The following is a 72,089-nucleotide window of genomic DNA, read 5'->3' as shown; positions in this document are numbered from 1 at the left end:
GATATCTCCAGTTCCCAGAAATAGATTTCTTATACTGTATTTTAATGGAATTAAAAACTAGAGAATTCCACCTACCAAATGGTATTGGGGACTAGGGGATCAGCGTTCTGGAGGCAGAGCAATCTGCCAACGAGTATATAAAACTACATACAGGTGTGTGGAGCTGGAGCAGTAACCAGCTGCTGGAAGGCTGATATCTCTGGTTCTGGGTACAGTAGAGACAAGTTACTAGTGTCCATCAAAAGGGGGGGGGGGGGGGAGTCCCAGCTTTTGGAATATACCCTCAGAAAAACTCTAAGTCAGACAGAACCTGAAATATCTGACTGGAAAGAGCAATTAACAAGCTTGGATGGGGACCACTGCTCCCAAGGGCTGGTTCCCAAGGGCCGATTTTTAAAATTCTTGTACCCATGAAAAGAGGGGACCTTCAGCTTTCAGCCTAGGCCCCTTAGACTCATGGGGGGGTTTCTGGGTACTTAGAACCCCCCCCCCCCTGCGTGCGCTACTGGTTGGATGGTCAATTGCTTAGTGAAAGAAGTAGTGGTGTTCTGACTTCCCCACTAGGATGATGAATGACTCCCAGCAGCAACAGCAGCAGCAGCAGTAGGCGTAGCACTGTAGGAGGAATCCCAGATAGAAGAGGAGTCAGTCATGCAGTTGACATGGCCTGCTGGACTGCCTCTGATCTGGATCGAGGAGGAAATTGATGAGGAGTGACATGCTGGTGTGGTGCTTGGATACAACAGGATTTAGGTGTCCCTGAACTGCTCATGGTCATATCCACAGTTCCTGAACTAAACAGTGATTTATGAATGATCTTAAGGTGATGCATAAGGGAGGATTAGATGGCCAACGTCCTTACCCCTGCTAATTGCAGCTTTACATAAGCTACCTATAGCAAGACACGTGTTGCCTGGATGTAGATAAAAATAATTCCATACCAAATACCAAAGAGGTGGATTTTTTGGTCTTCTGACCAGGCATGGTGACAGCCTTGTGCATCCCACAGACAACAACTGTCTCACCCCGTGCCTTATTTAAGCATACCACATCACCATCAGCAGCATCCTCCTCGTCAACTTCCTTCTCAGCGCCAGCTACATCAATATCCTCCTCCTGGTGTACTTCAACATTGACACATTCAATATCAATATCAGGAACTGCACTGTGGGTACTCCTTCCAGCATATGTAGAACGCGTGCAAATGGTGGAAGGAGCCACCTCTTCCCGTACAGTGATGGGAAGGTCAGGCATCGCAACCTCCAACACACTTGGACTCTCCTTGGGGATGTGTGATACCATGTCTTTAGAAGGCACAGTTGTTTGCTGTGTATTTGGTGACAGCTTAACTCTCTTAAATTTTCTAGTGGGGGTAAGATGAGGGCTTAGATCGTCGTGTGAAGCTGAACCACTAGTCATGAACATATGCCAGGGCCTAATACGTTCCTTGCCACTCCGTGTCATAAATGGCATATTAGCAAGCTTACGTTTCTCCTCAAACGATTTACATTTTTATTTTCTTGGTGTTACTGAACTTTTGGGATTTTGCATGCTCTCTATGATGACATTGGGCATCGGCCTTGGCAGACGACGTTGATGGCATTTCATCCTCTATGTCAGTGATTTTCAACCTTTTTAACTTGCGGCACACTAAATAGGACTTTAAAATTGCCAAGGCACACCATGAGATCCCCACAGGGCAAAACACATTGGCCACCACAGGAAAAAAACAAACCTATTGGCCCCCACATTAAAAACAATCACACTGATCCCCATAAGTAACAAAAATAAAATACATTGGCCCTTTACATGAAAAGAAGAGACCAGTAAATAACATTTGAACTGGTGGTGGCTGTAAATGGGTTTGGGCATCTCTAGGTGTGGGGGCACACTTGAGAACAGCTCAAGGCACACTAGTGTGCCACGGCACACTGGTTGAAAAACACTGCTCTATGTCATAACTAGTGGCAGCAGCTTCAGCACTAGGCGGAAGTGGTTCATGTTCTTCTTTCACTATTTTATCCTCCAAATTCTGGTTCTCATTATCTTTCTGGAGTGGAATTCTGCAGTAGTATTAATGGACTGGAATTACGCAGCTGTATCACTGGACTGGAATTATGCACCAGTAGTAACACTAGACCGGAATTATGCACAAAAAGTAACACTGGACTGGAATTATGCACCAGTAGTATAACTGGACTGGAATTACGCAGCTGTATCACTGGACTGAAATTACAGCTGTTTTACTGGACTGGAATTATGCACCAGTAATATCACTGGACTGGAATTATGCAGCTGTATTACTGGACTGGAATTATGCACCAGTAGTATTACTGGACTGGAATTATGCATCAGTAGTATAACTGGATTGGAATGATGTACCAAAGGTATCACTGGACTGGAATTATGCACCAAAAGTATCAATGGACTGAAGTTATACACCAGTTCTGCCACTGGACTGGATTTATGCACAAGTAGTATCACTAGACTGGTATTATGCACCAGTAGTATAACTGGACTGAAATTATGCACCAGTAGTATCACTGGACTGACATTACGCAGCTGTATCACTGGACTGGAATTATGCACCAATAGTACAGTGTTGTCGACTCTCCCGGAATGTCCGTGAGACTCCCGGAATCATGGGACATCTCACGGACTCCCGGAAGAGGGCCCCTTTCTCCCGCATCTGCTGCTTTGCTTCCCCAATGAGTGCCGCTGAGTGACGCCGCTGACATGATGAAGCCGCGCAGTCGACATCGCGGCAATAGTACCTGTCCTGCAGTAGCTAGGAGACCTCCCCGTACGGCCGGGTACACAGTACAGGAAGTGAAGCTATCAGTAGCAGCAACATGTGAGTGATAGCAGCTTCCGACTCTCCAGCAGCAGCACACAGTGACAGCCGGCTCCAGCCTTCAGAGAGCACACAGAGACTTCTGGTTTCCACACTGCAGAACTACAGTAATTGCATACTCTGTTTACTTTTAGCCAAGTGATTAAGGGGATATCTGCTGTCCTGGCTAGTGAAGTGTGATACACAGACCCCAGAGCAGGGAACTCACACTTAGCCTAGATGAGTATACAATTACCATAGTTCTGCAATGTGGAAACCAGTCTCCGTGTGCTGTCTGAATTTAAGTGTGAGTTCCCAGCTCTGGCGTCTGTGTATCACACTTCACTAGCTAGGACAGCAGATATCCCCTTAATCACTTGGCTAAAAGTAAACAGTGCCCGGCAAGCAGCAGAGTTGCCGCAATAAAACCCTCTCCTCCTGCTTGAGTCTGTTTTCCTCCCCCCTCCTCCGAAAGTACTGTAAGTTGCATGTTTTGAGCTTCATATATTCAGGGCACATTGCAAAACCATATAACCCTTTGAGGACTACAGTGCAGGCGATCCAAAGACATATTTTTCTGATTGGTTGCGAAACATATTAGGCCCACCCCCTGGTGATGCAAGGCCCGCCCCCTTCACTTTTACTTTTCTCCCTGAAATTATTTTTCAAAAGTAGGCAACCCTGCAATAGTATAACGTTACTGGGATTATGCACCGTAGTATCACTTGACTGGACTTTAAGGACAGAACCAATGGACTTTAATGGCAGTATCACTGGACTTGATTTATGCTGCAGTATCACTGGACTGGACTTTAACCCCTTCCCGACATTTGACGTATATATACGTCATGGCCGGGATGTACTTCCCGACACATGACGTATATATACGTCATGACTTTAAACTGTCACCGCGTCTATAGACGCGGTGACAGTTTAAACATGTCTGCTGTCCCTGACAGCAGACATGTCCCAGCATGCCCAGGGGGGACGGCGATGCCTCCCCCCCGTCGGCGATCGCTGCGATTGGCTGTTCAATGTGAACAGCCAATCGCAGCGTTTTCCTGTGTTACCGGCGAATCAGACGCTCAGTAACACAGGGATCAATCACCGCCGGGTGTGAGGGGGTGTGAGGGTGATGACCACACCTCACTCCACCTGCCCCCAAGGCTGTGATTGGTCCGTCGGACCGACGGACCAATCACAGCCATGGCGCGTGATTTAAACTAACGGTGACTGCGCTGCAGACGCCATTCCGGTCTGGAATTGCGTGCAGAGCGGTCACTGTGCCAATCTGTCGTGATATACTGACCTGATCCTTGCCTGATACTTACCTGATCACCGCTGGTAGCGTGCTGCCAGCAGCTGGATGCTTCCTGGATCTTGTGACTTCCTGTGTGCTGCTGCTGCAGTGTCATAGAGTGAGAGATAGTGAGAGATAGTGAGAGATAGTGAGAGATAGTGAGAGATAGTGACAGATAGTGACAGATAGTGACAGAGAGTGATAGAGAGTGCTATATTTTGTGTCTGCTGCCCCCCCTTTTGTGCTGATCAGTATATCTGTGCTGATCAGCACCTTTTTGGGGGTGCAGGGTTTTTTTTTTTATATATATATACCTGTCAGTTGCACCAAAGGTTGTGCTGCCTGTGCAACTGACTGCTGCCCCCCCTGCTGCCCCCCCTGCTGCCCCCCCTTTTGTGCTGATCAGTATAAATTAACTGATCAGCAACTTTTTGGGGGTGCAGGGTTTTTTTTTTTTATATATACCCTGTCAGGTTGCACCCACAGTTGTGTGCCTGCTGCCCCTCACTGCTAATCAGTGTTGCATCACTGCATCACTGATCTGCAGTTTTTTTTTTTTGGAGAGTGCAGTGGGGTTTTGTTTTTACACCCACGTTGCTTTTGTGGGTGTCCTGTGGCCGCTGAGCGCTGATCAGTGACGTACATCACTGAACAGCATTTTTGGCACAGGGTTGATATAATTTTTTTTCTGCAGTTTTTTTAAATTGTTTTTTTTTTGGAGAGTGCTGTGGTTTGTTTTTTTTTAAATTGTTTTTGCACCCACGGTGCTTTTGTGGGTGTCCTGTGCCCGCTGAGCGCTGATCAGTGACGGACGTTACTGACCAACATCTGTGCTCAATTTTTGGCGCAGGAGCTTTTTTTTTTTTTCTTTTAAACTAACACGTGTTAAAGCACTACATACACACTACATACCCCCCCCCCCGTGTTGAAATAAAGTGTGTACCCCCCCCTACACTATACACTACACTTAAAAATAATAAAAATGTCCCAATCATCGCAAAGACTGTTTTCAGCGGAGGAGGCATATGCCCTTCTTGCCTCTGACACTGACACAGCCAGTGAAGTAAGCGATGAATTGGCATTTGTCTTAAGCTCCTCTTCCTCCTCTAGTGATGAGGGACCCCCTCAAAGACGCCCCCGTAGAGCAGCTGAGACCCCCCCCCAATGATTGATCTCGTATGGACCCCACCACCAGACAATTTTGAGCCCCAGGTTCCTGAGTTTTTGGCCAACCCAGGAATCCAATTTGATAGTACAGGCCTCAAAGAAATTGACTTTTTCAAAGTCTTTTTCTCTGATGATTTTATAAATTTAATGGTGGACCAAAGTAATTTATATGCCCAGCAGTTTATTGCCCAAAACCCCACGTCATCATTTGCTAGGTGGACCCCTGTAGATGCAGTAGAGATTATGACGTTTTGGGGTCTGGTGTTACATATGGGCATAGTTAAAAAGCCAGAAATTAGGCAATATTGGAGTACAGATGTTCTGTACAGCACCCCACTTCATCGTATGGCCATGACCCGGACTCGTTTTGAGACAATCCTTAAATTTTTGCATTACAACGATAATGCACAGTGCCCACTCAGAGATGATCCCACCTTTGACCGGCTATTCAAAGTCAGGCCGGTCATTGATCATTTCAGCGCCAAATTTGCTGAGATGTACATCCCCCAAAAATTCATTTGTGTGGACGAGTCACTTATACATTTTAAAGGAAGGGTTAAATTCCGCCAGTACCTTCCCAATAAGAGGGCAAGGTATGGCATAAAAATGTATAAGCTGTGCGAAAGTACCTCAGGGTACACCCACAGGTTTAGGGTATATGAAGGGAAGGACACAAGAATTGAACCGCCAGAATGCCCCCCCTCCCTCGTAGGTGTTAGTGGAAAGATTGTCTGGGATTTAGTGCACCCCTTCCTGAATAAAGGTTATCACCTCTATGTGGATAACTTTTACACCAGCATCCCCCTGTTTAAGGCCCTTGGTTCAAGAGGTACAGCAGCTTGCGGTACTGTGCGCAAGAACCAAAGAGGCCTCCCAAAAATGCACGTTGCCCAATTACTGAGAAAGGGTGAAAGCAGGGGAATATGCACCGAAAATATGTTGTTGGTCAAATATAAGGACAAGAGGGATGTCCTTATACTGACAACAATTCACGGAGACAGTACCACCTCCGTCCCTGTACGAGGTACCAGTACCCACACCTCAAAACCTATTTGTATCCTAGATTACAATAAGTACATGGGCGGAGTGGATCTTTCAGATCAGGTACTGAAGCCGTACAGTGCCCTGCGGAAAACAAAAATATGGTACAAGAAGCTGGCCGTGTATATCATCCAGATGGCACTGTATAACGCTTACGTACTATTCCGTTCTACCAGCCAGACGGGGACATTTATGCACTTTCAAGAGGAAGTCATAAAGGGCCTAATATTTGGGAACCAGCAGGCAGAGGGCCCCAGTACTTCTAGTACTGGCCCCTGTATTGTATCAGGGCAGCATTTTCCAAACGAAATCCCCTCCACTGGAAAAAAGGGCAGGACACAAAAAAGGTGCAAAAGTTGCTATAAAAAGGGAATACGAAAGCAAACTATTTTCCACTGTGAAACTTGCCCCGACAAACCCGGCCTATGTATGAAGGAGTGCTTTAAAATATACCACACATCTATGGATTATTAGGTTCATCATTTCACCGTGCTTCGGGGGTCTTGCTAATGCAACATAGCACCCACCATTCATTCCACCAGAATCTGTGCTGCAAAATCCAAATATCACTCCTTCCCTTCTGAGTCCTGCCATTTTTGGTCACATATGAGGCATTGCCGTACTCGGGAGAAATTGGGGCACAGATTTTGGGGTGCTTTGTCTCCTTCATTCCTTGTGAAAATGAAAAATTTTGAGCCAGAACTGCATTTTTGTGTAAAAAAAATGTAATTTTTCATTTTCACAGCCCAGTTGTACCACAATTGGTGAAACCCCTGGGGGTTTGAAATGTACACTATACCCATAGATGAATTCCCTGAGGGGTGTAGTTTGCAAAATGGGGTCACTTGTGGGGGGGTTCCACTGTATTGGTGCTTCGGAGGTCTTGCTAATGCGACATAGCACCCACCATTCATTCCACCAGAATCTGTGCTGCAAAATCCAAAAATCACTCCTTCCCTTCTGAGTCCTGCCATGCACCCAAATGGTATTTTTTGGTCACATATGAGGCATTGCCGTACTCGGGAGAAATTGGGGCACAGATTTTGGGGTGCTTTGTCTCCTTCATTCCTTGTGAAAATGAAAAATTTTGAGCCAGAACTGCATTTTTGTGTAAAAAAATGTAATTTTTCATTTTCACAGCCCAGTTGTACCACAATTGGTGAAACCCCTGGGGGTTTGAAATGTACACTATACCCCTAGATGAATTCCCTGAGGGGTGTAGTTTGCAAAATGGGGTCACTTGTGGGGGGGTTCCACTGTATTGGTGCTTCGGGGGTCTTGCTAATGCGACATAGCACCCACCATTCATTCCACCAGAATCTGTGCTGCAAAATCCAAAAATCACTCCTTCCCTTCTGAGTCCTGCCATGCACACAAATGGTATTTTTTGGTCACATATGAGGCATTGCCGTACTCGGGAGAAATTGGGGCACAGATTTTGGGGTGCTTTGTCTCCTTCATTCCTAATGAAAATGAAAAATTTTGAGCCAGAACTGCATTTTTGTGTAAAAAATGTAATTTTTCATTTTCACAGCCCAGTTGTACCACAATTGGTGAAACCCCTGGGGGTTTGAAATGTACACTATACCCCTAGATGAATTCCCTGAGGGGTGTAGTTTGCAAAATGGGGTCACTTGTGGGGGGGTTCCACTGTATTGGTGCTTCGGGGGTCTTGCTAATGCAACATAGCACCCACCATTCATTCCACCAGAATGTGTGCTGCAAAATCCAAATATCACTCCTTCCCTTCTGAGTCCTGCCATTTTTGGTCACATATGAGGCATTGCCGTACTCGGGAGAAATTGGGGCACAGATTTTGGGGTGCTTTGTCTCCTTCATTCCTTGTGAAAATGAAAAATTTTGAGCCAGAACTGCATTTTTGTGTAAAAAAAATGTAATTTTTCATTTTCACAGCCCAGTTGTACCACAATTGGTGAAACCCCTGGGGGTTTGAAATGTACACTATACCCCTAGATGAATTCCCTGAGGGGTGTAGTTTGCAAAATGGGGTCACTTGTGGGGGGGTTCCACTGTATTGGTGCTTCGGAGGTCTTGCTAATGCGACATAGCACCCACCATTCATTCCACCAGAATGTGTGCTGCAAAATCCAAATATCACTCCTTCCCTTCTGAGTCCTGCCATTTTTGGTCACATATGAGGCATTGCCATACTCGGGAGAAATTGGGGCAAAGATTTTGGGGTGCTTTGTCTCCTTCATTCCTTGTGAAAATGAAAAATTTTGAGCCAGAACTGCATTTTTGTGTAAAAAAAATGTAATTTTTCATTTTCACAGCCCAGTTGTACCACAATTGGTGAAACCCCTGGGGGTTTGAAATGTACACTATACCCCTAGATGAATTCCCTGAGGGGTGTAGTTTGCAAAATGGGGTCACTTGTGGGGGGGTTCCACTGTATTGGTGCTTCGGGGGTCTTGCTAATGCGACATAGCACCCACCATTCATTCCACCAGAATCTGTGCTGCAAAATCCAAAAATCACTCCTTTCCTTCTGAGTCCTGCCATGCACCCAAATGGTATTTTTTGGTCACATATGAGGCATTGCCGTACTCGGGAGAAATTGGGGCACAGATTTTGGGGTGCTTTGTCTCCTTCACTCCTTGTGAAAATGAAAAATTTTGAGCCAGAACTGCATTTTTGTGTAAAAAAAATGTAATTTTTCATTTTCACAGCCCAGTTGTACCACAATTGGTGAAACCCCTGGGGGTTTGAAATGTACACTATACCCCTAGATGAATTCCCTGAGGGGTGTAGTTTGCAAAATGGGGTCACTTGTGGGGGGGTTCCACTGTATTGGTGCTTCGGAGGTCTTGCTAATGCGACATAGCACCCACCATTCATTCCACCAGAATCTGTGCTGCAAAATCCAAAAATCACTCCTTCCCTTCTGAGTCCTGCCATGCACACAAATGGTATTTTTTGGTCACATATGAGGCATTGCCGTACTCGGAAGAAATTGGGGCACAGATTTTGGGGTGCTTTGTCTCCTTCATTCCTTGTGAAAATGAAAAATTTTGAGCCAGAACTGCATTTTTGTGTAAAAAATGTAATTTTTCATTTTCACAGCCCAGTTGTACCACAATTGGTGAAACCCCTGGGGGTTTGAAATGTACACTATACCCCTAGATGAATTCCCTGAGGGGTGTAGTTTGCAAAATGGGGTCACTTGTGGGGGGGTTCCACTGTATTGGTGCTTCGGGGGTCTTGCTAATGCGACATAGCACCCACCATTCATTCCACCAGAATCTGTGCTGCAAAATCCAAAAATCACTCCTTCCCTTCTGAGTCCTGCCATGCACACAAATGGTATTTTTTGGTCACATATGAGGCATTGCCGTACTCGGGAGAAATTGGGGCACAGATTTTGGGGTGCTTTGTCTCCTTCATTCCTAATGAAAATGAAAAATTTTGAGCCAGAACTGCATTTTTGTGTAAAAAATGTAATTTTTCATTTTCACAGCCCAGTTGTACCACAATTGGTGAAACCCCTGGGGGTTTGAAATGTACACTATACCCCTAGATGAATTCCCTGAGGGGTGTAGTTTGCAAAATGGGGTCACTTGTGGGGGGGTTCCACTGTATTGGTGCTTCGGGGGTCTTGCTAATGCAACATAGCACCCACCATTCATTCCACCAGAATGTGTGCTGCAAAATCCAAATATCACTCCTTCCCTTCTGAGTCCTGCCATTTTTGGTCACATATGAGGCATTGCCGTACTCGGGAGAAATTGGGGCACAGATTTTGGGGTGCTTTGTCTCCTTCATTCCTTGTGAAAATGAAAAATTTTGAGCCAGAACTGCATTTTTGTGTAAAAAAAATGTAATTTTTCATTTTCACAGCCCAGTTGTACCACAATTGGTGAAACCCCTGGGGGTTTGAAATGTACACTATACCCCTAGATGAATTCCCTGAGGGGTGTAGTTTGCAAAATGGGGTCACTTGTGGGGGGGTTCCACTGTATTGGTGCTTCGGAGGTCTTGCTAATGCGACATAGCACCCACCATTCATTCCACCAGAATGTGTGCTGCAAAATCCAAATATCACTCCTTCCCTTCTGAGTCCTGCCATTTTTGGTCACATATGAGGCATTGCCATACTCGGGAGAAATTGGGGCAAAGATTTTGGGGTGCTTTGTCTCCTTCATTCCTTGTGAAAATGAAAAATTTTGAGCCAGAACTGCATTTTTGTGTAAAAAAAATGTAATTTTTCATTTTCACAGCCCAGTTGTACCACAATTGGTGAAACCCCTGGGGGTTTGAAATGTACACTATACCCCTAGATGAATTCCCTGAGGGGTGTAGTTTGCAAAATGGGGTCACTTGTGGGGGGGTTCCACTGTATTGGTGCTTCGGGGGTCTTGCTAATGCGACATAGCACCCACCATTCATTCCACCAGAATCTGTGCTGCAAAATCCAAAAATCACTCCTTTCCTTCTGAGTCCTGCCATGCACCCAAATGGTATTTTTTGGTCACATATGAGGCATTGCCGTACTCGGGAGAAATTGGGGCACAGATTTTGGGGTGCTTTGTCTCCTTCACTCCTTGTGAAAATGAAAAATTTTGAGCCAGAACTGCATTTTTGTGTAAAAAAAATGTAATTTTTCATTTTCACAGCCCAGTTGTACCACAATTGGTGAAACCCCTGGGGGTTTGAAATGTACACTATACCCCTAGATGAATTCCCTGAGGGGTGTAGTTTGCAAAATGGGGTCACTTGTGGGGGGGTTCCACTGTATTGGTGCTTCGGAGGTCTTGCTAATGCGACATAGCACCCACCATTCATTCCACCAGAATCTGTGCTGCAAAATCCAAAAATCACTCCTTCCCTTCTGAGTCCTGCCATGCACACAAATGGTATTTTTTGGTCACATATGAGGCATTGCCGTACTCGGAAGAAATTGGGGCACAGATTTTGGGGTGCTTTGTCTCCTTCATTCCTTGTGAAAATGAAAAATTTTGAGCCAGAACTGCATTTTTGTGTAAAAAATGTAATTTTTCATTTTCACAGCCCAGTTGTACCACAATTGGTGAAACCCCTGGGGGTTTGAAATGTACACTATACCCCTAGATGAATTCCCTGAGGGGTGTAGTTTGCAAAATGGGGTCACTTGTGGGGGGGTTCCACTGTATTGGTGCTTCGGGGGTCTTGCTAATGCGACATAGCACCCACCATTCATTCCACCAGAATCTGTGCTACAAAATCCAAAAATCACTCCTTCCCTTCTGAGTCCTGCCATGCACACAAATGGTATTTTTTGGTCACATATGAGGCATTGCCGTACTCGGGAGAAATTGGGGCACAGATTTTGGGGTGCTTTGTCTCCTTCATTCCTAATGAAAATGAAAAATTTTGAGCCAGAACTGCATTTTTGTGTAAAAAATTTAATTTTTCATTTTCACAGCCCAGTTGTACCACAATTGGTGAAACCCCTGGGGGTTTGAAATGTACACTATACCCCTAGATGAATTCCCTGAGGGGTGTAGTTTGCAAAATGGGGTCACTTGTGGGGGGTTCCACTGTATTGGTGCTTCGGGGGTCTTGCTAATGCAACATAGCACCCACCATTCATTCCACCAGAATGTGTGCTGCAAAATCCAAATATCACTCCTTCCCTTCTGAGTCCTGCCATTTTTGGTCACATATGAGGCATTGCCGTACTCGGGAGAAATTGGGGCACAGATTTTGGGGTGCTTTGTCTCCTTCATTCCTTGTGAAAATGAAAAATTTTGAGCCAGAACTGCATTTTTGTGTAAAAAAAATGTAATTTTTCATTTTCACAGCCCAGTTGTACCACAATTGGTGAAACCCCTGGGGGTTTGAAATGTACACTATACCCCTAGATGAATTCCCTGAGGGGTGTAGTTTGCAAAATGGGGTCACTTGTGGGGGGGTTCCACTGTATTGGTGCTTCGGGGGTCTTGCTAATGCGACATAGCACCCACCATTCATTCCACCAGAATCTGTGCTGCAAAATCCAAAAATCACTCCTTCCCTTCTGAGTCCTGCCATGCACCCAAATGGTATTTTTTGGTCACATATGAGGCATTGCCGTACTCGGGAGAAATTGGGGCACAGATTTTGGGGTGCTTTGTCTCCTTCATTCCTTGTGAAAATGAAAAATTTTGAGCCAGAACTGCATTTTTGTGTAAAAAATGTAATTTTTCATTTTCACAGCCCAGTTGTACCACAATTGGTGAAACCCCTGGGGGTTTGAAATGTACACTATACCCCTAGATGAATTCCCTGAGGGGTGTAGTTTGCAAAATGGGGTCACTTGTGGGGGGGTTCCACTGTATTGGTGCTTCGGGGGTCTTGCTAATGCGACATAGCACCCACCATTCATTCCACCAGAATCTGTGCTGCAAAATCCAAAAATCACTCCTTCCCTTCTGAGTCCTGCCATGCACACAAATGGTATTTTTTGGTCACATATGAGGCATTGCCGTACTCGGGAGAAATTAGGGCACAGATTTTGGGGTGCTTTGTCTCCTTCATTCCTAATGAAAATGAAAAATTTTGAGCCAGAACTGCATTTTTGTGTAAAAAATGTAATTTTTCATTTTCACAGCCCAGTTGTACCACAATTGGTGAAACCCCTGGGGGTTTGAAATGTACACTATACCCCTAGATGAATTCCCTGAGGGGTGTAGTTTGCAAAATGGGGTCACTTGTGGGGGGGTTCCACTGTATTGGTGCTTCGGGGGTCTTGCTAATGCGACATAGCACCCACCATTCATTCCACCAGAATCTGTGCTGCAAAATCCAAAAATCACTCCTTCCCTTCTGAGTCCTGCCATGCACACAAATGGTATTTTTTGGTCACATATGAGGCATTGCCGTACTCGGGAGAAATTGGGGCACAGATGTTGGGGTGCTTTGTCTCCTTCATTCCTTGTGAAAATGAAAAAGTTTGAGCCAGAACTGCATTTTTGTGTAAAAAAATGTAATTTTTCATTTTCACTGCCCAGTTGTACCACAATTGGTGAAACCCCTGGGGGTTTTAAATGTACACTATACCCCTAGATGAATTCCCTGAGGGGTGTAGTTTGCAAAATGGGGTCACTTGTGGGGGGGGTTCCACTGTATTGGTGCTTCGGGGGTCTTGCTAATGCGACATAGCACCCACCATTCATTCCACCAGAATCTGTGCTGCAAACGCCAAAAATCACTCCTTCCCTTCTGAGTCCTGCCATGCACCCAAATGGTATTTTTTGGTCACATATGAGGCATTGCCGTACTCGGGAGAAATTGGGGCACAGATTTTGGGGTGCTTTGTCTCCTTCATTCCTTGTGAAAATGAAAAATTTTGAGCCAGAACTGCATTTTTGTGTAAAAAATTTAATTTTTCATTTTCACAGCCCAGTTGTACCACAATTGGTGAAACCCCTGGGGGTTTGAAATGTACACTATACCCCTAGATGAATTCCCTGAGGGGTGTAGTTTGCAAAATGGGGTCACTTGTGGGGGGTTCCACTGTATTGGTGCTTCGGGGGTCTTGCTAATGCGACATAGCACCCACCATTCATTCCACCAGAATCTGTGCTGCAAAATCCAAAAATCACTCCTTCCCTTCTGAGTCCTGCCATGCACACAAATGGTATTTTTTGGTCACATATGAGGCATTGCCGTACTCGGGAGAAATTGGGGCACAGATTTTGGGGTGCTTTGTCTCCTTCATTCCTTGTGAAAATTAAAAATTTTGAGACAGAACTGCATTTTTGTGTAAAAAATGTAATTTTTCATTTTCACAGCCCAGTTGTACCACAATTGGTGAAACCCCTGGGGGTTTGAAATGTACACTATACCCCTAGATGAATTCCCTGAGGGGTGTAGTTTGCAAAATGGGGTCACTTGTGGGGGGGTTCCTAACTTTTAGCATCTTATGGTGCCTAGAAACCTAAATGGTGCCTAAAAAATAATCTCATAAAAAGGAGGCTCCAAAATCAAGTAGGTGCTCCTTCTATTATGAAGCCTGTGGTTAGGTCAACGTGCACACTAGGGCCACATATAGGATATTTATGAAAACAAAAGAATTGGGGGAATCAATTTTTAGTCACATTTATCTAGTAAAATCTACTGTGTTCCTTAGAAAAATGTATTAAAATTGAAAATCTGCAAAAAAAATTAAATTTTGAAATTTCACCTACACTTTATTTTAATTCCTGTGAAACACCTAAAGGGTTAACAAACTTCCAAAATGCTGTTTTGAATACTGTGAGGGGTGCAGTTTTTGAAATGGCATCATTTATGGGGGTGTCTCACATACAAGTCCCTCAAAGTCACATCAGAACTGAACTGGTCCCTAAAAAAATCAGTGTTTGAAATTTTCTTGAAAATTTGAGAATTTGCTATTCATATTTTAAGCCTCGTAGTGTCCAAAAAAAATAAAAGGAGGTTGAAATAATGATGGAAACATAAAGTAGACATATGGTCTATGTTAGTTATTAACTATTTTGAGTGGTATGATTATTTGTCTCACAAGCAGAAAATTTTCCATTTTGAAAATTGCTAAATTTTCCATTTTTTACGACATTTTGGTATTTTTCACAAAAAAACACAGACTTTATCGACCAAAATTTACCACTAACTTTAAGTACAATGTGTCATGAGAAAACAATCTCAAAATCACTGGGATAAGTAAAAGCAAAAAAAAGTTATCCCCACTTAAGTGATACATGTCAGATTTGAAAAAAAGGGCTCTGTCAGGAAGGCAAAAACAGGCTGTGTCGGTAAGGGGTTACCTGCAGTAACATTGGACTGAATTTATGCAGCAGAATCACTGGACTTTAAAGCTAGTGCAACTTTTTGCATTCATATTCGTAGTAAATTTCCCCCTTAACATTTGGTTCTCTACTGCCATCTTGTTGACCACATATGAAATGCAACAAGCTGATAAGCAAAATCCTTCTTAAGTAGCACATACTACAGAATGGACCAAATAGCCTTATTAAAACCTTTACAGTGTTATTAATATAGATAGAAAAAAAAGAAACAATTTAAAATACAGGGGTCTACTTATAGAAACTTGGAGAGAGATCAAGCAAATAGAGTTTAAGTTACAACCAATCAGCTTCTGTCATTTTACAGGCATTGAAAAATGGCTGGAGCTGATTCGTACATTGGGCCTCATTCTGGTTGACTTGGTAAGCTTACCGAGTCCCAGATTGCACTCCCTGCCACCCCGCCAAATTGCCTCCCCCCGCGCTCAATGATCTGTGCATGGTTTTGTCAGATTCGCCTGTCAGAACCTGGTCTTTTTTTTTTTAACATTTACCAAAAATCGCACCCCATTAAATTTGCAAGTTGCTTGCTTTATAATGGGAAGCCTGTCCTCTCTCCCTGCGTGTGGGTGTGATCACACCACAGATTGAACACCAGCAACATGCTGCACAGCACTTACAGCTGCATAACCTTAATTTTCTTTTTAATGAGGCGGTCTGGCCACACCTCCTGCCATTGGCCACACCTCTCATTTTACCAATGTCTGGCTGAACTGTCAGGGCAAATGTATTCACTTGGTGTTTTCACCCTGCACCTTGACCGAGGTTATTATTTGAGGGATGTGAAAGGTTTATAATATTTACAATGTATATTTAGAAAAATGTCCCTGTGGATTTAAATGGGGTTTACATTGAGAGCAAAATTATGTTCTGGAGGAAGGATAATTGGTGACAAGATGTAAATTGCATTTGGTTTCTTTTTCCCAATAAATCCATGATCAAGTATTATGTTGTCCATTTAACATTTGGTTCTCTACTGCCATCTTGTTGACCACAAATGAAATGCAACAAGCTGATAAGCAAAATCCTTTTTTCGTGTTGGTATTTCCCCTACAACTGCATACGACTGTTTCAGTCGTATGCAAAGTCGTGTTCCGGAGGGGAATGTACAAAGCAGTCATATACGACTGCTTTGTAACCCACCGATGTCGTAGGTATTCGTATTAGCTGGCCATATATACGGCCGCTAATACGAATTTGTACAGGCAGTCTGCACGGATCAGTCAGATCCGTGCAGGCTGCAAGGTGTAAAAAAAATAGAAAAATTAAATACAAAAAAAAAAAACGGCGTGGGGTCCCCCCCACAGCTGTAACCAGCACCAGGCTGAAGGAGCCGGGGCTGGTAATTAAAAATCAGGGAACCCGCAAATAGGGGTTCCCCGATTTTTAACAACCAGCCCCACGCTCCAGGTCCGGGGCTGGTTCCCAAAATATGGGGGACAAAATGACTAGGGGTCCCCCGTATTTTAAGAACCAGCCCCAGGCCAAACCAGCCAGCAGGGTAATGCCACAGCCGGGGGGAGACTTTTTATACAAGTCCCCCCGGCCAAAGCATTCATCCCTACCGACCAGTCAGCCTGGCCAGGGGCCCTGGGGGAGTGGGGACCCCCCCAATAAAGGGGTCCCCCCCCTCCAGGACTTACCTGACCAGGCTGAAGCTGATAGTGGTGTAAAAAATAGAATAATCTATTGTCTAATACTGGGGCACTATGAGTCCCAGCAAGCCTCCCCGCAAGCTGGGACATGGAGAACCACAAGTCCCAGCCTGCGGGGCATTAAAGGGCCCGCTGGGTCTTGTAGTGCCACAGTATTAAAAATAGTAAAATAAAACACACTGACACACACTTAAAATAAAACTTTAATACATACAAAGCCCTTACATACTGATACTTACCTATCTTCTTCCCGTAGGTAGCCCTGGTCCTGATGTCCTGATGTCCTGTGTCGTCTTCTGGTCCATGTCGACGTCGCTGTCATGTCAGCGATGGCGTCGGCGTCCGGAGTCCGACGAAATCCATGTGGGAACCTATGGAAGGAAACCATACTCACCTGTCCCAGGGCGACGTAGTCCAGGTAAGGGTCTTTGCAAAAAAACAAACCGACACGCGAAACCAGCCCGGACAGATGAGCCGCACGGTGTTTGTGTACATCGTGCGGCTCCGCCTCCCGAATGCCGCTATTGGCCGCCTTGCGGCCTAGCGGCTCCTGATTGGCCGCTAGGCGGCAAGGCGGCCAATAGCGGCATTCGGGAGGCGGAGCCGCACGATGTACACAAACACCGTGCGGCTCTCTGCTGTCCGGCTGGTTTCACGTGTCGGTTTGTTTTTTTGCAAAGACCCTTACCTGGACTACGTCACCCTGGGACAGGTGAGTATGGTTTCCTTCCATAGGTTCCCACATGGATTTCGTCGGACTCCGGATGCCGACGCCATCGCCGACATGGACAGCGACATCGACATGGACCAGAAGACGACACAGGACATCAGGACCAGGGCTACCTACGGGAAGAAGATAGGTAAGTATTAGTATGTAAGGGCTTTGTATGTATTAAAGTTTTATTTTAAGTGTGTGTCAGTGTGTTTTATTTTACTATTTTTCATACTGTGGCACTACAAGACCCAGCGGGCCCTTTAATGCCCCGCAGGCTGGGACTTGTGGTTCTCCAAGTCCCAGCTTGCGGGGGAGGCTTGCTGGGACTCATAGTGCCCCAGTATTAGACAATTTATTATTCTATTTTTTACACCACTATCAGCTCGATGAGGGGCAGCCTGGTCAGGTAAGACCTGGAGGGGGGGGGGACCCCTTTATTGGGGGGGTCCCCACTCCCCCAGGGCCCCTGGCCAGGCTGACTGGTCAGAGGGTTAATGCTCTGGCCGGGGGGACTTGTATAAAAAGTCTCCCCCCGGCTGTGGCATTACCCTGCTGGCTGGTTTGGCCTGGGGCTGGTTCTTAAAATACGGGGGACCCCTAGTCCTTTTGTCCCCCGTATTTTGGGAACCAGCCCCGGACCTGGAGCCTGGGGCTGGTTGTTAAAAATCGTGGTACCCCTATTTGTCGGGTTCCCTGATTTTTAATTACCGGCCCCGGCTCCGTCAGCCTGGTGCTGGTTACAGCCGTGGGGGGGACCCCACGCTGTTTTTTTTTTTTATATTTTTTTACACTAAAGCCTGCACGGATCTGACTGATCTGTGCAGGCTTAAAGCAAATACGACAGGGAAAGCAAGGTGTATTTTCCTGTCGTATTTGCGTGGGTGTTTCACACCACTTAGCAGCCGTATTATCAGTACGGCTGCTTAGTACATCAGGAACCACCATTCTTTTGAATGGTGATTTCTGTCGTATTCTATCGATGGTGTAGACATTTGTATTTGTAAATACAAATACGAAGGTTCCATCTTTAGGAATACGAATTGTTGTATTTTCGGGATTGAAAATCCCGAAAATACAAATGTGTAAAAAAATAGGTGTATTTCTGCCTACGAATACACCTATTTTTTACGAATCCATTTTGGTAAATTTCCCCCCATATGTCAGTTAAAATCAGAGCATAGCACACCGCCAAATTTAAGGCTATAATCATACACCTGATTAACCACCTAGTACTAGAACGGCCAGAAAAGGTGGAAGTAGGTGTGATTTAAGAGTGTGTCTATAGCAGAGATAATAATAAACACCAAATACTTGACATAGTTGCACAAAAATCTATTGGCAACCCAGCCAACAAAACGGTGCTAAACATGCATGTATAAAAAAAACACCAGCAGAGGTCAGCAGCTAGCAGTATGAGTTAAATAAAATGTATCCAAAACTATGTAAAATCCTGGGCGAAAAGCCAAAACCGGAATAAAAGTGTAGCAAAAAAGGGTACTTGTTTCCTATCTGGGCGCCCAGGTTTTCTACGTACGGCACCGTAATGAAATCGGATCTCATCGCATCGTACACATACACGATATTGAACGATGCGATGCGATGCGATCCGATTCGATTTCCCATAGGAAACAATGTTAAATGGCTCAATTTAGCCAAATTATCATAGGAACAATAGTAAATGGGCCAAAAACACCCCTGAACATTGAAATGTCCCCCCAAAAGTAGTTGACGCCACCCCGCCATCAACGTGAACCCGAAGCGTGGCGAGCGCAGCGAGCCCGCGAGGGGCGGCGGTACGCGTCCTCCGACCTTTTCATGCCCTACTATCCACTAGGGCGTGGAGTGAGAATAGAATAGTGTGGCGAGCGCAGCGAGCCACCGAGCCCGAAGCGTGGCGAGCGCAGCGAGCCCCGCGAGGGGACGCGGATACCTTCACAGTTATACGCGTCCCCTCGCGGGCTTCCCAGGTGTCCATGGCGACGCGGACACCTGGGAAGCCCACGAAGGGACGCGTTTACCTGTGAAGGTATCCGCGTCCCCTCGCGGGGCTCGCTGCGCTCGCCACGCTTCGGGCTCGGTGGCTCGCTGCGCTCGCCACACTATTCTATTCTCACTCCACGCCCTAGTGGATAGTAGGGCATGAAAAGGTCGGAGGACGCGTACCGCCGCCCCTCGCGGGCTCGCTGCGCTCGCCACGCTTCGGGTTCACGTTGATGGCGGGGTGGCGTCAACTACTTTTGGGGGGACATTTCAATGTTCAGGGGTGTTTTTGGCCCATTTACTATTGTTCCTATGATAATTTGGCTAAATTGAGCCATTTAACATTGTTTACTATGGGAAATCGAATCGGATCGCATCGCATCGCATCGCATCGTTCAATATCGTGTATGTGTACGATGCGATGCGATCAGATTTCTCTACGGAGAATAGCATGGTGCGCAATTAACTTAGCGGGCGCCCAGATAGGAAACAAGTACCCAAAAAAGTATCCACTAAAGGCTACAGTAATGGGATAAATATCCAGCCCACCTAATACCAATAGGAAGAACTGTGACATAAGCGGCCAGATCTATATACAGTACCAAACCCTAAAAATCACTATATCCCCAAACAGTCAAAGTGTGACATAGAGCCACAAATAAGGCTAAATCACACACCTTGTCAAATAACAAATCTGAGGTGAATACAGTATACGTAATAAAACAGCTGAATGTGACATAGAGCCAGAATTAAGGCCAAATCACATATCTCACCAATTGCCAAATACTGATAAACAGGTAAATAAGCACATGTGACAAGAGCTGAAAATCACGTCTATAATATTTTTGTGACATAGAGCCAATCCTGCGGCCAAATCACACATTCCATTATACAACAAAATGCTGACCTACAGCTAAATTAGTATACGTGACATAAGTTCTAAAAGAATATCTGGAATACTGTACATATCCTCAGATAGGAATCAAATCAAAACAGACTGTGGGGTATATAACAGACATTTACAACAACAGTAAAGTGTGACATATGTGGCACCCCAACCTGGGATACCCCCAGGGGCCACCGGCGGCGCATCACACATAGAGCCACAACCGAGGCCAAAACACACACATATCTAGCCACTATATGCTGACAGAAATTGTAGATATATTCACTATATCCCCAAACAGTCAAAGTGTTATATAGAGCCACAAATAAGGCCAAATCACACACCTCGTTAATAAACAAATCTGATGTGAATACAGTATACGTCATTAAACAGCTGAATGTGACATAGAGCCAGAATTAAGGCCAAATCACATATCTCACCAATTGCCAAATACTGATAAGCAGCTAAATAGGCACATGTGACAGGCAGGGCCGGCGACAGGGGGGGTCAAGGGGGACAAGTGTGATGGGCCCCAGCAATCTGAAGGGCCCCAGAGCTTCCATTCCCCGATGCAGCCGCCACCTGTACTAGATGGCCTGTCAGTGACCTTTGTAGCCCGGCCATCTACTGTGCACCATCTTTGTGTGGCTGAGTCTGACTGACTCTCTGTGTGCCACTGCTATGTGTGCGCCCTGCCACTTGGTGCTCTCAGTCTCTGGCTACTGTACTTTTACTGTGCATGCACGGGTCACCTGTTCTGCACTCTGCAAACTACCTGCTTGCTCTTAGTGCTTGCCGAACTTTTGTGAAAGTGGCAGGACGCACCTGAAAACATGACCGGGAGCAGCAAAAGGTTAAATGAGGCTCATACAGACGAGGGGTGTGTGGATGTGGGATTAGGTGGGGGCCCCCTAAATATCATTGTACAGGGCCCCAAGATTTCTGTTGCCGGCCCTGGTGACAGGAGCTGAAAATCACGTCTATTATATTTGTGTGACATAGAGCCAATTCTGCGGCCAAATCACACACTCCATTACACAATAAAATGCTGACATACAGCTAAATTAGTACACGTGACAGAAGTTCTAAAGAATATCTGGAATACTGTACATATCCTCAGACAGGAATCAAAATTAAAACAGACTGTGGGGTATATAACAGATATTTACAAAAACAGCAAAGTGTGACATAGAGCCATAATTGAGGCCAAAACACACACGTGTCTAACCAGTATATGCTGACAGAAATTGTAAATATATTTATCAAACTGTATTGATAAGACCGCAGGAGTGCCAAAAGGCACATATTTGAACTAAGGGTTGAAGTGACCTAATATTTACAAACAGTGTGACATACTAATCAAGAAAGCACTAGCTATAAGGGAATATCACCAGATCACTACCAATTAAGATCATCCTATAAAGTCTGCCTACACGTTTTAAAACTCTTTCTAACACAAATCTTTATTTTCTATAACTGTGTATATATGTATGTTGGGATATTTTAACCTCTCATTTTTTCGCACATTTGTGGGTAACTCCTTGTTAAGTAACATATCAATAAAGACAATAGGAGTCCCCACCGTTTTATATATAAAAAACGAATAATTCAACGAAACAAAAGTACAGATTCTCTGAATCAGGAGTGCATCCACAAACAACTGTCTTTCTCCCTCTCTCCCCCCCTCCTTTCTTTTTTGATCATTGACCCCCAGTTGGTCAGGATAGCACCCCCGCTACATAAAATAAAAATAGCGGCAAAAACCCGTTAATACAGGGTTATACATAGAACTATTTGAGTGCAGAACCCACAACCCTACCTGTTCCCATATTTGGCAGAAGCCTGCACGGATCAGTCAGATAAATAAATAAAAAAAATGGCATGGGGTCCCCCCCACAGCCGCAACCAGCACCAGGCTGAAAGAGCCGGGCTGGTAATAAAAAATCAGGAAACCAACCAAATAGGGGTTCCCCGATTTTTTAAAACCAGCTCCAGGGCCAGGGCTGGTTACCAAAATATACCGGGAACAAAATGAGTAGGGGTCCCCCGTATTTTAAGAACCAGCCCCAGGCCCAACCAGCCAGCAGGGTAATGCCACAGCCAGGGGACACTTATTATATAAGGTCCCGTGGCCAAAACATTAAGCCTACCGACCAGTCAGCCTGGCATGGGGTCCTGGGGGAGTAAGAACCCCCGCAATAAAGCCCCCCCCCTCCAGGACTTACCTGACCAGGCTGAAGCCTGGTGCTGTCCCCGGTGACCCTGGACTGTGGTCCCCGGGATGATTAAGTGTAAAAAATAGAATAAACCATTGGGTTTTGCTGTGGAACTATGAGTCCCAGCAAGCCTGGAATGCATACTGGGACTTGGAGAACCACAAGTCCCAGCATGTGGCCCATTAATGGGCCTGCTGTGACTTTTAGTTCCACAGCAAAACCAATAGTTAAAAAAAATCACACTGACACGTAAGAAAAATAAAACTTTAATACATACATAGCCCATACATACTGATACTTACCTATCTTGAGCCCGTAGGTAGCCCTCAGTCCTGGTCCGGGGGTCCGGTGTCCTGTCCTGGGGCTCCGGGTCCGGTGTCCTGGTCCGGGGGTCCAGGGGTCCGGTGTCCGGTATCTGACAAAATCCATAGGGTTACTTTTGTAAGGAAATTATACTTACAAGTGTCCTATGGTGATGATCGGTCCTCTTCAATCCAGCAGTAGTCCAGGGGTCTTGGCAAAAAAATGAAACGGCTACCCGAACCAAGATTGACTGAGCAGGAGCCGCATGGTGTCTTTGTTTACATCGTGCGGCTCTGCCCCCCCGAATACCGCTATTGGCCGGCTTGTTGCTCCTAACGGCCAATCAGGGGCCACAAGCCGGCCAATACAATGGAAAATATTTATTGATTAAAATAGAAACCCCCTGAAAGAGGAAGTATATTTGGAGTGGTAGGCCCAATATACCCAAAGGCGTTTAAGCGCAAGGGTTTTCTCACCACTAGATGTGTTTCAGTCAAGCAAGATATATCAGGGCCATATTGACAAAGCAGCTTAATTACTAGGGACCATTTGAGGCGGTCATTAATACCCCTGACATGTCAAGTTATGAAATTAAGCATTTGTCAAGTGTAAAACATTTTTGCAGGTTAGAATAAAACAGTCGATGCAAGAGACAAAGAAATAAAGAGAAAGAAAAAGAATAGAAAAGAAAAAAAAGGAGGAGAGTGAAGGGGGACAGACAAGAAAACTAAACAAAAACAAATTCCACAATACTTTTATTAATTATTTGATTTATTTCTTAGGAACACGAATTATAAACTTTGATATGTAGATAGGATTATGTTCAGCAACCGTGGGGGCCTTCTTGTTTATGAGAATTTTGCATCATAAGATCTTCTCTGTTTATATTTTGTGATAACTCACATGTTTTCCCCAAAATTCTAGGGATAATCCTGTTCTAAAATTGCAGCTGTAAGGTTGTTCAATATTGTTGTTCAAAATGGTTCAAAGTGGGATAGTTTCTTCTATGCCCTAAGTATTGACTCTTTAGTATATTATTGATCCAAGATAAATGATTACAGTTATGATAATTCAAGAATGTATTGCAGTCTACCTACTTTGTGTAAGTAGAGGTAACTATGACATCATTAGTCACAACAAGGGATATTGCCCTTGTTGTGACTTGTTGGATATTGCCCTTGTTGTGACTTGTTGGATATTGCCCTTGTTGTGACTTGTTGGATATTGCCCTTGTTGTGACTTGTTGGATATTGCCCTTGTTGTGACTTGTTGGATATTGCCCTTGTTGTGACTTGTTGGATATTGCCCTTGTTGTGACTTGTTGGATATTGCCCTTGTTGTGACTTGTTGGATATTGCCCTTGTTGTGACTTGTTGGATATTGCCCTTGTTGTGACTTGTTGGATATTATCAAAGTTGTGACTAATGATGTCATAGTAACCTGAACTTACAAAAAGAAGGTAGACTGCAATAAATTATTAAATTATCATAGCTGTCAAAACTTATCTTTGATCAATAATATACCAAAGTCAACATTTAAGGCATAGAAACTGCCTTACTTTGACACACGTTAAATAACAATATACATATTTTACAGCTGCAATTTTGGAACAGGATTATCCCCTTAGAATTTTGAAATTAATAATATATGATGTATACATATTCTCAAAAGCTTCAGTAATTTGTTCTTGAAGATGTTGGTTAATATAGGTACAGCATGTCTCATATGCTAAAGTAAATATGTTCTCTAGAGGCAGGGCAGCCGAGAGTTATGCCGGGCCCCGGTAAAATTTGGGGTGTGTGCTCTAATTGCGGGAGGCGTGGCAACCCCCGCAATTAGGCCAAGCCCCCAAAACATTTAGGGGGTTGAAAACACACTTTAAAGTCAACGGACAGGGGGGGGGGGATTGTTATTGTTGCCCCCCTCAGCAGCAGCACACACAGCATGTGCTGTGCTGATAGCAGGCTCAGCATGAGCTCTCACACTGTCAGTGAGACACTCATGCTGAGCCTGATGTCAACACAGCACATGCTGTATGTGAGAGAGACGGAGGGAGAATTTTGTGTGTGTGTGTGTGTGTGTGTGGGGGGGGTTTGGACCAATGGCCCCACCAGCAAGCCTGGGCCCGGGTAATTAGTACCTGCTCCCCCCCCCCCACTCTCGGCTGCCCTGTCTAGAGGGATCAACACCTACTGTATATTGTTTAACTTTAATTTATGTTTATTATAGTGCTAAAATTAAGCACATAGCTACTTAAGACTCTAAACTAAGAAAAGACAGGATAAAGTTTAGGATAAATGAGAAATTTACAAAATTTAATTTGTTGTGGTAATTGTTAGGCTTGGCTGATGAAGTGTGAGGGGACTGCAAACTCAGTGCTGTGCATAGGCGAATCTAGGGGGTGGTCCGGGGGTGCACAGGACCACCCATTAGCCCATTTTGTAGCTGAGGGATGGGGCTTTCCAACAAACCCAGCCGCGTTTCTCTAGCCCCCTGGGAACCTGAGATACTGCCAGGCAAAGCTGGAACGTTTTCCCTATAGGATAACATGGGACCCGCTAATTCCGACCCCCACCCAGTTCAATGGCTGCCAGTTCCCCCTTTGGCATCACTGAAGCTCGAGGTTGATCTCAGTTGAACCCAAATCGCTGGGCCTTCAATCTGATACCAGGCTGGATCCATATGGGTTCATTGGTTCCAGGGATATTGAGGTTAAACCGTTTCTTTTTTTTTCCATTTCTTAAATGTAATTTCATGACTGTTTATGTTCTTTGAGGGCAGATTTCTCTGTAACCAAACAGCCCAGTATCACGGGACCATTTGTGAAAAATCATGAAGCCAACTCAAAAGTTCTTCAATATGATACTGGTCTCATTTAAATGGGTCAGTTGGTTCCGAAGATATAGCTGGTTGGTTAAAGGGGGGTAGGGAGAGGGGAGTGGTTGTCTCTCCCCCTCACACCAGAAAATGCAGGGACTAGGCTGGTGTATAAGGGGTCAGCCTGGAAATGTCCCTGCATGATCCTGGGACCATATTCCCGGGTAAATCCATGCATTTTCTGTTGTGAAAGGGGTATTATTTCAAACAGCCGTGACCTGCAGTGTTCGGAATACAGCCGACAGCCCCCGGCTCTCTGCCCAGCTGTCAATGACTGTCACCCCTGCAGCTTCCACTCCAATTCTTCTCCCGGCTTTCACCTCAGCCCGCCTCCCCTTTAATCATGTGGTGCCGGCGCCCAGCGTGCTCCCCCGACGTCACGCACAACAACAACGTGCACAATATTTAAAATGTCCAATTGGCTAGAGGGGACACCAGGAGGGTAGTGGGAGCGTGCTCTGCGCTGCGCTCTGCTCCTCTCCCCATAGAAGCAGCTGCACTGCTCTCCATCTCTTCCTGCAGCAGCAGCAAAGGCTCATATAAAAATTTACAGTAAGTGGCACTTTTGGGGGCATTGCTTAAGGGACGCTACAAGTGGCGGTATGTGGGGGCATTACGCATAATGTGTGGCTTAATGTGTAAGGGGCATTACGGTGTGCAGCATCCTGTGTAAGCAGCATTATTTGTGCAGCATCATGTCTAAGGGACATTATGTGTGCAGCATCATGTTTAATGGGTACTATGGTGCGCGGCATCATGTGTAATGGGTACTATGTTGTGCGGCATCATGTGTAATGGGTACTATGGTGCCATCAAGCAAGAACCCCCTAGCAATGAGCATGTAGGTAAGCAGCACTTATGTGGCAAATATGTAATGGGCATTACGGTTTATTATATAGTATGTAATGAGCATCATGATGTGTGGCACAATGTGTAATGGGCATTATGGTGTGTGGCCTTATGTGTAATTCGCATTACGGCGTGTGGCTTTATGTGTAATGGATATTACTAAGTTTGCTAAAATGTGTAATGGTCATTACTGTGTATGGTCTAAAGTTTAATACCACACCCCTTTTTGTGATGCCACACCTCCTTCCCATGAGGCCACGCCCCATTTTTGACGCACGGCTACGTCGCGCAAAGGTCCCCCTACTGTTATGTCTAGATCTGGGACCACCCATTACCATAATTCTAGATTCGCCTATGGTGCTGTGGTGCTGCTGGTCTGTCTTTTGGTGTGCAGAGCTATACTCTTCATCAGTATATTTCTCTTATTTGAAGCCTACATTTATAGGACAGATTGTTTATATTCACTGAGAAAATAATAGCTGATGTTTAGATTTGAATTGATGATAGACAAATGTGATACGTATTAGGGATGTGCACCGGCCACTTTTCGGGTTTTGGGTTTTAAATTACCTTGAGGTTTTGGGTTCTAATGGGTTTTGGCAAAACACCTCCTAAGTGTTTTGTGTTTGGATTTTTTGGGTTCTAATTTTTTTGTTAAAAAAGCATAAAAACTGCTAAAATCGCAGAATTTTGGGGATTTATTGCTCCTACGCTATATTAACCTCAATAATATTAATTTCCACTCATTTCCAGTCTATTCTGAACACCTCCCAATATTGTTTTTAGGCCAAAATGTTGCACCGAGGTAGCTGGATAACTATGCTAAGCCACACAAGTGTGCGGCACAAACATGTGGCTCATGTAAGAGTGGTACTGCAGCGGTAGAGACGGCAGTACTAGGCAGTGGGCCCCAAAACAGACGGTAGATACGGCAGTATTAGGCAGTGAGCCCCAAAACAGACGGTAGATACGGCAGTATAAGGCAGTGGGTCCCAGACCAGACAGGTAGATACGGCAGTACTAGGCACCAGACAGGTAGATACGGCAGCAATACTAGTATGTGCACCAGCAGAATTTATAATAATTAATTTTATTATTAGGTACTACTTGGCAGTGGCACTCAGTGGCACACGTCAGTGCACCAGCAGCATGGAATTATTTTTTACAGTCTCACACAGCACAAGTATTATTTTTTAATTAAATTAGATATAGCAGTCTAGTATGTAGTTGTACTAGTACTAGGTAGGTACACTTAGGCAGTAACACTGCCAGTGGCAACAGTGGACTGAGTAAATAATACTGACAACCTCTATTCACAGTATTCAGTGCAGGCAGCACCAGTGGACAATATATAATTCAATTAATTAAGTATTAATAATATAGCAGCCTAGTAGGTAGAGAAAATAAACTACTAGGTAGGTAGGCAGGCAGGCAGTAGCACTGCCAGGGGTCACCACAAAAGGTAGTTATATTACACACCACCAGTAGCTTTATGCAGTGCACCAGCAGAATTTATAATAAAAATTTTATTATTAGGTACTGCTTGGCAGTAGCACTCAGTGGCACACTTTAGTACAACAGCAGCATGGAATTATTTTTTACAGTCCCACACAGCACAAGTATTATTTTTTAATTAAATTAGATATAGCAGCCTAGTATGTACTAGGTAGGTACACTAGGTAGGCAGTAGTACTGCCAGTGGCAACAGTGGACTGAGTAACTAAATAATACTGGCAGATTCAGTGCAGGCAGCACCAGTGGACTATATATAATATAATTAATTATTAGAGATGTGCGGCGGGCACTTTTTCGGGTTTTGGTTTTGGATCTGGATCTCCCTTCGTGTTTTGGATCTGGATTGGTTTTGGCAAAACCACCCTTGTGGGTTTTGGTTTTGGATCTGGATTTTTATGAAAAAATGCTAAAAATGGCTAAAATAACAGAATTTGGGCCTGTTTTTACCCCTAAAGTATTATTGACCTCCTAAGGATTGCTATACACCTCCTACAGCTACTACTGTAGGATTGCTATACACCTCCTCCTACTCCTAAGGATTGCTATACACCTCCTACAGCTACTACTGAGTGATAGAAACAACCTCCTGCCTCCAAAATTCTTTAAGCCGCTTTTCCTTCTGCCTTCCCGCGGTGATCTCCCCAGTGTTTCCAGCTTATACCAACAGCCGGCGTCCGACTGGTAATTCCACCAACCTGGGTGAGTCCCGCACCGTGTCACTAATTGTGATTCCCGACACACAGCTAATCTGTATAGGTTGCTGGAGACAGACGGCTCGCCCCCTGTACAAACATCACATCAGCGTTATCGTGAACAGGCGACGACCGCTGACAGGGGAGCTTGAGCTGCCTGTTAATCACACAGAATAGAGATTGCCAACAATACATTCCATCGGCTTTATAAAAAGAAATTGAGGTCTGTTCTATCACTCCTAATGAAACTATCATTGTATAAAAAGCTCTAAGTCCATATCAAGGGATAATCAAAGGACATACTACTGTCTAAACACAGTCCTTAAATTGACTTTATCAGGAGTGTATGCGAATCTATTGTTATTTCATTGTGTTTTTATATATATATTTTTTTGTGAGTACTTATTAAATTGTACATTTTATTGAGAGATTTATATTAATTTTAAAAGTAATACATTTATATTGATTACATCCATTGGTGTGGCGCTCTCTAGATATATGTGAGTGATCACATATATCTGATTCTACCACTGGACACAGCACCTGGACAATGGACACAGCCGTCACACTGGACACAGCCTCTGGACACCGCCCCTGGACACAGCTCCTGTACACTGGACAATGGATATATGTCACGCTGGACACTGGATATACAGTATGCCGTCACACAATGGTTAGATGTCACACTGGCCACTGGATATATGTCGTCACACTGGACACAGGATATATGTCGTCACACTGGACACAGGATATATGTCGTCACACTGGACACTGGATAAATGTCGTCACAGTGGACACAGGATATATGTCGTCACACTGGACACAGGATATATGTCGTCACACTGGACACTGGATATATGTCGTCACAATGGACACTGGATATATGTCGTCACACTGGACACTGGATATATGTCGTCACACTGGACAATGGATATATGTCACGCTGGACACAGGATATATGCCGGCACACATTACATATCACACTGGACACAGGATATATGTTGTGACTTGTGACACTGGACACAGGATATATTGTCGTCACACTGGACACTGGATAGATCTCGTCACACTGGACACAGGATATATGTCGTCACACTGGACACAGGATATGTCATCACACAGGACAGGACACAGGATATATGTCGTGAGTGACTCGTGACACTGGACAATGGATAAGATATAGGCCGTCACACTGGACACAGTCCCTTGTATTACTGCAGCCCCTGTACACAGTGTACTACTCAGCAGCACTGCAGCCCCTGCGTGTGAGCACTGCAGCACTGAGTTAGTTAGTTAAATCACAAAAAACACAGGGTTCAGGGCTAAATAAATCACAAAACAGGGCTTAGGGCTAAATAAATCACAACAGGGCATGGGCCACAGGACAGCCCCTGGACAGTGGACACTGCAGCCCCTGCGTGTGAGCACTGCAGCACCTAGTTAGTTAAATCACACTACAGGGCTCAGGCCTATAAACAGTCACTGACTCTCAATACAAGTCTACAACACAGGGCAGTGAGGGCACAGGGCAGGTCACGGAGCACAGCACGGCACAGGGCAGGTCACGGAGCACAGCACGGAGCACATGGCATGGAGCACAGCACAGGGCAGTGAGGGCACAGGGCAGGTCACGGAGCACAGCACAGCACAGAGCACATGGCACGGAGCACAGCACAGGGCAGTGAGGGCACAGTGCAGGTCACGGAGCACAGCACGGAGCACATGGCACAGAGCACAGCACAGGGCACACGGAGCTTCCCAACCACCCTCTTCCCTCTCCAAGGCCCTTATTCTGATTGGTGAGGCCGGATCCGAATATGCGGCCAGCACCGTGCGTCCTAAACCCCGCCTTCCATACGGATCGCCAACTCCGTCCGTACGCGGTAAGAAGCTGTCCGAACGGACCGCACGTGTATTTCTCATGAATACACCTCCTCCATCTCAGGGAACCTCCCCCATCATTCGATGGTCGCAGAACATCGAATGCAGGGCCGAGTGGTCCGCCAGCTCCCGCAACCTCAGACCACACGGGCATTTCTCCGTGCAAAAGTAGGGATCTGGACGGGCAGCTGACATCCGGCAATGTCATATGTCCGCCTCCTACACGTGCGTCACGGCCGCATTACCATACTTCCGCCCAGCATTTTCATGGGAACGCCCATGAAACGCGGAATGTAAACATATGGTAATGAGCCCAAACAGCCCTTCACACCCCTCTCCACCCCCTGTTCGTAGTGTACACATTTCATGCGGAATGTGGCCGTGCGGCCGGCTCGCACATGCGCAGAGACGCCTCTGCACATGCGCAGACACAAAACATCGGCGGCACGAACGCACGCGGATATTACCGCACCAACCAGAATAAGGGCGATTGGAGTGAAGATGGCGGGGCGCGCGTGCGTCTTTTATAAGATCCCGCTCCTGCGAGAATCCGACAGCGCGATGATGACGTTCGGCCTCGTTATTGGTCCGGAATTCAGGCGGGAACTCCCGAGCCGGCTCGGATCTGACCCGGATCCCCGATATTCGGATCTGTCGGATCTCGGGGATCCGGACCCGCTCATCTCTATTAATTATTCATATAATATATATTACAGCACAGCACCAGAGGTAGGCCCCAGCACAGAGGAGACAGTAATGAGTTTGAAAAAACTCAGGAGCCTGAGGTGTGCTCCCTACCACCAGTGCTGTGCCTAAACACGTGCAAAGGGGGCCGTGCGTTCGAGTGGGCTTATCTCCCGAAGGTAATACTACAGGTACACAGTTAGACTGTCCTCCTTGCTAGGGAGAGCCCACCCTAAGCAGAGAGAAGAACAGAGTACACAGCAGCACTGAGGGAGACAGCCCCAGCGAATAAAATAATTACAGCACAGCACACCAGAGGTAGACCGCACAGAGGAGACAGTAGTACTACAAGTACACAGTTAGACTACACAGCAGCAGGGGCGTAGGGAGGGCGGAGCCGTCGGAGCCGGCGGAGCACTTGCTCCGGGCGCAGAGAGATCAAGTGGCGCCGGAGCCGTGCAAACTGTGCTGCCGGCTCCCCCGCCCTGCTTACCCGCTCCCTCCCCCGCCTGGCTGCGGCACTTACAGTGCTAGTAGTTCAGTCAGTGTGCGTGGAGGTGCCGGGATTCTGCATTCAGAGGCACCCGGCAGGAGGGAGAGGCAGAGACAGTGGCATCATGGGAATTGTAGTTTAAATGTTACTGCTCAGACTTTGAGCAGTAAACGATTAAACTACAAATCCCATGAGGCCATGCTTTGCCCTGGGCAGGAACTGAAGCCAGGAAGTCTCACACTGAATGAACAGTGTAAGCACGCTCAGGGCTGCCAAGAGAAATCCTGGGCCCCGGTACAACAGCGTCACGGGGCCCCCCTGGAGTGGCGAGCAACAGAAAAGAGGTGTGGCCATTAAAGGATATAGGGGTGTATACCACACCATATACCCTTTATGCAACACAATAGTAGACCCCTTATACTTGCCCCTTACACATTATGCTACACAGAATAAGCCAAAATTCAAACCGATTATTTGCCGCCCCGTTCGCATGCAGCAGTGTGGACAGAAGCGTGGGGTGGTGGATATGGGTTGCGCCCATGGTGAGTAAGGGGTCGTGGCCACGGATGGGCAGATAGCGGCAGGGTCCCTGCGGAGGATGGGAACTAGGTAATAGCTCCCATCCTCCGCAAGGACCCCACTGCTGTCTGCCCATCCGTCACAGGGACCCTCTGCCCCCCTGCGCTGCCCAGACCCCTATGCCATACAGCAGGGGTGGCCAGCCCACGGCTCCTCTCTCCAAGATCTGTGGCTGGCACGATCATCCCCATTTGAAGCGCCGCCTCTGGAGTATAAGGATCCCAAGCTCACACACGCAGCAGGGAAAGCAGCACAAGTTCTTTCAACCTGCTGGCAAGAAGCAGCAGATGCCACTACTTGCAGTATCACCGAGCTGAGCTGCCGGTATCTGCTGTGTCCCCCAAAGCTTCAGATCCGGTGCCAAGAGCAGCTGCATTGTGATGGCCAGCGGTATGTGCACCTGGTGGGAGAGGGGGGATTGTGTCCATTAAACCTCTTTAATCTCATGTGATCCTGGGCAGTATGGTCCCACCCAGATCGCATTCCATATATGATCCGTCATAAATGGGCCCCATGTAGCCTGTTCCCTTCACACACATTGGAGGTCATTCTGATTGACCACAAAGCTGCAAAATTTGCAGCTTTGCGGGTTATCTAAATACCTCAGATTTCACGCATGCGAACGGATGTTTTACATACAGTAATCATCGATTTGCAGCTTGTGTGCAGGGCAGTGCGGTCGCCGACCATCAAATCATTTCTCAAGCGCTCGCAGATCTGTCAGTCTCTGCTGTCTTAGATCTGTGGCGCTCCTGTACCAGAAGAGGGTGGGCAGCTGACATCCGGTGACATCAGCTGCTCTCCCCCGGCACCCACGTCATGGGAGTTCCCATCGGCGCAACCCATATCCACCACCCCACGCTTCCGTCCACACTGCTGCATGCGATCGGGCCGGCAAATAATCGGTTTGCCGCACCCGCTCACACAAAGTGGCTGCACATGCACAACATCGCTCCCCTGTGTGAACGTGCGGGGGAGCGAACCAACCTGAATGAGGGCCATAGCCTGTAACACACACACATAGCCTGTTCCTTCACACATACAGTACATAGCCTGTCACACACACATATACATACATAGCCTGTTACACACACACACACACATATACATACATAGCCTGTTACACACACATATACATACATAGCCTGTTACACACATATATACATACATACAAAGCCTGTTACACACACACACACACACACACACACACACAGCCTGTTACACACACATATATACAAAGCCTGTTACACACACACACACACACACACACACATAGCCTGTTACACACACACATATAGACATACATACATAGCCTGTTACACACACACACACACACACACACACACACACACACATAGCCTGTTACACACACATATATACATACATACATACACAGCCTGTTACACACACACACACACACACACACACACACATATACATACATACAAAGCCTGTTACACACACACACACACATACATAGCCTTTTACACACACACACACACACACACACATATAGACATACATACATAGCCTGTTACACACACACACACACACACACACACACACACACACACATAGCCTTTTACATAGCCTTTTACACACATAGCCTTTTACATAGCCTTTTACACACACACACACACACACACACACACACACACACACACACAGAGCCTGTTACACACACAGATATACATACATACACAGCCTGTTACACACACACACACACACACACACACATATACAAAGCCTGTTACACACACACACACACACACATACCCTGTTACACACACATATATACATATATACAAAGCCTGTTACACACACACACACACACACACACACAGCCTGTTACACACACACACACACACACACACACACACACACACACATAGCCTGTTACACACACACACACACACACACACACAGCCTGTTACACACACACACACACACATAGCCTGTTACACACACATATATACATACATACACAGCCTGTTACACACACACACACACACTTTTTGTCTGTTCCCCCTGTTCATAGCCATGCATTGCGGGCGGCATTACCTTTTGAACCAGGAACTTGGAACTTGGAGCAGGAGCAGGAGAGCCATCGCTGACGGATGTGGGACGGATATTAGACAGCACTTACATAGACAGCCATTACATCGACACCATTAGTTCGACAGCTCAATAGGTCGACATGGTTTTAGGTCGACATACCATTAGGTCGACAGCTCATTAGGTCGACAGCTCATTAGGTCGACATGTTTTTAGGTCGACACTGCCATTAGGTCGACAGTGTCTATGTCGACAGTCAAAAGGTCGACATGGGTTTTTTCACTGTTTTTTGGCCGAAATGTCGACACAGTCGACATTGACACAGTTTGAAGTGAACCGCAGCCCCTCGCATCGCTCGCTTCGCTCGCAATGCTTCGGGCACGGTGCCTCGCTGCGCTCGGCACACTATTTTATTCTCCCACCACGCCCTAGTGGATAGTAGGGCATGAAATACCGCCTGTCGGCACATGTCGGCTCAAAAAACAGTGAAAAAAACCATGTCGACCTTTTGACTGTCGACATAGACACTGTCGACCTAATGGCAGTGTCGACCTAATGAGCTGTCGACCTAATGACATGTCGACCTAATGGTATGTCGACCTAAAACCATGTCGACCTATTGAGCTGTCGAACTAATGGTGTCGATGTAATGGCTGTCTATGTAAGTGCTGTCTAACAATAGTCCGGATACCTCGCTGACCGGGCTTAGGCAAATTCGGGGGCGCGGCCTAATCGCGGACCCATGGCCACGCCCCCTTTTTTTTGGCAGGCCCGGGCCCAGGTAAAATGTACCCGCCCCCCCTGCCTCTCGGCGGCCCTGAGCACGCTGCCTGGTGACATGCCTGGCCTGCAGAGTCAGACAGAGACAGAGTAGTTACAACGATAAGGCTGTTCTGGAGGGAGACAGCTCTGCAGTTCTCTCCCTCCCCCTACCTCCCCTGCGTTTATCTAAGCAGCAGCATCAGGAAGAGGACCCTCCTTTCACAATGTGTCATCAATGAGGGTAAAGATCCTGTAAAGTGGCTTGTAGATAATTAAATTGGCATTATACAAACATTATTATCTGTTACTATTAATTTCACCACCTGCAAATGGAGTGTGTGTGACGAGGCTGAAGTTGGCTTCTTATTCGGCCAGCTTCTTATTCGAGCTCCAGCTTCTTATTCGAGCTCCAGCTTCTTATTCAGAACAATCACTTTTACAAGGGTTAATGAATCATGGACCACAAATTTGACTGCAGAAATCAACACAGGGGGGTCACGTACATATGACCCACTAGCAATTTATTTTGACCATTAAGGATTTGGGCAGTAATAGGGCAGTAAAGTGGGCATGGGTCCCAGATGTCATCATTTTGAATAAGTAGCTGGTGTCCTGCAAGGGTTAAACAGCGTTGGTCAAAAAATATTACACTGGAAACCCGCACAGGGGGGTCACTTACATATGATCCACTTGCCATTTCTTTTGACCAACAAGGATTTGGGCAGAAATAGGGCACTAAAGTGGGCATGGGTCCCAGAATCATCATTTTGAATAAGTAGCTGGTGTTCTGCAAGGGTTAAACAGCGTTGGTCAAAAAATATTACACTGGAAACCCGCACAGGGGGGTCACTTACATATGACCCACATGCCATTTCTTTTGACCCACAAGGATTTGGGCAGTAATAGGGCAGTAAAGTGGGCATGGGTCACAGATGTCATTATTTTGAATAAGTAGCTGGTGTCCTGCAAGGGTTAACCAGTGTTGGTCAAAACATATTACACTTGAAACCCACACAGGGGGGTTGCCTACATATGACCCACTTGCAATTTCTTTTGACCAACAATGATTTGGGCAGAAAATGGGCACAAAAATGGGCAGCTTTGCGGGTTATCTAAATACCTCAGATTTCACGCATGCGAACGGATGTTTTACATACAGTAATCATCGATTTGCAGCTTGTGTGCAGGGCAGTGCGGTCGCCGACCATCAAATCATTTCTCAAGCGCTCGCAGATCTGTCAGTCTCTGCTGTCTTAGATCTGTGGCGCTCCTGTACCAGAAGAGGGTGGGCAGCTGACATCCGGTGACATCAGCTGCTCTCCCCCGGCACCCACGTCATGGAAGTTCCCATCGGCGCAACCCATATCCACCACCCCACGCTTCCGTCCACACTGCTGCATGCGATCGGGCCGGCAAATAATCGGTTTGCCGCACCCGCTCACACAAAGTGGCTGCACATGCACAACATCGCTCCCCTGTGTGAACGTGCGGGGGAGCGAACCAACCTGAATGAGGGCCATAGCCTGTAACACACACACATAGCCTGTTCCTTCACACATACAGTACATAGCCTGTCACACACACATATACATACATAGCCTGTTACACACACACACACACACACATATACATACATAGCCTGTTACACACACATATACATACATAGCCTGTTACACACATATATACATACATACAAAGCCTGTTACACACACACACACACACACACACACACACACACAGCCTGTTACACACACATATATACAAAGCCTGTTACACACACACACACACACACACATAGCCTGTTACACACACACATATAGACATACATACATAGCCTGTTACACACACACACACACACACACACACACACACACATAGCCTGTTACACACACATATATACATACATACATACACAGCCTGTTACACACACACACACACACACACACATATACATACATACAAAGCCTGTTACACACACACACACACATACATAGCCTTTTACACACACACACACACACACACACACATATAGACATACATACATAGCCTGTTACACACACACACACACACACACACACACACACACATAGCCTTTTACATAGCCTTTTACACACATAGCCTTTTACATAGCCTTTTACACACACACACACACACACACACACACACACACACACACACACACAGAGCCTGTTACACACACAGATATACATACATACACAGCCTGTTACACACACACACACACACACACATATACAAAGCCTGTTACACACACACACACACATACCCTGTTACACACACATATATACATATATACAAAGCCTGTTACACACACACACACACACACACACACACACAGCCTGTTACACACACACACACACACACACACACACACATAGCCTGTTACACACACACACACACACACACACAGCCTGTTACACACACACACACACACACATAGCCTGTTACACACACATATATACATACATACACAGCCTGTTACACACACACACACACACTTTTTGTCTGTTCCCCCTGTTCATAGCCATGCATTGCGGGCGGCATTACCTTTTGAACCAGGAACTTGGAACTTGGAGCAGGAGCAGGAGAGCCATCGCTGACGGATGTGGGACGGATATTAGACAGCACTTACATAGACAGCCATTACATCGACACCATTAGTTCGACAGCTCAATAGGTCGACATGGTTTTAGGTCGACATACCATTAGGTCGACAGCTCATTAGGTCGACAGCTCATTAGGTCGACATGTTTTTAGGTCGACACTGCCATTAGGTCGACAGTGTCTATGTCGACAGTCAAAAGGTCGACATGGGTTTTTTCACTGTTTTTTGGCCGAAATGTCGACACAGTCGACATTGACACAGTTTGAAGTGAACCGCAGCCCCTCGCATCGCTCGCTTCGCTCGCAATGCTTCGGGCACGGTGCCTCGCTGCGCTCGGCACACTATTTTATTCTCCCACCACGCCCTAGTGGATAGTAGGGCATGAAATACCGCCTGTCGGCACATGTCGGCTCAAAAAACAGTGAAAAAAACCATGTCGACCTTTTGACTGTCGACATAGACACTGTCGACCTAATGGCAGTGTCGACCTAATGAGCTGTCGACCTAATGACATGTCGACCTAATGGTATGTCGACCTAAAACCATGTCGACCTATTGAGCTGTCGAACTAATGGTGTCGATGTAATGGCTGTCTATGTAAGTGCTGTCTAACAATAGTCCGGATACCTCGCTGACCGGGCTTAGGCAAATTCGGGGGCGCGGCCTAATCGCGGACCCATGGCCACGCCCCCTTTTTTTTGGCAGGCCCGGGCCCAGGTAAAATGTACCCGCCCCCCCTGCCTCTCAGGGGCCCTGAGCACGCTGCCTGGTGACATGCCTGGCCTGCAGAGTCAGACAGAGACAGAGTAGTTACAACGATAAGGCTGTTCTGGAGGGAGACAGCTCTGCAGTTCTCTCCCTCCCCCTACCTCCCCTGCGTTTATCTAAGCAGCAGCATCAGGAAGAGGACCCTCCTTTCACAATGTGTCATCAATGAGGGTAAAGATCCTGTAAAGTGGCTTGTAGATAATTAAATTGGCATTATACAAACATTATTATCTGTTACTATTAATTTCACCACCTGCAAATGGAGTGTGTGTGACGAGGCTGAAGTTGGCTTCTTATTCAGCCAGCTTCTTATTCGAGCTCCAGCTTCTTATTCGAGCTCCAGCTTCTTATTCAGAACAATCACTTTTACAAGGGTTAATGAATCATGGACCACAAATTTGACTGCAGAAATCAACACAGGGGGGTCACGTACATATGACCCACTAGCAATTTATTTTGACCATTAAGGATTTGGGCAGTAATAGGGCAGTAAAGTGGGCATGGGTCCCAGATGTCATCATTTTGAATAAGTAGCTGGTGTCCTGCAAGGGTTAAACAGCGTTGGTCAAAAAATATTACACTGGAAACCCGCACAGGGGGGTCACTTACATATGATCCACTTGCCATTTCTTTTGACCAACAAGGATTTGGGCAGAAATAGGGCACTAAAGTGGGCATGGGTCCCAGAATCATCATTTTGAATAAGTAGCTGGTGTTCTGCAAGGGTTAAACAGCGTTGGTCAAAAAATATTACACTGGAAACCCGCACAGGGGGGTCACTTACATATGACCCACATGCCATTTCTTTTGACCCACAAGGATTTGGGCAGTAATAGGGCAGTAAAGTGGGCATGGGTCACAGATGTCATTATTTTGAATAAGTAGCTGGTGTCCTGCAAGGGTTAACCAGTGTTGGTCAAAACATATTACACTTGAAACCCACACAGGGGGGTTGCCTACATATGACCCACTTGCAATTTCTTTTGACCAACAATGATTTGGGCAGAAAATGGGCACAAAAATGGGCATGGGTCCCAGATATCATTTTGAATAAGTAGCTGGTGTTCTGCAAGGGTTAAACAGCATTGGTCAAAAAATCTTACACTTGGAATCCACACAGGGGGGTCACTTACATATGACCCACTTGCCATTTCTTTTGAACAACAAGGATTTGGGCAGTAAAGTGGGCATGGGTCACAGATGTCATTATTTTGAATAAGTAGCTGGTGTCCTGCAAGGGTTAAACAGTGTTGGTCAAAACATATTACACTTGAAACCCACACAGGGGGGTTGCCTACATATGACCCACTTGCAATTTCTTTTGACCAACAATGATTTGGGCAGAAAATGGGCACAAAAATGGGCTTGGGTCCCAGATATCATTTTGAATAAGTAGCTGGTGTTCTGCAAGGGTTAAACAGCGTTGGTCAAAAAATCTTACACTTGGAATCCACACAGGGGGGTCACTTACATATGACCCACTTGCCATTTATTTTGAACAACAAGGATTTGGGCAGAAATTGTGCAGTAAAGTGGGCATGGGTCCCAGAATCATCATTTTGAATAAGTAGCTGGTGTCCTGCAAGGGTTAAACAGCATTGGTCAAAAAATCTTACACTGGAAACCCGCACAGGGGGGTCACTTACATATGACCCACTTGCCATTTCTTTTGACCAACAAGGATTTGGGCAGAAATAGGGCACTAAAGTGGGCATGGGTCCCAGAATCATCATTTTGAATAAGTAGCTGGTGTTCTGCAAGGGTTAAACAGCGTTGGTCAAAAAATATTACCCTTGGAAACCCGCACAGGGGGGTCACTTACATATGACCCACGTGCCATTTCTTTTGACCAACAAGGATTTGGGCAGTAATAGGGCAGTAAAGTGGGCATAGGTCACAGATGTCATTATTTTGAATAAGTAGCTGGTGTCCTGCAAGGGTTAAACAGTGTTGGTCAGAACATATTACACTTGAAACCCACACAGGGGGTCAGATACATATGACCCACTTGCAATTTCTTTTGACCAACAATGATTTGGGCAGAAAATGGGCACAAAAATGGGCATGGGTCCCAGATATCATTTTGAATAAGTAGCTGGTGTTCTGCAAGGGTTAAACAGCGTTGGTCAAAAAATCTTACACTTGGAATCCACACAGGGGGGTCACTTACTGTACATATGACCCACGTGCCATTTCTTTTGACCAACAAGGATTTGAGCAGTATTAGGGCAGTAAAGTGGGCATGGGTCACAGATGTCATTATTTTGAATAAGTAGCTGGTGTCCTGCAAGGGTTAAACAGTGTTGGTAAAAACATATTACACTTGAAACCCACACAGGGGGTTTGCCTACATATGACCCACTTGCAATTTCTTTTGACCAACAATGATTTGGGCAGAAATTGGGCACTAAAGTGGGCATGGGTCCCAGATATCATTTTGAATAAGTAGCTGGTGTTCTGCAAGGGTTAAACAGCATTGGTCAAAAAATCTTACACTGGAAACCCGCACAGGGGGGTCACTTACATATGACCCACTTGCCATTTCTTTTGACCAACAAGGATTTGGGCAGTAATAGGGCAGTAAAGTGGGCATGGGTCACAGATGTCATTATTTTGAATAAGTAGCTGGTGTCCTGCAAGGGTTAAACAGTGTTGGTCAAAACATATTACACTTGAAACCCACACAGGAGGGTTGCCTACATATGACCCACTTGCAATTTATTTTGACCAACAATGATTTGAGCAGAAATTGGGCACTAAAGTGGGCATGGGTCCCAGATATCATTTTAAATAAGTAGCTGGTGTCCTGCAAGGGTTAAACAGCGTTGGTCAAAAAATATTACACTGGAAACCCGCACAGGGGGGTCACTTACATATGACCCACTTGCCATTTCTTTTGACCAACAAGGATTTGGGCAGAAATAGGGCACTAAAGTGGGCATGGGCCCCAGAATCATCATTTTGAATAAGTAGCTGGTGTTCTGCAAGGGTTAAACAGCGTTGGTCAAAAAATATTACACTGGAAACCCGCACAGGGGGGTCACTTACATATGACCCACTTGCCATTTCTTTTGACCAACAAGGATTTGGCAGTAATAGGGCAGTAAAGTGGGCATGGGTCACAGATGTCATTATTTTGAATAAGTAGCTGGTGTCCTGCAAGGGTTAAACAGTGTTGGTCAAAACATATTACACTTGAAACCCACACAGGGGGGTTGCCTACATATGACCCACTTGCAATTTCTTTTGACCAACAAGGATTTGGGCAGTAATAGGGCAGTAAAGTGGGCATGGGTCCCAGATATCATTTTGAATAAGTAGCTGGTGTTCTGCAAGGGTTAAACAGCATTGGTCAAAAAATATTAAACTGGAAACCCACACAGGGGGGTCACTTACATATGACCCACTTGCCATTTCTTTTGACCAACAAGGATTTGGGCAGTAATAGGGCAGTAAAGTGGGCATGGGTCACAGATGTCATTATTTTGAATAAGTAGCTGGTGTCCTGCAAGGGTTAAACAGTGTTGGTCAAAACATATTACACTTGAAACCCACACAGGGGGGTTGCCTACATATGACCCACTTGCAATTTCTTTTGACCAACAATGATTCGGGCAGAAATTGGGCACTAAAGTGGGCATGGGTCCCAGATATCATTTTGAATAAGTAGCTGGTGTTCTGCAAGGGTTAAACAGCGTTGGTCAAAAAATATTACACTGGAAACCCGCACAGGGGGGTCACTTACATATGACCCACTTGCCATTTCTTTTGACCAACAAGGATTTGGGCAGTAATAGGGCAGTAAAGTGGGCATGGGTCTCAGATGTCATTATTTTGAATAAGTAGCTGGTGTCCTGCAAGGGTTAAACAGTGTTGGTCAAAACATATTACACTTGAAACCCACACAGGGGGGTTGCCTACATATGACCCACTTGCAATTTCTTTTGACCAACAATGATTTGGGCAGAAAATGACAAGTGGGTCATATGTAAGTGACCCCCCTGTGCGGGTTTCCAGTGTAATATTTTTTGACCAACGCTGTTTAACCCTTGCAGAACACCAGCTACTTATTCAAAATGACATCTGTGACCCATGCCCACTTTAGTGCCCATTTTCTGCCCAAATCCTTGTTGGTCAAAAGAAATTGCAAGTGGGTCATATGTGTGGGTTTCAAGTGTAATATGTTTTGACCAACACTGTTTAACCCTTGCAGGACACCAGCTACTTATTCAAAATAATGACATCTGGGACCTATGCCCAGTTTCGTGCCCAATTTCTACCCAAATCCTTGTTGGTCAAAAGAAATTGCAAGTGGGTCATATGTATCTGACCCCCCTGTGCAGGTTTAAAGTGTCATACTGTTTGACCAACGCTGTGTAACCCTTTCAGGACACCAGCTACTTATTCAAAATTATGAAATCTGAGACCTATGCCCACTTTAGTGCCCATTTTCTGCCCAAATCCTTGTTGGTCAAAAGAAATAGCAAGTGGGTCATATGAAAGTGACCCCCCTGTGTGGATTCTAAGTGTAACATTTTTTGACCAACGCTGTTTAACCCTTGCAAGACACCAGCTACTTATTCAAAATTATAACATCTAGGACCCATGTCCACTTTACTGCCCTATTACTGCCCAAATCCTTGTTGGTCAAAAGAAATTGCAAGTGGGTCATATGTATCTGACCCCCCTGTGTAGGTTTCAAGTGTCATAATGTTTGACCAATGCTGTTTAACCCTTGCAGGACACCAGCTACTTATTCAAAATGATGAAATCTGGGACCTATGCCCACTTTAGTGCCCAAATCCTTGTTGGTCAAAAGAAATAGCAAGTGGGTCATATGTAAGTGACCCCCCTGTGCGGGTTTTCAGTGTAATATTTGTTGACCAACGCTGTTTAACCCTTGCAGGACACCAGCTACTTATTCAAAATGATGAAATCTGGGACCCATGCCCACTTTAGTGCCCTATTTCTGCACAAATCATTGTTGCTCAAAAGAAATGGCAAGTGGGTCATATGTAAGTGACCCCCCTGTGCGGGTTTCCAGTGTAATATTTTTTGACCAACGCTGTTTAACCCTTGCAGAACACCAGTTACTTATTCAAAATGATGACATCTGCGGTGACCCATGCCCACTTTACTGCCCAAATCCTTGTTGGTCAAAAGAAATGGCAAGTGGGACATATGTAAGTGACCCCCCTGTGCGGGTTTCCAGTGTAATATTTTTTGACCAACGGTGTTTAACCCTTGCAGGACACCAGCTACTTATTCAAAATAATGACATCTGGGACCTATGCCCAGTTTCGTGCCCAATTTCTACCCAAATCCTTGTTGGTCAAAAGAAATTGCAAGTGGGTCATATGTATCTGACCCCCCTGTGAAGGTTTCAAGTGTCATAATGTTTGACCAACGCTGTTTAACCCTTGCAGGACACCAGCTTCTTATTCAAAATGATGAAATCTGGGACCTATGCCCACTTTAGTGCCCAAATCCTTGTTGGTCAAAAGAAATAGCAAGTGGGTCATATGTAAGTGACCCCCCTGTGTGGATTCCAAGTGTAATATTTTTTGACCAACGCTGTTTAACCCTTGCAGGACACCAGCTACTTATTCAAAATGATAACATCTGGGACCCATGCCCACTTTACTGCCCTATTTCTGCACAAATCCTTGTTGGTCAAAAGAAATGGCAAGTGGGTCATATGTAAGTGACCCCCCTGTGCGCGTTTTCAGTGTAATATTTGTTGACCAACACTGTTTAACCCTTGCAGGACACCAGCTACTTATTCAAAATGATGAAATCTGGGAATCATGCCCACTTTAGTGCCCTATTTCTGCCCAAATCATTGTTGGTCAAAAGAAATGACAAGTGGGTCATATGTAAGTGACCCCCCTGTGCGGATTTCCAGTGTAATATTTTTTGACCAACGCTGTTTAACCCTTGCAGAACACCAGTTACTTATTCAAAATGATGACATCTGTGACCCATGCCCACTTTACTGCCCAAATCCTTGTTGGTCAAAAGAATTGGCAAGTGGGTCATATGTAAGTGACCCCCCTGTGTGGATTCCAAGTGTAAAATTTTTTGACCAACGCTGTTTAACCCTTGCAGGACACCAGCTACTTATTCAAAATGATATCTGGGACCCATGCCCATTTTTGTGCCCATTTTCTGCCCAAATCCTTGTTGGTCAAAATAAATTGCAAGTGGGTCATATGCAGGTGACCCCCCTGTGTGGGTTTCAAGTGTAATATGTTTTGACCAACACTGTTTAACCCTTGCAGGACACCAGCTACTTATTCAAAATGATAATTCTGGGACCCATGCCCACTTTACTGCCCTATTTCTGCCCAAATCCTTGTTGGTCAAAAGAAATGGCAAGTGGGTCATATGTAAGTGACCCCCCTGTGTGGATTCCAAGTGTAAGATTTTTTGACCAACGCTTTTTAACCCTTGCAGAACACCAGCTACTTATTCAAAATGATGATTCTGGGACCCATGCCCACATTAGTGCCCTATTTCTGCCCAAATCCTTGTTGGTCAAAAGAAATGGCAAGTGGGTCATATGTAAATGACCCCCCTGTGTGGATTCCAAGTGTAAGATTTTTTGACCAATGCTGTTTAACCCTTGCAGAACACCAGCTACTTATTCAAAATAATGATTCTGGGACCCATGCCCACTTTAGTGCCCTATTTCTACCCAAATCCTTGTTGGTCAAAAGAAATGGCAAGTGGGTCATATGTAAGTGACCCCCCTGTGCGGGTTTCCAGTGTAATATTTTTTGACCAACGCTGTTTAACCCTTGCAGAACACCAGCTACTTATTCAAAATGATGATTCTGGGACCTATGCCCACTTTACTGCCCTATTTCTGCCCAAATCCTTGTTGGTCAAAAGAAATCGCTAGTGGGTCATATGTAAGTGACCCCCCTGTGCGGGTTTCCAGTGTAATATTTGTTGACCAACGCTGTTTAACCCTTGCAGAACACCAGCTACTTATTCAAAATTATGATTCTGAGACCCATGCCCACTTTAGTGCCCATTTTCTGCCCAAATCCTTGTTGGTCAAAAGAAATGGCAAGTGGGTCATATGTAAGTGACCCCCCTGTGCGGGTTTCCAGTGTAATATTTTTTGACCAACGCTGTTTAACCCTTGCAGGACACCAGCTACTTATTCAAAATGATATCTGGGACCCATGCCCACTTTAGTGCCCAATTTCTGCCCAAATCCTTGTTGGTCAAAAGAAATTGCAAGTGGGTCATATGTAGGCAACCCCCCTGTGTGGGTTTCAAGTGTAATATGTTTTGACCAACACTGTTTAACCCTTGCAGGACACCAGCTACTTATTCAAAATAATGACATCTGTGACCCATGCCCACTTTACTGCCCAAATCCTTGTTGGTCAAAAGAAATGGCAAGTGGGTCATATGTAAGTGACCCCCCTGTGCGGGTTTCCAGTGTAATATTTTTTGACCAACGCTGTTTAACCCTTGCAGAACACCAGCTACTTATTCAAAATGATGATTCTGGGACCTATGCCCACTTTACTGCCCTATTTCTGCCCAAATCCTTGTTGGTCAAAAGAAATCGCTAGTGAGTCATATGTAAGTGACCCCCCTGTGCGGGTTTCCAGTGTAATATTTGTTGACCAACGCTGTTTAACCCTTGCAGAACACCAGCTACTTATTCAAAATAATGACATCTGTGACCCATGCCCACTTTACTGCCCTATTACTGCCCAAATCCTTGTTGGTCAAAAGAAATGGCAAGTGGGTCATATGTAAGTGACCCCCCTGTGCGGGTTTCCAGTGTAATATTTTTTGACCAACGCTGTTTAACCCTTGCAGAACACCAGCTACTTATTCAAAATGATATCTGGGACCCATGCCCACTTTAGTGCCCAATTTCTGCCCAAATCATTGTTGGTCAAAAGAAATTGCAAGTGGGTCATATGTAGGCAACCCCCCTGTGTGGGTTTCAAGTGTAATATGTTTTGACCAACACTGTTTAACCCTTGCAGGACACCAGCTACTTATTCAAAATGAAGATTCTGGGACCCATGCCCACTTTAGTACACTATTTCTGCCCAAATCCTTGTTGGTCAAAAGAAATTGCTAGTGGGTCATATGTAAGTGACCCCCCTCTGCGGGTTTCCAGTGTAATATTTGTTGACCAACGCTGTTTAACCCTTGCAGAACACCAGCTACTTATTCAAAATTATGATTCTGGGACCCATGCCCACTTTAGTGCCCATTTTCTGCCCAAATCCTTGTTGGTCAAAAGAAATGGCAAGTGGGTCATATGTAAGTGACCCCCCTGTGTGGGTTTCCAGTGTAATATTTTTTGACCAACGCTGTTTAACCCTTGCAGGACACCAGCTACTTATTCAAAATGATATCTGGGACCCATGCCCACTTTAGTGCCCAATTTCTGCCCAAATCATTGTTGGTCAAAAGAAATTGCAAGTGGGTCATATGTAGGCAACCCCCCTGTGTGGGTTTCAAGTGTAATATGTTTTGACCAACACTGTTTAACCCTTGCAGGACACCAGCTACTTATTCAAAATAATGACATCTGTGACCCATGCCCAATTTACTGCCCTATTACTGCCCAAATCCTTGTTGGTCAAAATAAATGGCAAATGGGTCATATGTCAGTGACCCCCCTGTGCGGGATTCCAGTGTAATATTTTTTGACCAACGCTGTTTAACCCTTGCAGAACCCCAGCTACTTATTCTAAATGATATCTGGGACCCATGCCCACTTTAGTGCCCAATTTCTGCCCAAATCATTGTTGGTCAAAAGAAATTGCAAGTGGGTCATATGTAGGCAACCCCCCTGTGTGGGTTTCAAGTGTAATATGTTTTGACCAACACTGTTTAACCCTTGCAGGACACCAGCTACTTATTCAAAATAATGACATCTGTGACCCATGCCCACTTTACTGCCCAAATCCTTGTTGGTCAAAAGAAATGGCAAGTGGGTCATATGTAAGTGACCCCCCTGTGTGGATTCCAAGTGTAAGATTTTTTGACCAACGCTTTTTAACCCTAGCAGAACACCAGCTACTTATTCAAAATGAAGATTCTGGGACCCATGCCCACTTTAGTGCCCTATTTCTGCCCAAATCCTTGTTGATCAAAAGAAATGGCAAGTGGGTCATATGTAAGTGACCCCCCTGTGCGGGTTTCCAGTGTAATATTTTTTGACCAACGCTGTTTAACCCTTGCAGGACACCAGCTACTTATTCAAAATGATGAATTCTGGGACCCATGCCCACTTTAGTGCCCAATTTCTGCCCAAAACCTTGTTGGTCAAAATAAATTGCTAGTGGGTCATATTTACGTGACCCTACCTGTGTTGATTTCTGCAGTCAAATTTGTGGTCCATGATTCATTAACCCTTGTAAAAGTGATTGTTCTGAATAAGAAGCTGGAGCTCGAATAAGAAGCTGGAGCTCGAATAAGAAGCTGGCCGAATAAGAAGCCAACTTCAGCCTCGTGTGTGTGTGTTTGTGTGTATGTTATATGCGTTTATGTGTATATGTTATATGTGTGTGTGTGTGTGTGTGTGTGTGCAGGCCAGGGCCACTGGAGGTAGGTAGGTGGGAGCAGGGACACCCCCTGGTCGAGGTGAGAGGTGATTCCCCCCCCAACCCCCACTGCCCGAGCGACTCAGCGGCTGCCCCATCACCCCCTTCACATGCCGCCTGCACCAAGCATCTCCCCCCTCCCATCCCCCGGGACCCTCTTACTTGCTGCAGGAGGTGCAGGTCAAAACACTTATGTTGACTGGCTGTTTCCTGTCTCCTGCCACCGCAGTAGACCTGAGCCGGCCCGGCGCCCAGCAGGTGACTAAGACCATAGCCTCCCTTCAGCGCTGCAAGTCACAGAGGGCCAGATGTATCAAGCTTCAGATAGTGATAAAGTGTAGAGTGATAAACAACCAGCCAATCAGCTCCTTCCTGTCATTTTTCAAACTTAGCCTGTAACATGGCAGTTAGGAGCTGGTTGGCTGGCTGTTTATCACTCTCCATTTTATCACTTTTTGAAGTTTGATACATCTGGCCCAGAGTGAGCAGTTATTTACATCTGCAGAGTAGCCTGCAGCCCGCCTGCAGTCCCTCCATCACCATATACACCCCGACAGTGGTGAGTCCTTTCTGGGTTGTGGGTGGCACCCACTGTGCGTGTGTGTGTGGGGGGGAGGGGGGTTTGTACTGACCACTTGCCGGGGAACCTTGCACCAACCCTGTGTGTGTGCATACATATAAATGGAAGCATGATGGCTCCCGCCAGCGGTGTGACTAGAAATGTTGGGCCCTCCTTCCAAAAAAGTTTTTGGTTTTATGTGTCAAATGTGCAAATGGGTATTATGGTTTGTTATACAGTATGTAATGGGCATGTGACTTTATGTGTAATGGGCATTACGGTGTGTCTTATAATGTTAGGCTGCGCCCCCTTTTCATCGTGCAAGAGCCCCGCCTACTACAAATTGGGGGGGGGGGGGCGAAACATGCCCTTGCTCCGGGCACCGTGGCACCTAGCTACACCACTGCACAGCAGCACTGAGAGACAGCCCCAGCGAATAAAAAATATTGCGTTCAAGGTCAAGCTCAAGTTTAAGCCCCAGCAGCAGCACCAACACACCCTCTCCCAACCCACTACTAGACTGGAGTGAAGATAGCGGGCGCAGCAGCCACTATTTAAAGCCTCGCCAAATCCGGCGCCGGCAGATGACGTTCTGACCACGCGGACGGACCCGAGTCAGGCGGGAATGTCCGAGCGCTGCTCGGAACCGGGCTCGGAATGATGACGTTCATGGGGGCTCGGATCTCTGAAATCCGAGTCTGCACATCTCTAATAAGTATGGCTGATGTTTGGATTCGAGCAGGGTTGTCATGACTGCTAGGTTTTGTTCTTTGCCACTGGACTATAGATTGGGCTATTGTAGTAAATTATTTCTACATTTCTCTTATGTGATACTGTTTAGAAATGAAAGACAATTTATATTCATAGTTAAAACTCATGACCTGTGGTCTCTACTCCGTGTCCTTAACCACTAGACATTAGCTTCAGCTATTGTAGCAAGGTACAGCTACTGTACACATACCTCCCAACTTTAGAAATTTTGCAATCGGGACGATGTTCCTGCGCGCCGGAGGCGCGGTGAAATTTTCGGGGGCGTGGCTTAATTTGGGGGCGTGGCCTATACTCGCGGCTCTTCCGCGAGGCCACGCCCCCATTTTGCCGCTATGGGGGCATGACCCAGAGGCTCTGTGAGCCTCTAGCCATGCCCCCAGTCCCCTGGCTGCGGGAATAGACGCTGTGTGCATGCGCACAGCGTTTATTCCCCACTGCTTAGCAGCTGACGGGGGGGACTCCTAACAGCCCCCCCACACCGCGGGACACTGCCGCCCGCGGGTGGGACATCGGGACAGGCCCTGACAATCGGGACTGTCCCGATAAAATCGGGACTGTTGGGAGGTATGTGTACATCCTTCTTATATGATATTAATATTTTATAAATGATTGTCCTCTAGAATCAATCTAGGGTCCTTATGGTCTCTAGTTCTCGTTCTTAACTTCTAGGCTATAGCTATGGCTTTGGGAGCAAGCACAAGTATTTTGATACTTAAAATCTTGCTGTCACTTAATTTAGATATTGAGACACTTGTGATGCCGTGTTACAGTATTATGATTTTTATATTTGATTTTTATGCTTTTTAATATACAGTAGATGATTGTATTGTAATAATATATAAAAAAATGTTTTTTTTACTTTAATTCATATGGTATACTTGACATTATGCAGTGACTGATCTATCATAAGAATTGATCAAACACCTGCAGAGCCGGCGCCACCACTAGGCAAATCTAGGCATTTGCCTAGGGCGCCGGCCACTGGAGGGCGGCATTTTGCCCCCCCCCCCCCCCCGTGCCGCCCGGGTACCTGTCCTGCGGTGCTGTGTATTTAAAGCTGGCGGCGGAGGCAGCGGGGGTCCCTGCAGTCCATTAGAAATAACAAGCGCTATCCGCCGGGCTATGCGGAAGCGCTTCTGTTGTGAAAACACTGGCAGCACGGCGCACGCTGATCTCAGCCAATCAGCGTGCTGCCAGTGTTTTCACAACAGAAGCGCTTCCGCATAGCCCGGCGGATAGCGCTTGTTATTTCTAATGGACTGCAGGGACCCCCCCTGCCTCCGCCGCCAGCTTTAAATACACAGTGCCGCAGGACAGGTAACCCCCGGCACCGGACAGCGCCGCAGGACAGGTAACCCTCTCCGCCGGCACCGGACAGCACCGCAGGACAGGTACCCCCCTCCCCCGGCACCGGACGGCGCCGCAGGACAGGTACCCCCCCCCCTCCCCCGGGGCGCCCCCACCCCGACTCGCCTGGGGCGCTCCGGTGCCTTGCACCGGCCCTGCACACCTGTGTATAACCTATGAATATAATCACACCTGAATATTATAGTTATGGATCCCCCTCTATTGGTGGGGCTATAGAACATATACCTGACCTAAGCACATGGTCACACGCTCCTTCTGAAGAAACAGTCACAATGAAGAAACCTCTAGTTCCTTCAGGCTCTACCACAGCCATGCTCTCTCTCTCTCTCCAGATTTTTGGGCTAAAACAGGCGCCCCTGACCAGGTACTGTATATAGGCTAATAGCAGGATCAAATCACTGCGCTGCCTCCGATAGGCTTAGTTATACACTGTGACACTTAATGGTGTGATCAGGTCTCTGGAGGCTCCACACAAATACAAAGTTCAATCAGAGAGTAAGCCGTGAACATCAATATACTGTATATGGGGATTAATCATATGGGAGGTCGAGCATAGCCCTTGCTATTCCATTAGCAGATGTCATTCAAAACAATAGGACATTGTTGTGCTATTTCACCTAATTGGTTTTCTTTTTACAAAAGGGGATCATTTTTATAAATATTTTTTTTGGTGGTATGATTTTTAGCACTAAGGGGATGGTTCTGGTTGGCTCGGTAAGCTGCAAGTTTTTTGCGGGTGCCATTCAGGGGTTAAAGTGGGGGGGAACTGGGTGGAACTGAGTTCCACCACCTCTAATGGTAGGGGGAACTCAGTTCCACCTCGTCCACAGTGCACAATACTTCCAACAGAAAATTCTGTCCCAGCAATTCCCCTCTGTGGCATGTCGTATGTTATGGCATGCCATTCCCAGGGGAAGCTGCTGGAGAAACAGAGACCGATATGTGTAACTGGTACTACTGCTGTTGGTGTTATGTGTATAAGCAATACTACAATGGGCATTATGTGTAAGCGACACTACTGTGTGTCATACATGTATAAAGAGTACTACTGGGTAGCGTAACTTTAATGAGAGGCACTGCTGTGTGTCATAATGTGAATAAGGGGCATTACTTTGTGGTGTAATATGTATCAGGGTGACTACATGCAGTGTAATGTGAATATGATTTGTGCTACCGTGTGGTATAATTTGAAATGGGGATACTATTGTGAAGCCACTGTCCCTTTATAAAGTATAGGAGGTAGGGCACAAATTTTGTAGCTTGCAGGGACGACAAAACCCCTGGCACTTAGTACGGAGGTATGTAGGATGGGGGTGGTTGGGATATCACCTTCCAAACTACAAATTCTGGCGCTTAAATAATAAATTAAAAATTGGTAAATATATATAAAGATGTAAATAAATTTAATATACTGGCCTGGGCTTCACCTAATAGGGAGATGGGGGGTGGTCCAGTGACATGAGAAATTAGTTCCACCACCTCTCCCAAACCACTTTAAGCCTTGGTGCTATTTAATGAAGCTGCCAGTTGAGGACCTGAGAGGCACCTATTTCTCAATCTAGAGACTCTAATGTTCTTGACCAATCCACCACGGTGGGAAGGTACAGTACTTGAGGCGCTTCAACAGGAGTGGTTTTAAATCCAGCAGCTGCTATAAACAGGATAGTTAGTCCTGTATAAACCAGAAATACCAAAAAGAAGAAAAAACTAGCAGCGATAATTGTTATAAAAATACACAGTTAAGCGATTGGATTGTCTTTACATATAACAATACGGTTGTTATAAAAGCCAGGCATCCCTGGAATTCAGCTCATCCACCGGATCCTGTCCACAGCAAAGTTTTCATGGTCTGCATGTTTTTATGTGGACTGGTCCATCCAGCCGCCCACTGTGAATCCCTATGGAAGGGTGAAAATATGAATCCGGGGGCGGGCGGCTGATGTAAAAAAAACTGTCAAACATCAGTGACGCGCCCAGGGGTCCCTTTATTTGTGTATTTGTGTTCATGCAAGGGGGATGTGTTCGCTAACACATTGGAACGTGGCTGAATTCGGCCCTTTCCGAATGTTGTTGAATCAGGCCCAGTATTTACTCTTTTGTGTTCCTTGACTTTCATTTCTCTCTTTACTCCTCCTACTGATATTACGCATATAAAAAGTAAACTATAAAAGCAGTGACATACAGTAGTAAGCAATTGTTACCCAGAGCATTGAGGAGATATCCTGTTATCTTACTGAGATTGTGGTCACACAGAACCTGACAGAATGAGGTATGGTCAATATAACCCGTTTCCTTTATGATTTTTCCCACATTCTGTGTAGGTATTTTATTTTATACCAGCTGAGGTCCCCGGCGTTGCTCAGGGTTGGTTGTGCAATTAGCATTACTTGAACTTTATCCTTCTTTTGTTTTAAGATTAATCGCTCACCATGCCGATGGTGTGACCGGCATACACCTGTCTGTGGTGGCCGAAGGGGAGAGAAGTCATACGCTGACCATCAAATGATTTCTCTCCACTTCCACTGTTCGCCAAAGACATCATGTGATGTCAGCCGCCCACCCCAAGCAGGCATCGCCACGCCTGCTTCTACACGGGATTGCCCAGCATTTTTATGGGGATGCCCATAAAATGCTGGGCGTTCTCCTTGTTCCGCCCCCTACAGTCCCCCAGCCTTCCCTCACCGCAGCGAATGGCCCGGCAAGTTTGGAACTTGCCAAATCCATTCACTGCTGGGGTTTTCACATATGAAGAAATACTCCCTTTGACAAAGGCCGACCATCAGGGCTGGGATCGAATTCGGTTCACAACGAGCGATCCTAAATTTGCCCCCTTTATGTTATGCAACTCTATAGCTTGCATCCCTGACCCACTTTGTCTTGGCGGTGTCGGAATTGCGGGTATTAGTGGCTGTGAACCTAATCTGGAAACAATCAATGTCCTCTATGTTATGTAACTTTGCCATATGTTGCTTTCCTGACCAACTTTGTGTTAGCTGGACCCCTTATTGGGCCATGGTGGGGTCTGGATTGGGGGTGTAAGTGGCCATGAACCTAATCTGAACCCAATCAATGTCCTCTACCCCCTCTATGGGCAGTATTCAATGTAAAATATCACCGTGTGCAGCGAATCCTGTTTAGGATTCGCTGCACACTCGCTGTGTTCCGGAGGGCTGGCTGCCACTCGCTCTCCCTGTAGTCAATGTTGGAGGGGAGTGTTGCCCCTCGCGGCGAATCTTAACCCCTGCAGCGGACGCTCCTCCGCTGCAGGGAGCCGTGGGACGGTGGCAGGCAGGGAGATGGAAGTCTCCCTGCCTGCCCCAGAACGTATGTGGGGGGGGGGAGGTGGGCTCCTCGGGACCCAGGCAGCACAAGCTGCCCCCCCCCCCCAGAGCCAGCAGGGGACCGGGTATATTCACTGCTCCCGATCATGCATATGTAATGATCGGGTGCAGTGAATATATGAATATCTAATGAGCGGCTCGGCTCCCGGCCCCCTGCTGGCTGCTCTGTGTAAAAAAAATATATATATATATTTTTTTAATTAAAATATATATTCATGTGCTATAAGTACATGAATAAAAATAGCATGCCCCTTCTCAGAATAAAATTCCTGATTTTTTTTACACCAAAATTAAAACAAAAAAACTTTTATTTTAATAGTTCACATTCCACTTCTCCATGAAAAGATGGAGAATTGCTACACGGGCGAAAATCACTCAGAAAGACGGCGAGAAGTGCACGTTGAATAGGGTTGTTCGCTTTTTGAGAGCAAAAGTCTCCGTCCAACGCGAGAAAAGCACAAACTCGCCATAAAACACGGCAAATTTTTCTCATTGAATACTGCCCTTTATGTAGCTTTGCCATATATTGCTTCCCTGAACCACTCCGTGTAATGGCCGGACCCCTTTTTGGGCCCACAGGGGTGCTGTCTTATCCCACAGTATTTTTTTTTCCTATATAGTAATGTAAACCAACTTTGGTGTAAATCGCTGCAGGCATTCAAGAGTTATGCTGGAACATACAGACCCCCCCCACACACACACACACACACTCACGCACACACATATACACACATACATAAAAAAATTTCATACTGTATATATAGATTTTATCATTATTTAAGTAGTTACAGTATTTCTAAATGCCTATATGATGACAGTGATTTGGAAGCAATGTAGAACTTTTACGATTAATGACATTTTAAAAAAGCTCCAGCACTGATTCATTGTCAGGTTTGATACAGTTACTGTATTTAGCTGTGTGGCTTAAAGGGGACATTACTGTATTCACTGTGTTATTGTTCAGCAAGTAATCCGGATGATTGGTCGACAGTGAACCCATAGACAAAATGTCAACACATTTTTTTTCTTCATTTTTTCAGCCTTTTTCATGGTTTGACTCCAATCAGGAATGGTAGTGTTCTAAGTGCAGTGGTAGCAGAGTGAAGCCTGGTTAGTGGGCGAGCTATTATGTAAGGGGATGCGTTTCAGCAATAATGACACATAACCCACTAGAAAATACATGGTGACCTTTTTATGTGTCGCCAACTTCCATGTCAACCTTATTCACATGCCGACCTTATGCTTGTTGACCTTTTGATTATTGATCCTATTATTTACACCCCCAAATTTGCCTATTTACAAAAAAGAATCACACTAAGGGGGTAATTCAAATGTGATTACTAGGCTGCATTTACTTTGAGCATAGTGAGCAGGTAACACCGCCCCACCGAACGCACGCTCCTCTATGCCGTTCCAATCCCCTTGCTATGCTGCGAGCGGATGTGTAGACGTACACATCCGCTTGCCAGTGCACGCACAGACGAAAAATCCTTTGATGGTTACTTACTATGGAAGGATTTTCCCTCTGCATGCAGCTAGCACTTACTTTTTGGCTGCACGGTCTTCTGTGAATTGGGGGCAGGTGCTGAGGTCATGTGACATCAGTTGCTCGCCCCGAGCAGTATAAGGAAATAGGGTATCTGGCACTATACACATTGTAAACTGTCACCGCCCGGCGCCTGCATTCCCTTGTGTACGAGCCTACTTCTGCTATTGCCACAGTCTGCCTTCTTCAGTGTTACAAACCTACTTGTACAAGCCTACAGATGGGGCTGCTCTCAGCCAACTCGTCATATCAGTTTCTGGTGGAGCTGGTGGATGGCGGGACCATATCTGAAGAGAGGGGCTCCATCTGTACGTCTGATATTGCCACAGCCTGTATTCTTCAGTGTTACTAGCCTGCTGTGTTTATGCTCCAGTCTGCAATTGCCTCTGCTACAAGCACGCCAGCTGCTGCATTACAAGTCTGTTTCCAAGTCCAAGTCCGGTTCAGTGAGTCGGGTAAGTACCCAGTTTCTACCTGCTTCTGCTTCTACTACAGGGTTGCCGACCCTCCCGAAATGTCCGGGAGTCTCCCGAAAATCGGGGCTTCCTCCCGGCCCCCCGGAAGGGTGGGCAACCCTCCCGGATTCAGGGGGGGCCCCCGCTGTCCCCCGGATTGCGGCATTAAAATGCCGTAATCCTCGGGTCTCAGAGGAGGGGGAGGAGCTAAAACGACAAAATTGCGTCATTTTAGCCCCGCCCCCTCCACAGAGATCACTGAATTCTCTGGTTTAACAGCATGGGGCGGGGCTTAGTGATGTCACGCTTAAGCCCCGCCCCCTGAGCAGCTACTGAATCTCTCCTCTCCGGGCTTCTCCCGGAGAGGAGAATAAGAAAGTCGGCAACCCTGTTCTACTACTAGTCTACATTTGCTTCTATTACAAGTGCGATCCAGTGTGTCTGGTTAATGGCCTGGATCAAGTCTTTCCCTGGTGAACTTTAGTTTCCTATCTTTGTATTCCTGCTTTAATTATCATTGTCTTATTTCTGCAATTCCTCTTTATATCCATTGAAAACTACATTCGTCCAACTAGATATTCAGTGAAATTTACTAGGATGAGAGATTCAGAAAGTGAGAGATTTGGTAAGAAATCTCCAGTTTAAAGCGGCAATCATTTACACTGCAACATCAAACTGGTTTTGCATAATACCGACTACGGCATATTTATAGTGAAAATGGAGACAGGGACTCGGGAAGGCAAAAGCACTATTACCCTCCCATCTACCCCACTAACCCTCCCTGCTGATACTTAAACCCACCCTTCCTGCCTTGCACTCAATCCCTAACCCCCTTGTAGGTTCCTAAACCTAACCTCACTCCCCACAACCTACCATAACCTTCCCCTTCATACAGCCTAACCCTAAGTCCCCCATTACTACCTAAAGCTAACCCACTTCCCTGATTGACCACTAGCTATCCCCGCATACTTACCAATTAAGATTCTGGTGGATCCCAATCAATTAAGAGTTCCAGCACTGGTGTTCTGAGGGCAGTTAGTATACTGAACACTGGCATCCTGACCACCAGACAGTGGTGGAACTACCGAGGGTGCAGGGGGTGCAGCTGCTATGGGGCCCGGCGGCTGGGGGGGCCCCCGGCACCGTGCTTAGATATTTTATAATTTTTTTAAGGGAGCCGCTGCTGCCGCAGCCGCCTGTGTGTGGCTGAGCTGCCCGCCGGACGGAAAGACGTTAGTAAGAAGGCGAGCGGGGGGCGGGGCACAAGTCCGGAAGAGACTATGAGGTGAGAGATTATCTGCTGTGCTGCTGCCTAGCTCTGTCACTGTGACACCAGCCAAGGGAGGAATCCTGACAGTAAACAAGTATGGTGGTCAGAGGCTGTGTCCAGAGACGCACAGCTGATCACCGCGTCCGCCACCTCCCCCAGCCTCCTGCTGCAGATACGCTCCCCGGCAAACAACCCCCCCCCCCCCGTGACCCCCGGCATACACCCCCCGCGCGCCCCCGGCAAACACCCCCCTGTGCCCCTCCAACAAACACCCCCGTGCCCCCTGGCAAAAAAACCCCGTGCCCCCCACTAGTGAGACAAACTTGTAGCATCTGCCGCTGTCCGTGAACTAATCACTGCTCACAGATTGACAGTCGCTCCTGATTGGCTGCTGGTCTGTAAGATGTGATTTACTTCAGGAGAGCGGCAAATTCAAAATGCTGCAACGCTGCTTGACTCAGAGGCTAGAGCAGACAGTACTAGGGGCGGCAGTAGCAGCGGCCTCCTGCAGTTCAGGAGTGTTGTATCTGGGTCCACAATACTGCCATGCCCCCTGTCTTTGGGCCTGGGACATGCTTGAGGCATGCACCCCCCCCCCTCCCCCCACACACACACACTCCTGCTGTTGTCACATTATTAAATGGACCCCCCATGATCATATATGTACTGTCCAGCAGTAAGGTGACGGCGCACAGATCTCTCATACTCCAGCACATGTGACCTTTTGACCCCATGTCGACATTTTGGCTGTTGACCTAACCCCATGTCGACCTAATGACCCTGTCGACCTAATGACCCTGTCAACCTAAACCCATGTCAACCTAGACTCATGTCGACCTTCTGCATGTCGACCTAGACCCATGTCGACCTAAATGAATGTCGACCTAATGGTGTCATCCTAATGACTATCGACCAACATGCTGGTGACCTAATGATCCACACCCGCTTCTAATGGGTGTTCTCTGGGAGTGCTGTGGTTGCATACACAGACGCTCAATCATTCACATTGGAAGCCATACTGAGCTATAAATAAATTCTGCAAATGCCATCTGATATAAGTTTAGATTTTGTGATTGACGGTGGTGTGTAAAGACGTACAATAATAAGTGGTATTACAGCATCTACAGTCTCAGTCCGCACACAGTCATATACAGGGATGTACACCAGGAACGCATTTGTAGCAGCATTGGCATAAAGTTGTAGATGGCCAACTGCCAAAAGAAACATCTGCATATGAACCTAATGCTGCTTTCCCACTGCCTACACGGGTAATGACCCGTTTTTTTTAAACGGGTCTTTAAACGGGTAAGAGCCATAAGACTCTTTCCCACTGCAGCTTTTAAACGGTAAATTACCGTTTAAAAGCTGTTTTTGTCACATTCCCACTTACCCGTTTAAAAACCCGTTTAAGCAGTGTAAAGATAGGGGGGGGGAGAATTTAAAAAAAAAAAACGGCGTGGGGTCCCCCCCACTGCCGTAACCAGCACCAGGCTGAAAGAGCCGGGGCTGGTAATAAAAAATCAGGAAACCCGACAAATAGGGGTTCCCTGATTTTTTACAACCAGCCCCAGGCTCCAGGTCCGGGGCTGGTTCCCAAAATACGGGGGACAAAATGACTAGGGGTCCCCCGTATTTTAAGAACCAGCCCCAGACCAAACAAGCCAGCAGGGTAATGTCACAGCCGGGGGACACTTATAATATAAGGTCCCGCGGCCAAAACATTCTCCCTACCGACCAGTCAGCCTGGCCAGGGGCCCTGGGGGAGTGGGGACCCCCCCAATAAAGGGGTCCCCCCCCTCCAGGACTTACCTGACCAGGCTGAAGCCTGGTGCTGTCCTCGATGCCCCTGGGCGGTGGGCATCGAGCTGATGGTATGGTGTAAAAAATAGAATAAAAACCATTGTCTTTTACTGGTGAACTATGAGTCCCAGCAAGCCTCCCCCGCAAGCTGGGACTTGGAGAACCACAAGTCCCAGCCTGCGGGGCATTAAAGGGCCCGCTGGGTCTTGTAGTGCCACAGTAAAAGAAAGAGTTAAATAAACACACTGACACACGTGAAAAATAAAAGTTTAATACATACATAACACATACATACTGATACTTACCTATCTTGAGCCCGTAGGTAGCCCTGGTCCTGATGTCCTGGTCCGTGTCGGCGTCTGTATCCATGTCGGCATCCCTGTCGGCGACGGCGTCGGCGGTCCGGAGTCCGAAGAAATCCATTTGGGAAGCTGAAATCCATCACAGGTATCGCGGGGGTCTCCGTTACCGCAGCCCGATGCTGGCCGCATATGTTAGTACATATGCGGTAGCATCGCGGCGGCTGCCGTGCGAAGGGCGGAGGTGTATATTGATACATCCCGCCATAAATCAGGTCTTGTTGCTTTGTTGGAATCTTTTAGATTTTTTTCTTTTAGATCTAGGTTCCGATTCAATAGTGATCGGTCCTCAGCTTATTCGCGCATGGGACCGATGGTGCGTCTATTTCTGCACGTACAGGGTCGCTGTATGAACGCTTTCGGTGGCTATCACAGTGCTGAGGCTTTCTGACGGTTAGAGGAGGGAGGGGGTGGTCAGGGGGCATCTGGAGGGGAATGCCCAGTGTTTTATGGGTGTCCCCATGAAAACGCTGGGCGTTCCACTGGGATCACAGGCGGACTGATGCGTCAGCGCCTGCCCCCTCTTCGGTGAACACCAAAAGAAATAAAAGTCAGTTCAGGCTGACTTTTATTTCCAAAAGGGGAGAGAAATCATTTGATCACTCTTCCCTTCGGTAGCATGAAAGGGCAGTGGCGTAACTAGATACACGTGGGCCCCATAGCAAAAGTTTGTAAGGGGCCCTATTTATCACCTAATGGTGAAAAATGTATATAGAACATGATACTTTGACAGTCAAATTGGGCCCCTCTCAACTCTGGGCCCCATAGCAGCTGCACCTCCTGCACCTATGGTAGTTACACCCTTGTGAAAGGGGATGTGTTCACGTACATTCCCTCTACTACCAAGGGGATTCGGCGGTGGGAGATGGGTGTCCAAGTGGGTGGCGTTACACAGCAGCAAACAACCGCTACTTAGCGAGCAGTGTTAAATCATCCCCCCTAGTTTTCATGTAGTTGGTACAGGTTGAGTATTCCTTATCCAGATATCCCTTATACAAATTATTCCGAAAACCATAGTTTCCAAAATGTTTTTTTGCCGAAAGCACTACTGGGAACATGATATGTAACTGGCACTACTGGGAACATGATATGTAACTGGCACTACTGGGAACATGATATGTAACTGGCACTACTGGGGAATGATATGTAACTGGCACTACTGGGGACATATGTAACTGGCACTATTGGGGAATGATATGTAACTGGCACTACTGCGGACATATGTAGCTTGCACTACAGGGGTCATGATATGTAACTGGCACTACTGGGGACATCTGTACCAGCACTACTGGGAAAATTATATGTAACTGGTACTACTGGGGAATGATATGTAACTGGCACTACTGGGGACATGATATGTAACTGGCACTACTGGGGAATGATATGTAACTGGCACTACTGGGGACATATGTAACTGGCACTATTGTGGAATGATATGTAACTGTCACTACTGCGGACATATGTAGCTTGCACTACAGGGGTCATGATATGTAACTGGCACTACTGGGGACATCTGTACCAGCACTACTGGGAAAATTATATGTAACTGGCACTACTGGGGAATGATATGTAACTGGCACTACTGGGGAATGATATGTAACTGGCACTACTGGGGACATGATATGTAACTGGCACTACTGGGGACATGATATGTAACTGGCACTACTGGGGACATCTGTACCAGCACTACTGGGAACATGATATGTAACTGGCACTACTGGGAACATGATATGTAACTGGCACTACTGGGAACATGATATGTAACTGGCACTACTGGGGAATGATATGTAACTGGCACTACTGGGGACATATGTAACTGGCACTATTGGGGAATGATATGTAACTGGCACTACTGCGGACATATGTAGCTTGCACTACAGGGGTCATGATATGTAACTGGCACTACTGGGGACATCTGTACCAGCACTACTGGGAAAATTATATGTAACTGGCACTACTGGGGAATGATATGTAACTGGCACTACTGGGGACATGATATGTAACTGGCACTACTGGGGAATGATATGTAACTGGCACTACTGGGGACATATGTAACTGGCACTATTGTGGAATGATATGTAACTGTCACTACTGCGGACATATGTAGCTTGCACTACAGGGGTCATGATATGTAACTGGCACTACTGGGGACATCTGTACCAGCACTACTGGGAAAATTATATGTAACTGGCACTACTGGGGAATGATATGTAACTGGCACTACTGGGGAATGATATGTAACTGGCACTACTGGGGACATGATATGTAACTGGCACTACTGGGGACATGATATGTAACTGGCACTACTGGGGACATGATGTGTAACTGGCACTAAATATGTTCAAATAAATGTTTGCTTAGAATTCAAATGCAGTTCCTGAGATACAGTAGTACACAAATTTGTTTCATGTTTGGAACACCTGACCGGATTAGCTCCATTCATCAAACTCTTCATTCGGGAGCAACCTGGTCCATGGGCTGCCTGTAACACCTGTCACTAGGTAGAGGAGGTGCTGTTCGGGTCTGGTTTTTCCAGGGAGGGTTGGGGTCAGGCTATGAGGGGGGGGGGGGCTTCTTTGGGATGCTGGCATCTGTATTGTGACCCGTTCATCCGAAATCATCATTGGGAATTAAAAAAAAAGGAAATAATAGTATGAGACGGAGCTATGCCTGTGAATGGTTAACATTCTGGAGAAAGGAAGAGGGAGCCAGGGAAAGGGAAAGGAAAGTCAGTAGATTTATTTGCATAAGCAGTAACTTGATCCGTGTAATTTCTGTTCGGCAGCTCACTGTGTTTTCATGACCAGTCCTATAGAAATAAAAGATGATACTAAAGGAAAGCTACATTAGTGTAAATGGGATGCGGTCATTTGGTCTACTGCATTATGGTCGACAGTCATTAGGTCGAATCCATTAGGTCGACATGCTAAAAGGTCGACATGACTCTAGGTCGACATGGGAAAAGGTCGACATGATTCTAGTTCGAAAGGTCATTAGTTCGACAAGGTCATTAGTTCGACATTGTCTATGTCGACATTCACAAGGTCGACATGGAGTTTTTCACTGTTTTTTGAGCCAACATGTGCCGACAGGCGGTATTTCATGCCCTACCATCCACTAGGGCGTGGTGGGAGAATAAAATAGTGTGCTGAGCGTAGCGAGGCACCGTGCCCGACGCATAGCGAGCGCAGCGAGGGGATGCAGTGCACTTTAAACTGTGTCCATGTCGACTGTGTTGACATTTAGGTAAAAAACAGTGAAAAACCCCATGTCGACCTTGTGAATGTCGACATAGACAATGTCGAACTAATGACCTTGTCGAACTAATGACCTGTCGAACTAATGACCTTTCGACCTAGAATCATGTCGACCTTTTCCCATGTCGACCTAGAATCATGTCGACCTTTTAGCATGTCGACCTAATGGATTCGACCTAATGACTTTCTACCATAATGCAATAGACCAAATGATCCCAACCCGTGTAAATATAACCACTTACATATAAGTATAAGAAGTTGTCTGTGCACATACTGTATCCTGGCTGCTGACAACATGTCAATGTGAATAGAGGCTCTTCCTCCATATGAGTCCAAAGGCTGTATTTATTAAAGGCCAAATTTGACCAATTTTGTCTATCTTTGCAAATTGGAGATGTACTAAAGGCAAAATTGGTTACAATACATCAGTTAAAAAACCCAGAATCCCCATCGTAACTGGATGGAGATTTACTAACAAATGCAGTTACACTTTTCACTTGTAAAATATTATATTGCTTAAAACGTCATTATGATGGCAATAAAAAGAGAACGGATGGACTGTAAAAGTAGAGATGACGGACGCTATGCCGATGTTTTTACAATTGAGTGATTACTTGTCAATTGTGCATACATACTGTATGCGTCACACTGCACAAGCACCAAAGCCTAATAGTGATGCACTTACTGTACCGGAAGCTGTGGGAGGCTCATGATTACAGTCCTGGAAGCTGTGGGAGGCTCCTGATTTCTAGGGTAGTCCCACGCAGCACCAGAAGGGTAGGTGACTCTCCCGCATCCTGCTTGCTTCCTAGTAAAGTGGGCAAGATGGGGACAAAAGCAGGGAAAACCCTGCGACAGCACCAAGAGGCAGGCTAAAAGGGTCTGGGCTTCTCCAGAGATGGGGACTAAAAAGTAGGTAAGTATGACTTACCTTCAAAGTCAGGCACTATTTGTGGCTTTTACGGGGGAGTGATGGCTAAAATGTAGGCATGTGGCAGCCATGGCTGTGCTTGTGAATCTATTCACCCCCATCTCTGTTCAAGCTGCAATGCCGTGTGGCTGTTGCTTTGGTCAATCTGCTGAATATTGAAGGTTCAAGACAGATATTAATGATACGGTAAAGGCTTTATGTGAAGGGTGCACAAATCTGTTCTGTACAAATAAAGAACAATATAGGATATGACCCTTGCTTGGCGCTCTGCTGCCTCCGGTTCGTACTATCCCATGGTTATCACCCAATAACCAGAACAATAACAAATAGATACAAGAAATGGAATTTCCAAACTTTCTGAGGTGCAACCAGTCCAGGTAGTGTGCAGACCGTCAGTGTTTTAGTGTATTTCTCCACGTTTGTATATCCTCTCCACATATATTTCCGGTGGTTCGGAAAAAAATCAAAGGAGAAACCACCGATTAGATACAATTCAGATGAAAAGAAAAATCCAATCAAAATTCCACTAATGGGGTAAAGTAGGAAAATATGGGCATCTGTTGTTGACTTCCGGCTTCCGGCTCCTTTGAACCGCATAATGCGGAAGTATAATGATCTCCGTGCTACGGACATTCTCAGGATGCCCCGTTGTCATGTCAACACATGTCACCAGAAAGTGACACAAAAACAAATTAATAACATGTTCAATCTATACAGAAGGTTTTAACTATACCTTATACCTGCGCTCGCAATGCATGGGGCACGGTGCCTTACTACGCTCGGCACACTATTTTATTCTCCCACCACGCCCTAGTGGATGGTAGGGCATGAAATACCGCCTGTCAGCACATGTTGGTTCAAAAAACAGTGAAAAACTCCATGACCTTTAGACTGTCGACCTAGACAATGTCGAACTAATGGCCTATCGAACTAATGACCTTTCAACCTAGAACCATGTCGACCTTTTCCCATGTCGACCTTTTCCCATGTCGACCTAATGGTGTCGACCTAATGACTAGCGACCATAATGCTGTAGACCAAATGACCGCATCCCAAATGGTTAAAGCGCTAGAGTGTGCAGTGTTCAGAAATAGTGTATATCCGCAGCCACTATAAAGGAGGTATGCCAGCCTCCAAATAAATAGAATCAGAATACACAAATCATGTGCCGCTTAATAACACACATGAAAATCAATATTCATAAAGAATATAAACATTTATTACACAAAATTGAAGTATAAAACCCCCCCCGGGAGGCTTGATAGCACTTTTATACTTTAATTTGTGTATTAAATTGTTTGTATTTTTTATTAATATTGATTTTCTTGTGTGTTATTAAGCGCCACTTGATCTGTGTATTCTGAGTGCTCGTATTATGGATGCCAAAACTGCACCAACCCTTACTTATAGGTTAAAGCGCATTAGCACCAAATTTACCAGCAAGAAAAAGAGGCTGTAGCATATCTCCTAATTTTTCTCACCGGTCAAGTGGGACCTGTTGTGGCTGAGAAAGGGACTGGGCAATGGCTGAGCTTCGCGTGAAGGGATGTGGCTAAACAGCACAAACTCGATTTTCATCATTTTGGTGGTGTCCAGTGTCCCTGCACATGTCGTGCTCATCGATTAAACCAACGTGACCCCCGGCCTGCCTGACAATGCAACCCACGGGTGGGACAGCCGGACAGTGTCCAATTAGTTGGACTGTTCAACTATAATCAAGACAGTTGGGACAATGGCCTAACTATAAATGTTGCCCCATCTCTCTCCGCCCCCCTTCACACTAAAAAAAGGTTCTGGTGCACTACCTCCCATAGCATTTTGGTGAAACAAACAGCTGTTTATAGTCAACTTGGCTCCCAGAGTGAACAATTAAAAATGTAATCTCCCATAGATATTTTAAAAATAAAGGTGTGTGGCCTTGCGGCAAGAGGTGTGGAAAAGGAAAAGACTACCTAATACCCCACTTTTGCAACCTGCAAATACTGCTGCACTTTACAATTGTAAACATTGATACAAATAACTGGGTATTTACAGACAGTTGAAAAGTTAGGAGGGCCCTGCTTGTAAATTTACAATCTAGTAATCCCCCTAACAAATTATTCCACACACCTGTCGAAGTTGAGTTGTATATACACCACAATAGACTGGTATGGCTGCCATCTTGGTTCGCAGAGTTACGTAAATGGAGTATAGGAATCAGGTGAAATAAAAATGCGAACCCCGTGCGCAGCCATACTATTACACATAAATTCATATTCCACACTAACAAATAATGAAATATAGATAAATAAATGGTTTTAATTCGCAGCACATAGCTTAAATGGTAAAACACGATCTTTTCTAAACATATTTCGCATCTGTGTGTTCCGTCTCTCATGCGCAGCGCTCCGGTTCTTGTCTAAAGTATGTAACTTGTTACAGCTGAAAGTTATGGAATAATTACATATTTAATGGTCACATTGCCACGAGGACAGTGTAACTGGGAGATCCGGATGTAACAGGTTTTACAGCTTGAGTTATGACCCCTATGACGATGCCTTGGGACAAAGACACAGGGGTGCATTTCCCTGCACCAATCCAAAAAAAGCGACACCCGATCTTCTGACCAATGGAGACCCTCACTGCCCCTTCTACTTAGACACTATAAGAGGTTAAACACAACCTAAGAACTCTCTCATTGTAATTTTTCTTCGTCCTGGACTGTAATCTGGATAGAATACAGGGAACTCGGACCGAGTTGCGCCCGCGTGTGAGAGACGGTAACTGTTCATCTCTGTATGTGTAGTTTGTATTGTGGCTGATTGTATTTACATCTGTATCTTTCCCCTTTTGTAATTAGATAGTATTTTGTGTTAAACTGTGATCTGTATATCCTGTTATATACATTCCTTTCTGTAACCCCCTGTTGTCCGCTAGGGACTCTAATATATGGTTAAGTATTTTGTACCCTTATTCCGGAACTTATACTGTCTCATGTATTATTCGCAGTAAGCGGAAAGGTTTACAGGAATTTATACCTGGTGTATTTACCTATAACTTAGTACTAAGTACTGCGAACTAGATACCGCTATCAGGGTATCGTTATACGGTGTGTGCAACACTAATAAGGTTCGCTACGTGGTGCTACGCTTTAGTTCGCCTGTAGCTAGGAATAAAAGGTTGTAGTTTACGGACACAGTAAACTACATATCACAGTCCGTAAACTGTGCACTTCACATATTGTCCATCAGTTTGATATAAATTAGACATTAACACACCCTTAATGCCCCTTACACATTATGCCACACATGTATTGCCCATTTCACATTATACCACACACACACCACAATGCCCCTTACACATTATTCCATACATGGTAATGCCCATACCCAGGGGTTAAAGCTCTGCCTTGGCCCTGGCACAGTAATTCTAGCAGAAAAGCATTACAGTTTGCATGGGGGTACCGAAAACACTGCCACTGGCCCTGGCTCTGCCTAATGGGGGGGGGGTATTTAGGTATCAGATGGAAAGGAGTTCCCCCACCTCTCCAGGACCACTTTTAGCCTTGCCTATAACACTGTATGCCACACATCTCTGCAGGACCATTGTGACAGCACTGAGTTGGGAGGTGTGCTGTACTTGTGAACAAGATTCTGATCCATTACTAGAAGACATAGGCGAATCTAGGGGGTTGTCCGGGGGTGCACAGGACCACCCATTAGCCCATTTTGTAGCTGAGGGCGGGGGCTTTCCAACGAGCCCAGCCCTGTGTCTCTAGACCCCTGGTAACCGGAGATACTGCCAGGCAAAGCTGGAACGTTTTCCCTATAGGATAACATGGGACCCGCTAATTCCGACCCCCACCCAGTTCAACGGCTGCCAGTTCCCCCTTCGGCATCACTGAAGCTCGAGGTTGATCTCAGTCAAACACAAATCTCTGGGCCTTCAATCTGATACCAGGCTGGATCCATATGGGTTAAATGGTTCCAGGGATATTGAGGTTAAACTGTTTTTTTTTCATTTCTTAAATGTAATTTCATGACTGTTTATGTTCTTTGAGGGCAGATTTCTCTGGAACCAAACAGCCCAGTTTCACGGGACCAAAATAATTCAAAGCCAACTCAAAAGTTCTTCAATATGATACTGGTCTCATGTAAATGGGTCAGTTAGTTACGAAGATATAGCTGGTTGGTTAAAGGGGGGTCGGGAGAGGGGAGTGGTTTTCTCTCCCCCTCACACCAGAAAATGCAGGGACTAGGCTGGTGTATAAGGGGTCAGCCTGGGAATGTCCCTGCATGATCCTGGGACCATATTCCCGGGTAAATCCTTGCATTATCTGTTGTGAAAGGGGTATTATTTCAAATAGCCGTGACCTGCAGTGCTCTGAATACAGCCGGGCAGCCCCCTGCTCTCTGCCCAGCTGTCAATGACTGTCACCCCTGCAGCTTCTGCTCCAATTCTTCTCCCGGCTTTCACCTCAGCCCCCCCCCCCCCCCCCCTTTAATCATGTGGTGCCGGCACCCGGCGTGCTCCCCAACAACAGTGAGCACAATATTTCAAATGTCCACTCGGCTAGAGGAGACACCAGGAGGGGAGTGGGAGCATGCTCTGCGCTGCGCTCTGCTCCTCTCCCCATAGAAGCAGCTGCACCGCTCTCCATCTCTCCCTGCAGCAGCAGCGAAGGCTCATATAAAAATTTACAGTAAGTGGCACTTTTGGGGGCATTACTTAAGGGATGCTACAAGTGGCGGTATGTGGGGGCATTACGCATAATGTGTGGCTTAATGTGTAAGGGGCATTACGGTGTGCAGCATCATGTGTAAGGGGCATTATGTGTGCAGCATCATGTGTAAGGGCAACAAGAACTCCACAGAATGATACTGAGCGCTGATTGTGTATTCTGCACTGCTGCTGAACCTGTAGGGGGATTACCAAAACCCCTTTTAATTCACAGAAACAAAAAAGAAAGATAGGAACAGCGCTGTATTGAATATATGAAAATTTAATAACAATTTTATATTAAAATACAATATTTGGCCAATATAGACACACAAGACACACAAACATAGACAACAAGAACTCCCCCCTCGAAGTTAGAACTGGTTAGTTTTCTTATGCATGCAATTGCAGATTTTTGTTTGCTCATTAACAGAGCTGATTAGTAGGATTAATGGTCAGAGTTCAAGTCCCCACAGACATGTGCACATTAGTATTGTGGTAATACTTATTGTAATCCAGGGGTGTCAGCGGCTTGTAGTTCAGCTGCGAATTTCTCCGACCGCCCACACTGCGGTCATATCCGAGATCAATCCGATAGCTGGATGAATTAGCAGCCTTTATGTCCCCTCTCAACGCGTTTCTCCGCCTTACGTCCCTCAGCGGCTTCATCAGGAGAAGTATGTACTCATTAATCCTACTAATCAGCTCTGTTAATGAGCAAACAAAAATCTGCAATTGCATGCATAAGAAAACTAACCAGTTCTAACTTCGAGGGGGGAGTTCTTGTTGTCTATGTTTGTGTGTCTTGTGTGTCTATATTGGCCAAATATTGTATTTTAATATATAAATTTTATTAAATATTTTCATATATTCAGTACAGCGCTGTTCCTATCTTTCTTTTTTGTTCATGTGTAAGTGGCATTATGTGTGCAGCATCATGTGTAATGGGTACTATGGTGAGCGGCATCATGTGTAATGGGTACTATGGTGTGCGGCATCATGTGTAATGGGTACTATGGTGTGCGGCATCATGTGTAATGGGTACTATGGTGTGCGGCATCATGTGTAATGGATGGGTACTATGGTGCCATCAAGCAAGAACCCCCTAGCAATGAGCACATAGGTAAGCTGCACTTATGTGGCAAATATGTAATGGGCATTACGGTTTGTTATATAGTATGTAATGGGCATCATGATGTGTGGCACAATGTGTAATGGGCATTATGGTGTGTGGCCTTATGTGTAATTGGCATTACGGTGTGTGGAATTAAGTGTAATGGGTATTATGGAGTTTGCTAAAATGTGTAATGGGCATTACTGTGTATGGTCTAAAGCAGGGCTGGGCAATTGCCCAGCCCTGGTCTAAAATGTAATACCACACCCCTTTTTGTTATGCCATGCCTCCTTCCCATGAGGCCATGCCCCCTTTTTGGTGCACGGCTATGCCGCACAAAGGTCACCCTGCTATTATGTCTAGATCTGGGACCACCCATTACCATAATTCTAGATTCGCCTATGCTAGAAGATACATTTAGTTTTGTCATATGATTAAAAATGATCTTGCAACAGGCATGCTAAATGTATTACTTCATCTGAAGCAATGTGTTCTCTTGAGAATGCCACTTTATTCCTAAACCTATGCACATGCTTATTGTAGAGCAACACGCAGCAATCTTGCTGAACTCACTGAAGTTGTGGAAATTCCTATTTCCCGTGTCCTGTTGTTAACCTGCTATTCCTTGCAATGGGCAATTCCTAAATTGTATTAGTCACCTTCTAGTTCTGCAGCATTTTATCACCACATTGTGTTTAATATGTATCACCTGCCCTGATTTCCAAGGTATTGCTCTTGTGAAGGTGATTTACGTTACTAGCTTAGCTCACTCATCTATGATAACAATGATTAACTGTTTATGGGCCACAGTAAGTGAGCTGTTTGCAAGATTGCATTACAAAGACAGGCATTATTGGTAGCTTTACCTGAGGGGAACTAATGCCAATTACTGAGGCTGTGTACGTATAGTGAAAAATTATAAAAGTGAGAGAGAGAAAGAGAGAGAGAGAGAGAGAGAGAGAGAGAGAGAGAGAGAGAGAGAGAGAGAGAGAGAATACAGTATATATGGTTACCATCGACAGCAATTGCTAAAATAATGGAAATACCACAAATCCTTTGGGTGAATTGATGTCAGAACAGAATATAATAAATAATACACTTTTTTTTTACCAATAAGAAAATTATTAAAACAATGTAGTTAAAATATGACAAAAAATGCTTAATAGAAAAAAAGAGGACTAATTCAATGTCTTATCTTAGTTAGCTGAAGGCATGACAAATCCAACGCATTTAGTCTCCAAGACTACTTCATGTATAAGGCTATTTGATTGTGACATCCATTTCTGTCACATGTTCCGCAGTTTTTATAAACTTGCGGATTATAATAACATTTGTTATATTTTATATTTTGTATACCTCAAGGGCAATAGTTAACTGAATATATAAACTAATAGTCAAAACGAGTGTTAAATAGGCTAATATATATATATATATATATATATATAAAAAAAAAAATATATATATATATATATATATATAATAGTGTTCTTTATGATTCACAGAGTGTGTGCGTCACTTCCGTCACTCATCAGTCAGTGTCTGTGTGCATGCAGCTTTTCCGCTTTGAGCACTGGACTTTTCCACCATTCTTCTGCTTGAGGTGGCTTGTGAAGCGCAGGCGCACATTGTGTGCGTTAGAAGCAAAAGTATCTATAGGTGCTTTGTAAATTCTTGAATAGTGGTCAGTTCTTGTGTGTCCGCTGTTCAGGGTGTATCGGTAGCCATTATGCCGTGGTCCTGATTCAGGAAATGCATACAGGCATATGTGTCAATTCCTTATATTAAAGTGGGAGCAGATAATTCTTAGAAAGTGCATGTGCTTAGAGATGAAACGTATTGGGTCGTCCTGCCTCCAGCCCAATGTTCCCTCTAGTTTTACGAAGTCTGTGTGCGGCAAAAGATTTTGGCTGTGCAACTTTTGAAGGAAATTCAAATTTTTGTGCGTCACTTATATATAACTGGAAAATGACGTTCAGCATTTGTGTTAACTTTACTGCAAAATTATATTAAACATTTAAACATTCAAAACACAGTACACAATGTAGTTAATGGGTGAAACACACATTAATTGAGTCCACAACTGCAAAATGGGACCACTGCTGCTTTGTGCGCTCTGTTGTAATGTCTGTGCGCATGCTCATCGAGTTGTGTGCGCGCGCACGTGCGCACAGCTTAGAGGGAACACTGCTCCAGCTGCCTAAGATAAAACATTGAATTAGTCCTCGCTTATTTTTTTATTAACCCCTTCACGACATTGCCTTTTAAGGTAATTTTTTTTTTTCCTCCTTGCGTTCAAATAAGCGTAACTTTTTTAATTTTCCGGCTATATAGACACATGAGGGCTTTTTTTTTGCG

Source organism: Crinia signifera, chromosome 6, assembly GCF_055691185.1.
Source record: "Crinia signifera chromosome 6, ASM5569118v1, whole genome shotgun sequence".
NCBI lineage: Eukaryota > Metazoa > Chordata > Amphibia > Anura > Myobatrachidae > Crinia > Crinia signifera.
The sequence above is the reverse complement of the archived record's forward strand: the minus strand, read 5'-3'. Positions refer to the sequence as shown.